Below are 71,406 nucleotides of genomic sequence, written 5' to 3'. Positions count from 1 at the left end.
TGTCCTCTGGTGTTGACCTGACTGTGTCCTCTGGTGTTGACCTGACTGTGTCCTCTGGTGTTGACCTGGTGTGTCCTCTGGTGTTGACCTGACTGTGTCCTCTGATGTTGACCTGGTGTGTCCTCTAGTGTTGACCTGACTGTGTCCTCTGGTGTTGACTGACTGTGTCCTCTGGTGTTGACCTGGTGTGTCCTCTGGTGTTGACCTGACTGTGTCCTCTGGTGTTGACCTGGTGTGTCCTCTGGTGTTGACCTGGTGTGTCCTCTGGTGTTGACCTGACTGTGTCCTCTGGTGTTGACCTGGTGTGTCCTCTGGTGTTGACCTGACTGTGTCCTCTGGTGTTGACCTGGTGTGTCCTCTGGTGTTGACCTGACTGTGTCCTCTGGTGTTGACCTGGTGTGTCCTCTGGTGTTGACCTGACTGTGTCCTCTGGTGTTGACCTGGTGTGTCCTCTGGTGTGGACCTGACTGTGTCCTCTGGTGTTGACCTGGTGTGTCCTCTGGTGTTGACCTGGTGTGTCCTCTGGTGTTGACCAGACTGTGTCCTCTGGTGTTGACCTGACTGTGTCCTCTGGTGTTGACCTGACTGTGTCCTCTGGTGTGGACCTGACTGGGTCCTCTGGTGTTGACCTGGTGTGTCCTCTGGTGTTTACCTGACTGTGTCCTCTGGTGTTGACCTGACTGTGTCCTCTGGTGTTGACCTGACTGTGTCCTCTGGTGTGGACCTGACTGTGTCCTCTGGTGTTGACCTGGTGTGTCCTCTGGTGTTGACCTGGTGTGTCCTCTGGTGTTGACCTGGTGTGTCCTCTGGTGTGGACCTGACTGTGTCCTCTGATGTTGACCTGACTGTGTCCTCTGATGTTGACCTGGTGTGTCCTCTGGTGTTGACCTGGTGTGTCCTCTAGTGTTGACCTGACTGTGTCCTCTGGTGTGGACCTGACTGTGTCCTCTGGTGTTGACCTGGTGTGTCCTCTAGTGTTGACCTGACTGTGTCCTCTGGTGTGGACCTGACTGTGTCCTCTGGTGTTGACCTGGCTGTGTCCTCTGGTGTGGACCTGACTGTGTCCTCTGATGTTGACCTGACTGTGTCCTCTGATGTTGACCTGGTGTGTCCTCTGGTGTTGACCTGGTGTGTCCTCTGGTGTTGACCTGACTGTGTCCTCTGATGTTGACCTGGTGTGTCCTCTGGTGTTGACCTGGCTATGTCCTCTGGTGTTGACCTGACTGTGTCCTCTGGTGTTGACCTGGTGTGTCCTCTGGTGTTGACCTGGTGTGTCCTCTGGTGTGGACCTGACTGTGTCCTCTGGTGTTGACCTGGTGTGTCCTCTGGTGTTGACCTGACTGTGTCCTCTGGTGTTGACCTGGTGTGTCCTCTGGTGTTGACCTGACTGTGTCCTCTGGTGTTGACCTGGTGTGTCCTCTGGTGTTGACCTGACTGTGTCCTCTGGTGTTGACCTGGTGTGTCCTCTGGTGTTGACCTTACTGTGTCCTCTGGTGTTGACCTGGTGTGTCCTCTGGTGTTGACCTGACTGTGTCCTCTGGTGTTGACCTGGTGTGTCCTCTGGTGTTGACCTGACTGTGTCCTCTGGTGTTGACCTGGTGTGTCCTCTGGTGTTGACCTGGTGTGTCCTCTGGTGTTGACCTGACTGTGTCCTCTGATGTTGACCTGGTGTGTCCTCTGGTGTTGACCTGACTGTGTCCTCTGGTGTTGACTGACTGTGTCCTCTGGTGTTGACCTGGTGTGTCCTCTGGTGTTGACCTGACTGTGTCCTCTGGTGTTGACCTGGTGTGTCCTCTGGTGTTGACCTGGTGTGTCCTCTGGTGTTGACCTGACTGTGTCCTCTGGTGTTGACCTGGTGTGTCCTCTGGTGTGGACCTGACTGTGTCCTCTGGTGTTGACCTGGTGTGTCCTCTGGTGTTGACCTGACTGTGTCCTCTGGTGTTGACCTGGTGTGTCCTCTGGTGTGGACCTGACTGTGTCCTCTGGTGTTGACCTGGTGTGTCCTCTGGTGTGGACCTGACTGTGTCCTCTGGTGTTGACCTGGTGTGTCCTCTGGTGTTGACCTGACTGTGTCCTGTGGTGTTGACCTGGTGTGTCCTCTGGTGTTGACCTGACTGTGTCCTCTGGTGTTGACCTGGTGTGTCCTCTGGTGTTGACCTGACTGTGTCCTCTGGTGTTGACCTGGTGTGTCCTCTGGTGTTGACCTGGTGTGTCCTCTGGTGTTGACCTGACTGTGTCCTCTGATGTTGACCTGGTGTGTCCTCTGGTGTTGACCTGACTGTGTCCTCTGGTGTTGACTGACTGTGTCCTCTGGTGTTGACCTGGTGTGTCCTCTGGTGTTGACCTGACTGTGTCCTCTGGTGTTGACCTGGTGTGTCCTCTGGTGTTGACCTGGTGTGTCCTCTGGTGTTGACCTGACTGTGTCCTCTGGTGTTGACCTGGTGTGTCCTCTGGTGTTGACATGACTGTGTCCTCTGATGTTGACCTAGTGTGTCCTCTGGTGTTGACCTGGTGTGTCCTCTAGTGTTGACCTGGCTGTGTCCTCTGGTGTGGACCTGACTGTGTCCTCTGATGTTGACCTGACTGTGTCCTCTGGTGTGGACCTGACTGTGTCCTCTGGTGTTGACCTGGTGTGTCCTCTAGTGTTGACCTGACTGTGTCCTCTGGTGTGGACCTGACTGTGTCCTCTGGTGTTGACCTGGCTGTGTCCTCTGGTGTGGACCTGACTGTGTCCTCTGATGTTGACCTGACTGTGTCCTCTGATGTTGACCTGGTGTGTCCTCTGGTGTTGACCTGGTGTGTCCTCTGGTGTTGACCTGACTGTGTCCTCTGATGTTGACCTGGTGTGTCCTCTGGTGTTGACCTGGCTATGTCATCTGGTGTTGACCTGACTGTGTCCTCTGGTGTTGACCTGGTGTGTCCTCTGGTGTTGACCTGGTGTGTCCTCTGGTGTGGACCTGACTGTGTCCTCTGGTGTTGACCTGGTGTGTCCTCTGGTGTTGACCTGACTGTGTCCTCTGGTGTTGACCTGGTGTGTCCTCTGGTGTTGACCTGACTGTGTCCTCTGGTGTTGACCTGGTGTGTCCTCTGGGGTTGACCTGACTGTGTCCTCTGGTGTTGACCTGGTGTGTCCTCTGGTGTTGACCTGGTGTGTCCTCTGGTGTTGACCTGACTGTGTCCTCTGATGTTGACCTGGTGTGTCCTCTGGTGTTGACCTGACTGTCTCCTCTGGTGTTGACTGACTGTGTCCTCTGGTGTTGACCTGGTGTGTCCTCTGGTGTTGACCTGGTGTGTCCTCTGGTGTTGACCTGACTGTGTCCTCTGGTGTTGACCTGGTGTGTCCTCTGGTGTGGACCTGACTGTGTCCTCTGGTGTTGACCTGGTGTGTCCTCTGGTGTTGACCTGACTGTGTCCTCTGGTGTTGACCTGGTGTGTCCTCTGGTGTGGACCTGACTGTGTCCTCTGTTGTTGACCTGGTGTGTCCTCTGGTGTGGACCTGACTGTGTCCTCTGGTGTTGACCTGGTGTGTCCTCTGGTGTTGACCTGACTGTGTCCTCTGGTGTTGACCTGGTGTGTCCTCTGGTGTTGACCTGACTGTGTCCTCTGGTGTTGACCTGGTGTGTCCTCTGGTGTGGACCTGACTGTGTCCTCTGGTGTTGACCTGGTGTGTCCTCTGGTGTTGACCTGGTGTGTCCTCTAGTGTTGACCTGACTGTGTCCTCTGGTGTGGACCTGACTGTGTCCTCTGGTGTTGACCTGGCTGTGTCCTCTGGTGTGGACCTGACTGTGTCCTCTGATGTTGACCTGACTGTGTCCTCTGATGTTGACCTGGTGTGTCCTCTAGTGTTGACCTGACTGTGTCCTCTAGTGTTGACCTGACTGTGTCCTCTGGTGTGGACCTGACTGTGTCCTCTGGTGTTGACCTGGTGTGTCCTCTAGTGTTGACCTGACTGTGTCCTCTGGTGTGGACCTGACTGTGTCCTCTGGTGTTGACCTGGCTGTGTCCTCTGGTGTGGACCTGACTGTGTCCTCTGATGTTGACCTGGTGTGTCCTCTGGCTTTGACCTGGTGTGTCCTCTGGTGTTGACCTGACTGTGTCCTCTGATGTTGACCTGGTGTGTCCTCTGGTGTTGACCTGGCTATGTCCTCTGGTGTTGACCTGACTGTGTCCTCTGGTGTTGACCTGGTGTGTCCTCTGGTGTTGACCTGGTGTGTCCTCTGGTGTTGACCTGGTGTGTCCTCTGGTGTTGACCTGACTGTGTCCTCTGGTGTTGACCTGGTGTGTCCTCTGGTGTGGACCTGACTGTGTCCTCTGGTGTTGACCTGGTGTGTCCTCTGGTGTTGACCTGACTGTGTCCTCTGGTGTTGACCTGGTGTGTCCTCTGGTGTGGACCTGACTGTGTCCTCTGGTGTTGACCTGGTGTGTCCTCTGGTGTTGACCTGACTGTGTCCTCTGGTGTTGACCTGGTGTGTCCTCTGGTGTTGACCTGACTGTGTCCTCTGGTGTTGACCTGGTGTGTCCTCTGGTGTTGACCTGGTGTGTCCTCTGGTGTTGACCTGACTGTGTCCTCTGATGTTGACCTGGTGTGTCCTCTGGTGTTGACCTGACTGTGTCCTCTGGTGTTGACTGACTGTGTCCTCTGGTGTTGACCTGGTGTGTCCTCTGGTGTTGACCTGACTGTGTCCTCTGGTGTTGACCTGGTGTGTCCTCTGGTGTTGACCTGGTGTGTCCTCTGGTGTTGACCTGGTGTGTCCTCTGGTGTTGACCTGGCTATGTCCTCTGGTGTTGACCTGACTGTGTCCTCTGGTGTTGACCTGGTGTGTCCTCTGGTGTTGACCTGGTGTGTCCTCTGGTGTTGACCTGGTGTGTCCTCTGGTGTTGACCTGACTGTGTCCTCTGGTGTTGACCTGGTGTGTCCTCTGGTGTGGACCTGACTGTGTCCTCTGGTGTTGACCTGGTGTGTCCTCTGGTGTTGACCTGACTGTGTCCTCTGGTGTTGACCTGGTGTGTCCTCTGGTGTGGACCTGACTGTGTCCTCTGGTGTTGACCTGGTGTGTCCTCTGGTGTTGACCTGACTGTGTCCTCTGGTGTTGACCTGGTGTGTCCTCTGGTGTTGACCTGACTGTGTCCTCTGGTGTTGACCTGGTGTGTCCTCTGGTGTTGACCTGGTGTGTCCTCTGGTGTTGACCTGACTGTGTCCTCTGATGTTGACCTGGTGTGTCCTCTGGTGTTGACCTGACTGTGTCCTCTGGTGTTGACTGACTGTGTCCTCTGGTGTTGACCTGGTGTGTCCTCTGGTGTTGACCTGGTGGGTCCTCTGGTGTTGACCTGGTGTGTCCTCTTGTGTTGACCTGACTGTGTCCTCTGGTGTTGACCTGACTGTGTCCTCTGGTGTTGACCTGGTGTGTCCTCTGGTGTGGACCTGACTGTGTCCTCTGGTGTTGACCTGGTGTGTCCTCTGGTGTTGACCTGACTGTGTCCTCTGGTGTTGACCTGGTGTGTCCTCTGGTGTTGACCTGGTGTGTCCTCTGGTGTTGACCTGACTGTGTCCTCTGATGTTGACCTGGTGTGTCCTCTGGTGTTGACCTGGCTATGTCCTCTGGTGTTGACCTGACTGTGTCCTCTGGTGTTGACCTGGTGTGTCCTCTGGTGTGGAGCTGACTGTGTCCTCTGGTGTTGACCTGGTGTGTCCTCTGGTGTTGACCTGACTGTGTCCTCTGGTGTTGACCTGGTGTGTCCTCTGGTGTTGACCTGACTGTGTCCTCTGGTGTTGACCTGGTGTGTCCTCTGGTGTTGACCTGACTGTGTCCTCTGGTGTTGACCTGGTGTGTCCTCTGGTGTTGACCTGGTGTGTCCTCTGGTGTTGACCTGACTGTGTCCTCTGATGTTGACCTGGTGTGTCCTCTGGTGTTGACCTGACTGTGTCCTCTGGTGTTGACTGACTGTGTCCTCTGGTGTTGACCTGGTGTGTCCTCTGGTGTTGACCTGACTGTGTCCTCTGGTGTTGACCTGGTGTGTCCTCTGGTGTTGACCTGGTGTGTCCTCTGGTGTTGACCTGACTGTGTCCTCTGGTGTTGACCTGGTGTGTCCTCTGGTGTGGACCTGACTGTGTCCTCTGGTGTTGACCTGGTGTGTCCTCTGGTGTTGACCTGACTGTGTCCTCTGGTGTTGACCTGGGGTGTCCTCTGGTGTGGACCTGACTGTGTCCTCTGGTGTTGACCTGGTGTGTCCTCTGGTGTGGACCTGACTGTGTCCTCTGGTGTTGACCTAGTGTGTCCTCTGGTGTTGACCTGACTGTGTCCTCTGGTGTTGACCTGGTGTGTCCTCTGGTGTTGACCTGACTGTGTCCTCTGGTGTTGACCTGGTGTGTCCTCTGGTGTTGACCTGGTGTGTCCTCTGGTGTTGACCTGACTGTGTCCTCTGATGTTGACCTGGTGTGTCCTCTGGTGTTGACCTGACTGTGTCCTCTGGTGTTGACTGACTGTGTCCTCTGGTGTTGACCTGGTGTGTCCTCTGGTGTTGACCTGACTGTGTCCTCTGGTGTTGACCTGGTGTGTCCTCTGGTGTTGACCTGGTGTGTCCTCTGGTGTTGACCTGACTGTGTCCTCTGATGTTGACCTGGTGTGTCCTCTGGTGTTGACCTGACTGTGTCCTCTGGTGTTGACTGACTGTGTCCTCTGGTGTTGACCTGGTGTGTCCTCTGGTGTTGACCTGACTGTGTCCTCTGGTGTTGACCTGGTGTGTCCTCTGGTGTTGACCTGGTGTGTCCTCTGGTGTTGACCTGGTGTGTCCTCTGGTGTGGACCTGACTGTGTCCTCTGGTGTTGACCTGGTGTGTCCTCTGGTGTTGACCTGACTGTGTCCTCTGGTGTTGACCTGGTGTGTCCTCTGGTGTGGACCTGACTGTGTCCTCTGGTGTTGACCTGGTGTGTCCTCTGGTGTGGACCTGACTGTGTCCTCTGGTGTTGACCTGGTGTGTCCTCTGGTGTTGACCTGGTGTGTCCTCTGGTGTGGACCTGACTGTGTCCTCTGGTGTTGACCTGGTGTGTCCTCTGGTGTGGACCTGACTGTGTCCTCTGGTGTTGACCTGGTGTGTCCTCTGGTGTTGACCTGACTGTGTCCTCTGGTGTTGACCTGGTGTGTCCTCTGGTGTGGACCTGACTGTGTCCTCTGGTGTTGACCTGGTGTGTCCTCTGGTGTGGACCTGACTGTGTCCTCTGGTGTTGACCTGGTGTGTCCTCTGGTGTTGACCTGGTGTGTCCTCTGGTGTGGACCTGACTGTGTCCTCTGATGTTGACCTGGTGTGTCCTCTGGTGTGGACCTGACTGTGTCCTCTGGTGTTGACCTGGTGTGTCCTCTGGTGTTGACCTGGTGTGTCCTCTGGTGTGGACCTGACTGTGTCCTCTGGTGTTGACCTGGTGTGTCCTCTGGTGTTGACCTGACTGTGTCCTCTGGTGTTGACCTGGTGTGTCCTCTGGTGTGGACCTGACTGTGTCCTCTGGTGTTGACCTGGTGTGTCCTCTGGTGTGGACCTGACTGTGTCCTCTGGTGTTGACCTGGTGTGTCCTCTGGTGTTGACCTGGTGTGTCCTCTGGTGTGGACCTGACTGTGTCCTCTGGTGTGGACCTGACTGTGTCCTCTGGTGTTGACCTGGTGTGTCCTCTGGTGTGGACCTGACTGTTTCCTCTGGTGTTGACCTGGTGTGTCCTCTGGTGTGGACCTGACTGTGTCCTCTGATGTTGACCTGGTGTGTCCTCTGGTGTGGACCTGACTGTGTCCTCTGGTGTTGACCTGGTGTGTCCTCTGGTGTGGACCTGACTGTGTCCTCTGGTGTTGACCTGGTGTGTCCTCTGGTGTTGACCTGGTGTGTCCTCTGGTGTGGACCTGACTGTGTCCTCTGGTGTTTACCTGGTGTGTCCTCTGGTTTGACCTGGTGTGTCCTCTGGTGTTGACCAGACTGTGTCCTCTGGTGTGGACCTGACTGTGTCCTCTGGTGTTGACCTGGTGTGTCCTCTGGTGTGGACCTGACTGTGTCCTCTGGTGTTGACCTGGTGTGTCCTCTGGTGTTGACCTGACTGTGTCCTCTGGTGTTGACCTGGTGTGTCCTCTGGTGTGGACCTGACTGTGTCCTCTGATGTTGACCTGGTGTGTCCTCTGGTGTTGACCAGACTGTGTCCTCTGGTGTTGACCTGACTGTGTCCTCTGGTGTGGACCTGACTGTGTCCTCTGGTGTTGACCTGACTGTGTCCTCTGGTGTTGACCTGGTCCTGTACTGTTGGGTGTGAGTTTTTTAAAATTGTGTGTGAAGATTTGAGAAAATGGTGAGTTGTTCCAGGATTTGTGTCTAAGCAATTGAGAAAAACTGTAAATATTGTATTTAATTGTTGGGGCCTTGTCAAAGACATTTCTGTCACCGCTTGGGGCAGACACCAAAGTCTGTCCGTCCATCTATCAGACACTAAAACGGCCAAAATACGAAAAGTTTGAATGTCTTTCTTCTTGATTTACGCCATCTAGGTTTTCTCTGCCTGGTGCATGCAGGCAATAATGGGACTTTTATTTTTTTCTGTGCACAAAAACGTAGATTTCTGGACTCATACAAAAAGCACTGAATCCGATTACAGAACATTGTCGTCAACAATTTTCATTCTGGCAGCCAAATACTGTCACGGATACGGACAGGACCCAAGTGCAGGACTCTGGAGGCAGGCTGAGTTCTAACAAGTCTTTTATTAACGACGACTGTACAGACTGATGGGTTGCAGGTCGCGCCTCGACCTGAGGAACACAGCAGACATGAACTCCGACATACTGGACCGGACGGACGAGACATCAATGACAAACAAACCAACACTGAACAAGCACAACGACAGGACATACAGGACTGTCTGTGTGTTTGTTCAGTAGTGTCAGGGTGTAGGCTGAGGTCTCCTTTAAGAGTGGGCGGGCCATAGGTCTGGGCTGTCCAGCACCACACCTGTGGCCACTTTCTGTCATCACCCTGCCCTATATACAGGACTGTCTCAGAAAATTAGAATATTGTGATAAAGTCCTTTATTTTCTGTAATGCAATTAAAAAAACAAAAATGTCATCCATTCTGGATTCATTACACATCAACTGAAATATTGCAAGCCTTTTATTATTTTTATATTGCTGATTATGGCATACAGCTTAAGAAAACTCAAAAATCCTATGTCAAAAAATTTGAATATTTCCTCAGACCAAGTACAAAAAAAAGATTTATAACAGCAAAACAAAATCAAACTTTTGAAAATGTCAATTAATGCACTCAGTACTTGGTTGGGAATCCTTTTGCACGGATGACTGCATCAATGGCATGGAAGCAATCAGCCTGTGGCCTTGCTGAGGTGTGATGATGCCCAGGATGCTTCAATAGCGGCCTTTAGCTCATTTGCATTATGGGGTCTGGTGTCTTTCAGCTTCTTCTTCACAATACCCCACACATTCTCTCTGGGGTTCAGGTCAGGGGAGTTGGCAGGCCAATGGAGGACAGTAATGCCATGGTCAGTACACCAGGCACTGTGGGCAGGTGCCAGATCATGCTGAAAATGAAATCATCATCTCCATAGAGCTTTTCAACAGATGGAAGCATGTAGTGCTCTAAAATCTCTTGGTACACGGCTGCATTGACTCTGGACTTGATGAAACACAGTGGAACAACACCAGCAGCTGACATGGCTCCCCAACATTGCTGACTGTGGGAACTTCACACTGGATTTCAAGCTCCTCTCCAGCCTTCCTCCAGACTCTAGCGCCTTGACTTCCACATGAAATACAAAACTTGCTTTCGTCTGAAAACAGGACTCTGGACCACTCTGCAACTGTCCAGTGCTTCTTTTCCAGAGCCCAAGTCAGACGCTTCTTCCGTTGTCTTGAGTTCAGGAGTGGCTTGACCTGCTACGGTGGAACTTCTGAGGCTCAGGTGTGGAGAAACCAGCGGGAGACAGATGAGTACGCTTGGAAGAGTTTATTCTTTTCACAAGCGTGGATTGAAGGTGCTGCAGTCCCTGGAGGCAGGAGGTCAAGGTGGCTAGCTGAGGCAGGAGCTACTGGGGTACGAGTCAGATCTGGTCACAGTGGGTCAGGAACCAAGGAAGCTGAGGCTGGCGAGTCTTCAAAGGGAAGCAAAGGAAATGGCGTTAGTAGAAGACTGAACTGGGACAACGCACACGCAGGTCTACTAACTCAGGGAGTTTTACGATCCAGCGCCGAGTGGAGTCGATCACCCGTTTAAGAGGTGTAGCTGATCAGGAGACAACGAGCTCCACCCGGTCGTCGCAGCTGAACTGAATCAGGAGATTAATCCCTCAGCAGCTCCACTTCCTTCAACACAACCTGCAACCAAAAGGGGAGGAGAGACAGGAGAGGGAAAACACCCAACCACGCCCCTAGGAGGCCTCTGAGGAGTGGGGTGTGACAGTACCCCCCCCTCTACGTGCGCCAGGATCAGGTCCGGGTCTTCAATGCGTCGACGGGGAACCCAGGAGCGTTCCTCGGGACCATAGCCCTCCCAGTCCACCAGGTACTGGAGGCCCCATCCCCGGCGATGAACGTCCAGTAGCCGGCGCACTGAATAGACCAGGCCACCATCCAACATCCTGGGTGGTGGAGGGGGACGGACAGGGGGGCCAGACTACTCTCCTCCACTGGTTTCACCTGAGATACGTGAAAGGTGGGGTGAACTGGGGTTGATGATCCTCTCTATTTCAAAAGGGCCGCGGTCAGACACAATGTCAGCGGGGATCCCATGTACCCGGAATACCTCGGCCAACAGCATGTCTGCAGTCTCTCTTGCTGTGGGGAGCTTTGGCAGGGCAACGAAATGTGCGGCCTTGGAGAAACGGTCCACTATCGTCAAGATAGTGGTCTTACCGTTTGAGGGGGGAAGGCCTGTGAAGAAGTCAACTGTAATATGCGACCAGGGACGGTTTGGGATGGGCAGAGGTTGTAAGAGGCCCGAGCTTGGTTGGTGGGAGGTCTTATTCCGGGCGCAAACCGTGCAGGCTGCCACGAACCCTCTGGTGTCGCGGTCCAAGGTGGGCCACCAGAACTTCCGCCGCAGGACCCCCAAGGTGCGGGATACGCCCGGGTGGCAGGATAGGCGAGAAGAGTGGGCCCATTGCAGGACCTGGGAACGTACGGACTCAGGCACAAACATGGAATGAGGGGGACCATCACCAGGTCTTCAATCTCCCATGTGAGGGAGCCAATGGTGCAGGTCTTAGGGAGGATCGGAGCAGGTTCTGAAGACTGTTCCTCCACGGAAAACTGACGGGACAGGGCGTCGGCCTTGATGTTTCGGGAGCCAGGACGATAAGTCAACGTGAACCTGAAACGATCAAAAAACAAAGTCCATCGAGCTTGGCGGGAATTGAGACGCTTGGCTGATGTATTCGATGTTCTTGTGATCCGTCCACACGATGAAAGGCTGTTCAGCTCCCTCCAACCAGTGCCTCCACTCCTCTAGGGCCAGTTTTACCGCAAGCAGCTCCCGGTTTCCAATATCATACTTACGTTCTGCAGAGGAGAGCCTACGTGAAAAGAACGCACAAGGGTGGAGTCCAGAACCGCCATGAGTTTGGTGGGGTCCATCTTTATTTCATTTTGGGAAATGATGTACCCGAAAAATGACACCGTGTGCTTGTGAAACTCGCATTTCTCGGCCTTGACGTAGAGCTGGTTCTTCAGGAGCCTCTCCAGGACTTGGCGGACGTGTTGGGCATGTTCTTTGGGGTCTCGGGAATAGATCAGGATGTCATCTAGATAAATGAACACGAACCGGTCAATCATGTCTCTCAGGATATCGTTCATTAGATCCTGAAAAACTGCAGAGGCATTTGTGAGTCCGAATGGCATCACCAGGTACTCGAAGTGTCCAAGGGGGGTGTTGAAGGCCATTTTCCACTCGTCCCCCTCCCGGATGCGTACCAAGTCGTAAGCATTTCGGAGATCCAACTTTGTGAAGATGGTGGCGCCGTGAAGGGGGGTGAACGCAGAGTCGAGGAGGGGCAACGGATACCGGTTCTTGATGGTGATGTCATTTAGGCCTCTGAAGTCGATACAGGGACGAAGGGAGCCGTCTTTCTTGGTGACAAAGAAGAATCCAGCTTCTACTGGGGACGAAGAGGGACGAATGAGACCAGCAGCCAGAGATTCCTGGATGTCGGTCTCCATTGTAGCACGCTCAGGACGAGACAGATTGTACAGTCGGCTGCGGGGCAGTGTGGTTCCGGCGAGGAGATCGATCGGGCAGTCATAAGGCCGGTGTGGGGGAAGGGACAGTGCTTTACTCTTGCTAAAAACTGGTGCCAGGTCGTGGTAGGCAGCAGGAACTGTGGTGAGGTCTACCACCTCGGGAGGTGCAGGCCTTGGAGTATCTGAGGGGGTCAGGGCTGCACGGAGACAGCTAGTTGTACATAGGGGACCCCAAGAGCTCACCTCCTCCTTCTCCCAGTCAATGCGGGGGTTGTGGCTCCTCAACCAAGGGTAACCCAGAACTAGGGGAGGTCGAGAGTGGTTGATCAGGTGAAACGTGAGGGTCTCCCGGTGATTCCCAGCGAGGACCAAGGTGACAGGGACCGTCTTATGGCTGACCTGGGCTAAGTGCAGACCATTGAGAGAGCGGGCCTCGAGCTTGGAGTCTCGCCGAACAGATGGGATCTTGAGCTGACGAGCTAGCTGGAGATCCATAAAATTCTCCTCTGCTCCAGAGTCCACCAGAGCAGATACGGACAAAGTGTGTCAGGTAACAGAGAGTACCAGGCAGTTGGAGACGTTGAGGGGAACTAGTAACAGTTCGACTCACCAGTAACCCCTCACTTACTGGGGAGCCCGCCCTTTTCCCGGGCGCTGAGGACAGTTGGCGATGTAGTGGCCTGACTTTCCACAGTAGAGGCAGGCATTGGTCGACCGGCGATGGCTCCTCTCCTGTGGCGTGAGGTGAGCCCGGCCTAACTGCATGGATTCAGCATCCGTGGTGGTTGACGAGGCCTCCATACTGCCCCGCTCGGCCTGAGGTTGGGACGTAGTCCGGGTCCAGCGGAGAGAACGCTCACGCTGACGCTCCCGGATGCGGTTATCCACGCTGATGCAGAGGGAGACCAGACCCTCCAGGTCTCGTGGGCGTTCACGGACAGCCAGCTCATCCTTCAGGTGTTCCGGCAGACCTCGGAAGAAGACCCCTTGGAGGGCTCGATCATTCCACCCACTTCCAGCGGCCAATGAGTGGCGAATGAGTGTCAGTCGATCCCCAGCATCCATGCCGTGGACCGGATGGTCAAAAACCTTCCTCATCTCCATGATGAAGGACTGGTAGGACTGGCAAACTGGGTCCTGGCTCTCCCACAGGGCGGTTCCCCAGTCCCTAGCGGACCCAGACAGGAGTCCCAGCAGGTACGCCACCCGGGCACGGTCAGATGAGTAGGTTAAGGGTTGCAGCTCGAAAACCAGGCCCACCTGGGTTAGGAAGGCCTGACAGGAACCCAGATCTCCCGCATACCTCTCAGGAGTTGGTGCAGGGGGCTCACGGAAATAGTAGGCAGGTTGACGAGCTGGGTTGTCGGGGCGGGGAGCTGGAGCCGGTGCCGTGGTGCTCGGTGAAGCAGAGAGAGCAGAGAGCTGGGAGGTTAATTGCACTAATATCGCACGGTTGTTTTCTACCAGACTCTGAAGCAGGGCGTCGTGATGACCCAACCGAGAGTCCTGGTCTTCCAAGGCCTGTTGGACGGCAGCGGTCAAGTCTGCTCCTCGTCGGTTCTCCGCTGAGCTCATGTTGGCTGGATCGTACTGTTACGGTGGAACTTCAGAGGCTCAGGTGCGGAGAAACCAGCGGGAGACAGATGAGTACGCTTGGAAGAGTTTTTTTCTTTTACAAGCATGAACTGAAGGTGCTGCAGTCCCTGGAGGCAGGAGGTGAAGGCGGCTAGCTGAGGCAGGAGCTACTGGGGTACGAGTCGGATCTGGTCACAGTGGGTCAGGAACCAAGGAAGCTGAGGCTGGCGAGTCTTCAAAGGGAAGCAAAAGGAAACGGCGTTGGTATGATGCTAAACTGGGACAACACACACGCAGGTCTACTAACTCAGGGAGTTTTACGATCCAGCCCCGAGTGGAGTCGATCACCCGTTTAAGAGGTGTAGCTGATCAGGAGACAACGAGCTCCACCCGGTCGTCGCAGCTGAACTGAATCAGGAGATTAATCCCTCAGCAGCTCCACTTCCTTAAACACAACCTGCAACCAAAAGGGGAGGAGAGACAGGAGAGGGAAAACACCCAACCACGCCCCTAGGAGGCCTCTGAGGAGTGGGGTGTGACATGAACATGGGAATTCGGCTATTGTAGCTCATTTCCCGGACACGTCTGTGAACGGTGGCTTTTGATACCTGGACTCCAGCTTCAGTCCACCGTCTTTGAAGCTCCCACAAATTCTGGAAGTGGCTCTGCTTCACAATGCTGTTAAGGCTGCGGTCCTCTCTCTTGGTTCCCTGCCACATTTCCTCCTTCCAACACACTTTTTGTGAATGTGCTTTGAAACTGCACTCTGTGAACATCCTGCTGTTTTAGAAATGTCTTTTTGTGTCTTACCCTCCTGATGGAGGGTGTCAATGATGGTCCTCTGGACAGCAGTCAGGTCAGCAGTCTTCCCCATACTTGTGATTTAGTTTACTGAACCAAGCTGAGTGTTTTTAAAGGCTCAGGGAAACCCTTGCAGGTGTTTCCAGTTAATTAGATGATTCAAGTGATTAGTTAAATGGCCTGCTACTATACTTTTTCATGATATTCTAATATTTTGAGATAGGATATTTGAGTTTTCTTAAGCTGTATGCCATAATCAGCAATATTAAAATAATAAAAGGCTTGCAATATTTCAGTTGATGTGTAATGAATCCAGAATGGATGACATTTTTGTTTTTCTAATTGCATTACAGAAAATAAAGGACTTTATCACAATATTCTAATTTTCTGAGACAGTCCTGTATATAGGGCAGGGTGATCACACAAAGTGGCCACAGGTGTGGTGCTGGACAGCCCAGACCTATGGCCCGCCCACTCTTAAAGGAGACCTCAGCCTACACCCTGACAGTACCCCCCCCTCCACGACCGGCTCCAGACGGCCCAGGCATCTCAGGATGCTGCCTGTGGAAGTCTCTGATCATGTCTGGGTCCAAAATGTCCCTAGTAGGTACCCAGGCACGTTCCTCAGGGCCATACCCCTCCCAGTCAACCAGGTATTGAAACCCCCGTCCACGCCGGCGAGCTGCCAGGAGCCGCCTGACAGTGAAAACCTCCTCACCCTCTACAATACGGGGAGGAGGAGGCGCTCTTGAGGAGGGAACCAGGGGGCTAACCTGGGCAGGTTTAACCTTTGACACATGAAAGGTGGGGTGGACACGAAGTGAGCGGGGCAAACGAAGGCGGACTGCAGAGGGACCAACAAGCTTGACTATTGGATAAGGTCCAATAAACCTCGAAGCCAGCTTCTTCGTGTCTGAGCAGATAGGCAGGTCCCGGGTGGAGAGCCACACACGCTGACCAACAATCTCCTCAACATGGGAGGGACCAAACAATAACTGAACAGAAAGAGTCTTTTTATCAATGGAAAATATCTTTCGTCCATCCAAGGCAAAAGCCTTTAAAGGCAATGATAACAGTTCCGTGGGAATATTGTGTCTCTCAGCCCACTTAAGGTCCATAAAGTTCTCATCTGCACCAGAGTCAATGAAAACATCAACATCCAACGTGGTGTCGGCATACCTCAGTTGAGCCGGCGTGAGTCTTCTTAAGGGCGCAGTGGAGGAGTTCTTAAGACTCACCGGGGCCCTCCTTAACCCAGGTGAGCCTGTCCCTTTAAGAGGACACGCTGCAGCTCTGTGCCCGTGCTGACCACAGTGCAAACACAGGCCGCTGGCCAGGCGCCGATGCCGCTCCTGCGTGGACATGCTGGTGCGGCCAACCTACGGAGTTCTGCACCGCTTCCGGAGGAGCCAATGCAGCTTGGTATGGGGTTCTATTTGTGCCAAAATTCTGAGCGAGCGATGGGAAAATTTGAGCACAAAAAAATTTATTGTGCAAGCGCACTAATAGCATTTTGAGGAAATATTTAAATTGCGCAAAGACAAACTTGAGATTGCGCTCAAAAATAATTTCTGCGCTCAGATTCTTCCTCTGCGCTCAACCTCTCTCTCTCTCTCTTTCTCTCTCTCGCTCTCGCTCGCTCAAATCTCTCCATGTCCGCACTCAAGTCCTGCTGTGCGCTCGCTCAAAATGTGCAAAGCCCAAATGTGACAGACACGGTTGTCCACCAATCACAGAAATTTGGGGCGGGCGTTGTTTTTCCCTCTTCTTCTTCTTCTTCTTCTTCGTTGGTTATGAGGCACTTCCAGAATCCGAAGTAACCAATCAGAGTTCAATTCCCGCCCCAAATTTCTGTGATTGGTGGACAACCGTGTCTGTCACATTTGGGCTTTGCACATTTTGAGCGAGCGCACAGCAGGACTTGAGCGGAGGTAGAGAGATTTGAGCGAGTGAGAGAGAGAAAGAGAGAGAGAGGTTGAGCGCAGAGGAAGAATCTGAGCGCAGAAATTATTTTTGAGCGTGCAATCTCAAGTTTGTCTTTGCGCAATTTAAATATTTCCTCAAAATGCTATTAGTGCGCTTGCACAATTAATTTTTTTGCGCTCAAATTTTCCCATCGCTCGCTCAGAATTTTGGCACAAATCTAACCCCATACCAAGCTGCATTGGCTCCTCCGGAAGCGGTGCAGAACTCGGGACTTGCTCCTGCTGGGAGGCGGGGCGGAGAGGGGCGTGATCCTCTCGTGCTCCTGGATTCTCCTCCCTGCTGGTCAGTCTGCCTCAGGCGATCACGGACCGTCAGACGATTCTCCATCTTGACCGCCAGGGCAATGAGGGAGTCCAAGTCGTCGGGGAGATCCACCAGGAAGAGCTGGTCGCGAACCGGGCTGGCCAGCCCGTAGAGAAAGGTGTCCCACAGTGACGCATCGTTCCAGGAGCAGTCTGTGGAGAGAGTGCGGAACTCAATCGCGTAGTCGATCACTGACCTCCCTCCTTGACGCAGCGCTGCCAGCGCTCGAGCCGCCTCCTGTCCGCCGGGACGCCGATCGAAGATCTTCGACAGCGCCTCCGCGAGCTCGTCCACAGAGTCACACAGCCGGGATTGGCGGTTCCACTCAGCGGTGGCCCAAGCCTCCACTCTGCCAGACAGGTGGGAGATGATGTACGCGACCCTGGACTTCTCTGTTGGGAACGCCCCCGGCTGCATCTCGAAGTGGAGACCACACTGGACCAGGAAGGGTCGCGAATCCCCGGAGTCCCCGAGAAGCGTGCTGGGCTTGAGAGCGGTGATGAGCAGCAGCTGTCGGCACTGCGGCGGCAGCGGCAGCCCGAACCTCTGGGGCCGAGAGGCGAGTGATGAGCTGCTGGAGGTGACCGGTGAGTTGGTTCAGGTGAATCTCCACTGACGTGTGTCGATGTGAAAGGTCGTGGAGACCCGCCGTTAAACCAGACAACTGCTCAGCCTCAGCCTACATCCTGACAAATAGAATATTGAGGAGATGACTGAAGATTCTTCCAAACTAACTGACTATCAACCTGTATTAAATCCTGCATACTGGAGCTAATATGACTTTGTAACGCTTAACAAAATTATGTAATAAGGTTCGGACTGGTATTGCAATGCAATACATTTGACTGAACAAAAGACCAGATTCGTTATGGGAGCTTGGGATGAATGAAGAGCAGAGGACACACAAATAAGCTTTAAGGTAAGTTATATTCAAAACAAAATAGGTCAACAAATTGAATCATATAAATATCAACTAACATTTAAAGTGTACACAACAAAATAACAATAACAAACACATTTACATTTAATTTCATCCTTCTTGTTTCATCCTGTTCTCAGAGTTTCCTCTTGATCTATCTGAATTCAAATTCGTTTCAAAGTGACTCTTAATTTACTATTCATATTATTTTCTGCATGTTAAATGTCGTATTTCTCACTGTTGAGGCCTTCCAGGGCTCGGCATGAGAATGAAGTCCCAGATACACCCAGGATTAACTGCATACTAGATTAGATTAGATTAGAAGCTTTTATTGTCATTGTACAATAAATTGCACAACGCAATTGCGGTGTAGCTAAAAACACACAGTAGACATACAATAAACACAGCAGCCATTCTCACATTCAGCATTCATTCATCTCAGCAGACGCACCATATATACAGAATAACCTAAACATTCACACACACATTCAGCTCTCACACAGTCCCGCTCACACACACCCAAGGACATAGTGCTGTAATGTAAACAGTTAAAAGAAACGACCGATAATAAGTTAAGTAAAATACCAATGTAGCTGCCTGAGGTACCTTGGCTAATAAGTATGTGCGGTTGAGCACAAGGTACCTGTTATTGCACAGTAATATGGAGTTTGATGTATTGCACACAGTATGAGGTAGATAGTCTGAGGTAGTAGTGTTGAACTGTTCAGTGCTGTGATAGCTTGAGGGAAGAAACTGTCCCTCAGTCTGTTGGTCCTGGTCCTGATGGACCGGTACCGCCGTCCCTCAGTCTGTTGGTCCTGGTCCTGATGGACCGGTACCGCCGTCCTGAGGGCAGCAGTTCAAACAGGTGGTGTGCAGGGTGGGTGTGGTCAGCTATGATCGCCTCGGCTCTTCTGAGGCGCCGTGCCATGAAGATGTCTTTTAGTGTGGGGAGGGGGCAGTCTGTACGACCCTCTGGACCTCCTGCGGTCTGCCTCGGTGCAGTGGGAGAACCACACGGGGATGCAGGAGGTCAGGATGCTCTCCATGGTCGATCGGTAGAAGGTCACCAGCAGCGCCCTCAGGAAGTGCAGCCGCTGCTGGGCCGAGGTGTTCCCAGACCACCAGAGGTCAGCCCAGATCACGGTGCCCAGGAAAGTCAAGTTGTGGACCCTTTCCACGAGCTCGCCGTTGATGTGAAGGGGGACTGAGTGTGACGTGCGACTCCTCCTGAAGTCCAGGACGACCTCCTTGGTCTTGGCGGTGTTCAGGATCAGGTTGTTCGTGGAGCACCAGGCGGACAGTTGCAGTTACAGTTACTATACAGCTATTCTACAACTTACTCAGTTCCTTAATTGATAATCACGTCCTATTAATGTATTCTTTACTTCATGTGTAACCATCAAGCTTCCAGGAAGCAGATGCTGGACGAGGCTCTGCTGAACTTCCTCCTGAAGGACTGCCGGCCCCTCAGCATCCTGGAGACTGAAGGGTTCAGGAACTGGTTCAGGTCCTTCAGCCCTCATATGTTTTGACAAGCAGAAAGGTTTGTGGAGGAATTATCTAAAGTAGTTGTTGATATATCCAATTTATTTAACCTTGAATGTAAATATATTCATTTGTGTTTGGTTTCACTTGGTGTAATTCTCAGACCATCAAACAAATGGTGGCCCAAAAGTATGAGGAGGAACGGGAAGGAGTGAAGATGGAAGTCCAGCAAGCTGTGGCAGCGAGGAGAACAGCTGACTTGTGGACATTGTGAACATGGAGGCTTGCTTGGCTCTTACTGGTCACTACATTAATGAGAACATGCAGTTGTGTACATCTGTGTTGGGTGTGTAGTACTTTCCACAAAATCACACTGCTGACAATTTGGCCCAAGTCCAAAGGGGCGTGATGGAGGACTGGGCCAGAACCACTAAAGTAAAGTGTCTTGTGAGCGACGCAGCACCAAACATGATTGCAGCCACGAGACGGCTCCAAATTCGGCACTCAGTTTGCATTGCACATAGTCTAAATGTATTGTTAGAAGATCATGTGATCAGATCCCCACACTTACATCCAGCAGACACAGAGCTCGGCACATTGTCACATACTTTAGATCAAGCACAACAGCCAAGGAGAAGCTTGCTCATGTGCAGCAACAGACGGAACGACCAACCCTGAAGCTCACCAATGAGGCGCCGACACGCTGGAACAGCACATATGAAATGCTGTCAAGGCTCCATGATGAGAGGAACCAGTGTGGAACCTCTGGCCTCAGGACAGATGTGACTCCACTGACAGCTGGTGAGCAGAACATCAGAGGAGAAACACTTCTTGTGCTTGCTCCTTTCCATCAAGCCACAGTGGAGTTGTCTGAAGAGAGGCGAGTGTCGGGGTCAAAGGTCATCCCCATGATGAGAATGCTCTATCTTGCACTAGAGCGTAATGCTTCAACCTTGCACACACAGGCAGCCATACACCTCCATGACCAGCTGAAGCGTGGAGTCACAGACACTGCTTCCAGTCTGGAGTCATTCAGTGTGTTACCATAGCAACACTTCTGGACCCCACATTTAAATCACTCGGGTTCTGCAGTTCCTCCAAGTGCAATGAGGCCGTCAGTCGACTGCAGGCAGAATGTGTCTGTAATCGGACACAATGAGCCCCAGCCAGGACCGTCTTCTCAACAGCAGTCTGCACCCACTTCAGCCATGTTCTTCAGCATTCACAATGTTGTTGTTGTTTGTAAATCATGTACTAAAATGACAATTTGTTGTTCTTTAGATAACCTTTGGCAACATCTTGACATGGAAGTGGGCAGGCAGACCAAAAGTGCCACAGCTGCTGCCGTCCAGGAGGAGAGAGAGACCTGGCAGAGGGCAATATTGCCAGGTCCCAGGATGCTTTGTGATGCTGGGACGACCAAAAGTCAAACTACCCAAACCTCTTCCACCTGTCACTACAGTTTCTCTGCACTCCAGCCTCATCTGTGCCATGTGAGCAGGTGTTTTCCACAGCTGGAGACGTTGTGTCAAAGAAGCGCAACAGACTACATTTCGAAACATTGGAAAAACTTATTTTTTTGAATACAAATTTGTAAAAACAAAAGTCCCAGTCCCCGAGCATCGTCATTCACAACGCGTTCACTTAGATTTTCATGTTATGATACATGTTCACATCATTTATTGACTGTGTCTAAAAATATCAAAGATATTTTAAATTAAGATGAAGACATGAAATAATATAAAATACAAAGACTTAAGTTCTATTATTGTATATACTCGGTCATCAAATCAGTGTCAGTTGAATCTTTCTTGGTCGCCTGTAGGGATTTTAAAGGTCCAGCAGGGGGCAGTGTTCAGTGGCAGTATCCACACAGTGTCAGTACAGTGTGGAAACGCTTCATCAAGCCATCACTAACATTTGGCACACCGATTCAATGAAGAACGGGCTGCGGTAACTCACCGTGGAACTTCAGGAATTGTCGTTCCGTGGTCACAAAGTACAGTAAGTGTGCGGTCACAGCTGAAGACCGGAAGTGACGGCCATCGGCACTTTGATAACAGCGCCGCTCGTGGCGGAGGGCTGTGGTGACGTTTCAGCAGCATAGGAGACATAAGTTACAACTTCATACCCTGAGAACTTTGTTCATGTCAAAGGAATCATAAACAGGGTGACAAGGTGTTTACATTCAAGATCACTTTGGGAAACCCTCTGATCGATTGTGTGTCTGATCAATGCAGTCATTCAACTACACTGTTTGAACATATCTTTTCTTTTCCAAAGTCACGGTTGTCTAATTTTGTAGATATTCATAAATGTGATTGTCTAAATATTTAGATTTTTAAACATTATTTTAACTTTATTATTTACATATTAAATATTGCATTTTTGCATAAGAATATTTGGTGTTTGGTTCATTCAATATTATAATATCAATATCACTATTTGTCCTCTTGACCTGTGAAGAGTGGGTGTCTGTCTTCAGGGGACACTGGCTCTTGGACTTTATTGTGTCCCTACATCAGAGATTTTACAGTATGTTCTCTTTGTTGAATCTGTTTGCTCATGCAAAATGAAACACAATTAATAAAGATTGAAAAACCCTGTGGTCGACCAGTTGGGACCCTGCAGTGAACTGGTTTATATATATACACACACACACACACACACACACACACACACATATATATATATATATATATATATATATATATATATATATATATAAAAATAGATAGATAGATAGATATAGTTTGGCCCACAAACCTTATGTTTCACTGTTGAAGTCGATGAGAGGATTCATTTAACACCAGATTCTTTATTGATCCACATGGAGAATTCAGCAACACAGCTCAAAGAACAATAAGTATTAATGTTGAAAGATTAAAATAAGATAAGATAAGATAAGATAAGCCATTATTGATCTCACAAAGGAGAAATGTACTAACGATTTACTAAAGATTATTATTATTATTCAAACAAATTTAGACTACAATAAGAATTTGCAAAAAAAATCTAAATAAATAAGTTTTATACAAAATTTAACTCACAAAACGTTCAAAATATTCACAATATTTTCATGGATTCGATTGGGAATGTGTTTGACGCGTCCTGTGTTTCCCATGATGCATCTGTCTTCAGGTGCTGAACCAACCTTCTGAGCCTCGTGCAGGTGCAGCTGGAGGTGTGTGATCACACACACACACACACACTCACACACAGGAGCTTTGCTTTGCAGCCAGAGGAAACAAACTTTAAATGACAAACGTCCCCAGGTGAGTTTTAAGCTTTTTTCACATTTGAATTCTTGGAAACACTTTATAATCTGGATTATAATGTGGATCAATAAATGTGGTGAGGAAATGGCCCTGCTTTAGTCTCCTGCGTCACTAATCGTCCTAATTAAAGTCTGCATGAGCTTTAGACAAACCCAGTTCATGACCTTTATTATGTTAGTGCTTTTTATTCTTATTTTACTTATTTATCAGTTTGCCTTGTTTGTTCTTCATCAGATTGTACCTTTTCAATACTATTTCCGTATTAATTACGACATAAATAAGCATCTTCCATCAAAATAACCTTTATCAGCTGTGAAACCCAGCTGTTGTTGTGTGCTGGTTGAAGCTGCCTTCAGGAGTAAATTCCCAGGTGTTCTCTTAGAAAGTGGGACGTTTGCCAGTCTTTGGTGTCTGACAGCATCAACATTAGACATTTTATTTCTAGATCTTCACGGAATAAACACACAGTATTTAATTTAGTAGTTAAAGTGAAATATGTCGCTGGAATTAATAATAGTTAAACGGAGTTGATTAGAGAAAAAAGTGAATTAATTTCCAGATTTCTTCACTTCTAAGTTGCATAGATTTTTGCACATCAGTCATCAATGTTCCTGTCAAAAATAAAGCTTAAACATTTCAACCTTTATTTGTGATTTCATAACCTTAAGAGCAATCAATGTTCTGAGTGATCCTCTACTACTTTTTCTATTGAGGAGAAAAAGCAATAAAACAAGAAGAGATCTATCTGGATATTTTTTTTCTCTGTTTGAGCACTTTGATATTTTTTTATATCAACTTTCTTCTACATCTGTAATCCAGGAATGTCTCTATCTTGCTCTCAAAGTGTAAGGATGTCCTCTGAACCTGCCTTCCACATTAAATTTCAATGCTCTCATAACCCCTTTAATTTTCAACATTAATTTTTTTGTTGTGGATCATCTTACAGGACAATTGTCATCTTCTCTGATGTCAGAGAAAACCTTGAACCAAATCTTTCTGGATACATTTTTTCAGGATTTCAGCCAAAGATTTCTTTCCCCAATCGTGTCTGAATCCGAGCCGTTTCTGAGAAATCTTCTTCTGTTCTTCTCCACTTGGATTGATTTACCCAGAAAAGATGTATCACATGTACTGTATTGAAACCTAATATTGCTAGAGTCCTGGTTTGTTGCATCATTAGAATCCTAAATCTCCAGATCGGTTTCTGCAGGTTGTCTCATGTTGTTCATGAAGGTAGGTTTCAGAAGTTTCAACCACACTGGTTCCTCCTGGTTGTAATCAGTGCCTCTTAAAGCTAATCAGATGGATGTGAAGGTGATAGTTTAGTTCTGTACCTGATGTTCTTTCTTTAACTGAACTGTGAGAACCAGTTGTTCACTTTCACTATAGAATAGAAATGTTGTTAATCGCTGGTGGAAATCCTTGAACTCTACCATCTACTCCAGCGATTTTGGAAACAATTAAATTAAAATGTAACCAGTGGCGGGCCGTCGAGGCGTTCAAGGCCTCTCTGCAGGCCGAAGAAAAAGATCTGATCAGATTTTGATCTTGGTGATTCAGAGCCTTTGAGAAGGCCTCACGTGACGTCAGTGTATTCAAGCCCTCTGATTGGCTGGTCAGAGAGTCACTCTCCAGCACTAGCGAGCTGCAGCCGTAGTTAACTGCACGAACAAAAATATAGTTGTTTATTTGATAGCGGTTTTGTCAACCTACAATGACTAAAGGAGAAGATAAAGACATTTGGTTGCAGATTTATTGTCAAAACAATTTAAGATGGGACTTTTCCAAGAGGTCATTGAACGCACCGCAGCGCTCCAAGCACAGGTCCGGTGCAATTTACTGGCGCTCACTACAAACTCCATGGCAGGATTCAGGATTATATTGTTTGCCATTATACTATTTGACGTTTGTCACCTTCCTGGACCCCCAGACGTTTCTGGAAAAGCAGAGATTTTTTAAGCAGCTGCAGCAGGAGAAGAGACATGAACTTGGATTTTTTTCGTTCTAAAGGTATTTATTGTGGCTACACGAGTATCTATCTGTAATGCAATGGATTTTTGTACGGCATTTCTGCAGTAACATTGATTTTGTAGCCATAAAAAAGTTGAGGGTTGGATTGACTCAGACCAGCAGTGAAGACCTGGCTCTGAAATGCACGACCTGCCACTGAATTTGAATATTAGAAAAATAGAAACTTATAGGTATACAGGAGGATTTTCAGGAATTTTAGGAAAGAACCTCCCTCTCCACCGTTTGAAAAAAGTGCGCATGCGCAACGCTCTACCTGCTCCCGAGACGGAACGCCTACTAAAACGCGTGCGAGAGACGTGCACGAGCCCAGTTCTCCTCGTGCACGCTCTGTTTACAAGTCACAAGTCGGCATCGCTCACATAAGCTCACTTTACAAGAAGATTTGCACCAGAGGGGGTGAAACTGTGTAAAAATGTGGGAGAATAATGCGTCGGGTCGGCCACCGGCATGATGAGAACCGTGTGGAGTGAGCTGCAGGGACGAGCACGTACGACGGCCTTACGTCATATATCACCAGAATGATTGACAATTGGGAGGACCAGTTATTTTGATGATCCACCCGGAAGAAGAAAATCCTCTACTATACCTTTAACAATACAACCATTATTCTTCAGATGTTGACAATAACTGTCTGCTCAGTGACTCTGATTACTTGTTGTGAATTTCCTGTTAAATAAAGTTAGATACTATATTCATTAAACTTGGCATTTGAGATGCTTCATATTATGCCTCAAAAAGTGATTAGTTCAAGACCTGTCTTGTTTTTTGCCCCTGGTGAACTGAACATGCAAAAACTCCTCGATTAAGACCTTAGTGGGGAAAAACTGTAAAAACAAATCAAATATAGGCCATTTTCTTTCATATTTTCTTTAAAAAATGACTATAATGGGAATAATTAAGACGTACGGAGCCCCCAAAGGGACATGGAGGAAAAAATGAAAAAAACTATCTTGGGATCTCGCAAAAATATTTTTTATTATATATTATAATAATAATAACAAAACTTAATAAAACTCTCGTACGGGTGGGTGTCCTCCATCGGCTTTAGCTCAGGGGTGTCAAACTCCGGTCCTGGAGGGCTGCAGCCCTGCATGTTTTCCACGTCTCCCTCCACTGAACGTCCTGGTGCTTCATCACCACCTTCAGCACAAAGCCAGAGAACCAGCTGCTCATTGCCATCAGCTGTGTGGAAGCAGGGAGACATGGAGAACATGCAGGGCTGCGGCCCTCCAGGACCGGAGTTTGACACCACTGCAGTAGCTTCTCAACAACAGTGGGGTGTACGGTGTCTCTGAAAGGACAAACTTAAGCCCCGTCTCCACCGCACAAAAAGTACCTGCCTAAACCGGTCTAAACCGTTCCGGTTCACGTGTCACCACAGGAATGCAGTCTAAACCGCTCCAGACCGCTCCAAAGGGGACCGCTTTTCCGCTCCCCTTCCGTTGGGGTACCAGGACCATGGAACGGGTCTGAGGTTGAGCTGCTGTCTGCTGATTGGTCAGTGATTTACGACACGCCCTCAATATGTTAATGTGCCGGCTGAATCCTCTGCTGTCAGTGTGGTCACTTTGCTCTGGTTGTTTTTATTTTCATTTTCTTTTCTTTGCTGCTCAACTTTAGTGTTTGTTGTGAAAGAGCGACTTGAGGCAGGGGGAGACCGGGGGGAGGGACTTTGCATCGCGTTGGAGCTTTCTGTTTGCAGCATTGCGCTGGCCGTGGCGCTGATGTGCGTCCGGGACACCGGAGTCTGGAGCTTTCGTCTCCGGCGCTGACCGCGCTCCGGCAGCTCCGCTTTCCAGAGGCGGTCAGCGTTCTGTTCAGCCGCGGTCAGTGGCGCTTAATCGCGGGGACGGACCGCGGAAGCCATGAAAAGGAGCTCGGAGCTCGGCGCCTCCGTGTTCCGGCGCTGAGCTGCCAGACCGCGATCAGCGCCGGAGTGGAGAACCTCCTGCGTTTGAGCAGAAAGCTCAGACTCCCGTGTCTGTGCCTCAGCCAACCGGGGGGAACGCTCCGGCCACTTGCCCCGCACCCGAGCGCTCAGTGCGGGGCACGTCGCTGCCGCTGGCAGGTGGCCGGAGGTTTCGCTCTCTCACAACAAACACGGAAGTTGCGCTGCAGCTCTCCGCTGCAAAAAATGACTGCTGCAAAAAATAACTTTTTTTTTTTTCCCGCTGCAAAAAATAACAGTGCAAAGTGGAGAATTTAAACAACAACAGAGGATTCATAAGATCTACATCTGACCACGTTCTTTTCTGTTATGTCACATTTCTGCGGAGCTCATAAGCCCCGCCCACTTTTCACGCTCCTCTCTGCAGTGGGGACGCGACCCAAAATTTCGGTCGGGGGCTCTATTCCGTAACGCTCCGCTCCGTCCCGGCACTTGTGTGCGGTGGAACCGGGGCTTTAGTCCATCACATACACAATGCACATATATAACAATGTAGTTTTGCGAGATCCTGAGAGAGTTTTTTTTTTCCCTCTTCTTCTTTCTTTCTCCATGTCCCTCCGGGGGCTCCGTAAAGACGATCTGTTATCACATTAGAACAAATGTATAGAGAAAGCTTGAATCTTGAGTGGTGTGCAGTGTGGATCATTGAGGGCCACCAAAGTTTCATGCTCATCACCGGAGCGCCACATTGTGAAAGAAGCTGAACTCTAAAGGCCGATTCATACTCCATGTGAACAAGAAGAAGGTGTGGCAGTGCGGGGTCCTGCTGAACACATTGATATCAGCTCCTTGTGGCCAAACTGTGTCTCCGTGGCCAGTCCCAGGCCCGGAGTGGCTAATTGGGTGGACCGGGACAATTTCCTGTGTCCTGTCTCACTCTCATGTTTGGGCTGCTCAGGCCGGTGTGCGTTTTTGGCCGGTGTTTTTTTTTTTTTTTTTTCTCTCCACACCTTTTGAGTTGATCACATGCTGTTTCCGCTGTTCCTGGGCCGCGTCCACCTCCCTCCACTGGCGGCTTCCTTTTTTGCAGACACACCCTGATGACGTAACACGCCCGTGCACACTGTCAGTGGGTTTGAAGAAAGCATAGAGAGAGCAAGGTGGAGCACAGAAGGCTGGAACTAAAAAGGTGGAAGATCTGGAAATGGATGCAGCATGTGCCAAGATTGACAACTTCTTCATTAAAACCAGCCTCACGGTTAGAAACCACAAATGACTATGGAATGGGCAAGATGTTTAACTTTGCCTCCAAACCACTGTTTGATTATCAAGTCAATGCATTCTGTAGCGTTATAGCATATAACATGAAATGATATAACTTGAACAATAGTATGATGCAACGCCACATAACTGGGAAACCTCGTCTTTTGTCTCCTCAGAAACCAGAACCACCAGCATCAAGCAGGACTGATCACAGGATAGAACATATTATATTCAATATAATGAAGAATAGGATGGTGACCTGCTCCATATGAGAAATGTCCTGAGAGTCTAGACCAGGGGTCGCAAACTCCGGCCCTGCATGTTCTCCATGTCTCCCTGCTTCCACACAGCTGATTGCAATGAGCAGCTGGTTCTCTGGCTTTGTGCTGAAGGTGGTGATGAAGCATCAGGACATTCAGTGGAGGGAGACGTGGAAAACATGCAGGGCTGCAGCCCTCCAGGACCGGAGTTTGACACCCCTGTTCTAGATGATTCAGCTCTCCAATAATGAAGCTCACCTGAGCTGATCAGAAGGTTTTATGAAAATGGACTGAGAATTAAGATCATGTTTAAAAAGATTTCGTGTCAGAAGCAGAGCCAGTGGTGATGAGGGGATTGATCCCATCAGTATCGGCAGATAGATAGATAGATAGATAGATAGATAGATAGTTTCTCAACAGTACACTTGATTAAAAACAGACTCAGGAGCACTTTGACAGAAGAAACTTGAGGCATTCATGCTCATGAGCACTGAGGAAGGAATGTTCATGCCTGTGGTCAATGATGTGGTCACAAAGTGGCAGAGACCAGTGCACTACTCAGGGTTTATTATCCCCGCCGTGGCTGATAGGCCCCGAAGGGGGATCTTGAAACAGTCTCCGTACGTCCGTCCGTTGGAACGTTTCTACCTATATCTCGGCAACCCCTGGGCCCACAGTGACCAAACTTCACATGTGGATACATCTCAGAGGGGGAAGGGATGCTATGGTGACCTTGACCTAATTTGCATATTAAGTAGGTCACAGGGTCACGAAGTGCTTAAAAACACATTTTGGGCTCTGGAGGCCTAGGTTTTTGAGCTAGGGCTCTGAAATGTTATACACACATGATACACACTCCAGGGATAACCTCCAGTACACCAAGTGACCTGACCTTGACCTTGAAGATTGGTAGGGTCTGAAGTTTGCTCATCATGGTTGCCCAATACATGTATTTCCATATAAACATTTCTCCTCATTTCTCAGCAGTTCCTGGGCCCACAGTCACCAAACTTCACACATGGACACTCCACCTGGGGAGAAGGGGCACCATGGTGACCATGACCTAATTTGCATATCAGGTCACAGGGTCACTAAGTGCATAAAAACACCTTTTGGGCTCTGGAGACGTATTTTGACATAGCTTATGAAGAAGACCTTTCAGATTCTACATAATGATCTACTAGGACCCATGGAACACCCTCTAGTGTACCAAGTGTGCTGCCTTAGAGCTGGCTTTGTGAGAAAATATAAAGCCCTCCGGCGGGGGACTAGCCCAGCAACGGCCTTCTTGTTCATGTTTTCAGGTTGGCCATGTTTCTTTGAGATGATAGTGTTATGAAAAGTAAAAATGTGTAATTCTTTACCGCTGGTCTCGACTCAGTCTTCACCTTTGATTACTCCCATCACTGGCAGGAAGGGGTGAATTAAGGGCGTTTTCGGGAATAGTGAAGGGCTTGGTGTCTTTTGTTGTGGTTCTGCTTATGAGTAATGGTTTCTAGAACAACTGTATTTGACTATTGTGGTGGAGCCAAAACAAAAAAGAGAACTTTGGTAAGTGTCACTTGATTTTCATCTGTTAAAACACGAAAAAGAAAAATCAGCCCATGTCTTTGGGGGAGCGTTCATCTTGTGGATCTGAGTAGTGGTCAGTAACTATGGTAACCAGTTGTTTGGGACAGGACTGTCCCGGTTCAGACGGATCACTCTGAGGCCGAGTGCATGTGTGAAGAGGTGTGAAGCTGGTTCCAGTAAGAGTTGGCCTTGTTGAAACCTGGTCTTGGCTCTGGCTCCGTCGCAGCCGTTGACTTTTCTCCTGTATTTCTGTAGTTTTGCTTGGAGCTCTGAGCTTTATCTCACTCTGCGTTCTTTCTGAGCTACTGGTTCGACCACATACTTGTCATGGCTGCTGTAGAGCAACTTCCCCTGTCCTGCTTTCTGAGCAGAGAATGTCGTTCCAGGTTGTATGACTTCAGCACACAGGAATTCTTTGTGTACGAGGCCGACTTTTTAAGAAAGCTGGATGACAAATGCATTATTACATTTTTCAAAAGAAGACCTCTCAGCTCAGCACAGTTCAGCGATCATATATGTCAGAATATATTAATATTCTTTCCTTGCTCATTTTAATGATATGACTTGATAACTGCTAAGAGCTTCACTTTTTTGCTGTAATTTGTAGTTCAAACAGCAGATCACGTTGTCATGATGTGAGACTGCAATTATTCTGTCTGATCAGTTTGATTTGTATTCTTGATTTTTCTTTGTTTTTTATTGTAGACTTGAGCTACAATTTTGATCAGATTTCCAGTGGTTGTAGGTAGTTTAAAGATGGTGGAGTGGCTATTTTAGTGCATTCAAGAGACTTATTGCAGTGGGAAAGAATCTCTGGTGAGCCAGTATTTCAGCAATCGGTACTGCTTTCCTGAGTAGAGCTGTTCTTTGAGGTTCAGCTTGAGTAAAGTCATCAACCTGCCATAATCCAACTCTCTGATATCATGTTTTATATTCTGTCTAATATAAGTGTGGCACCAAGACTTCAACCAAGCAACTTTTTTGAGAGTTGGAGCAAGGCTCCGAATTAATACAAAGGGCTTCTTATCATGTACTTGTATAATTTTAGGCAATGTTCCTTCCAGAAAAGTATTTCAGGAGCTACATACAGTTCAATTTCATCTTGAGTGGGCTGGAGCAATAAAATATTGCCATAATACCATTTAAGATGAATGTTTTTCTTTGTTGTGACGCAGAGTGTACATGATGAAAATGTTTGTTTTCACAAAAAGAAGCAATTACTAAATAAAATGACTTCAATATGAACATGAAGCCACTTTTAATGAAACTTTCTGGTGCCAAATACAGATATGTACTAAAAAACTTCTCCTGTAGCTGTTGCATTCTGGGTGTTTGTACAAACTCACTCTGACAGCGGGGCTTTGAGGCTGGTTGGATGAGGCTTTTGTTTTCCGTTAATATTTCCTCATGAACATGGCTTTTACCAGCCATGTTCGTGATTAAAATCATGTAAAGAGATTGTCTCAACCTTTGGACGGTAGAAATGCCCCCAGCTGCACTGATCTGCACGACCTTAAGGACCAGGGGCCTCATTTATAAAACATTGCATAGGATTCCTACTAAAAATGTTTGTGCACCCAAAAGCTGAAAATGGTGTGCGTCCCAACAAACTTGGCTCAATAAAACTGTGTATGCACATCTGCACGCACTTTCCTTTTACAGATCACAATCCACCTGGAAGGCTGACGGTTCATCTCCCGTCACTTTCTACCATAAATGGTCAAATGCAAAGTCCCTCATCAGTATGTTTGCATCTCAATCAGGCTGTTGATCGCCGGCATTTGATGCTAAATCCTGACAGAAAAGACAAAGAAAAGGAATTTTACAGAGAGAGAAATAGTCATCGAGGAGGTAGAGGTCTGGAGAATTCTATTATTTGGTGTCACAGTAGTGGAATCACTAATAAAAGAAAAACTATCGGCAGCGCGTCGTCACCACTGGAAATAGTGTGAAAGTCTCAGAGATCAGTGACTGTAGAGGTGGAGGAGAAGAATCTGATCTGAAAGTGGAGGTCAGAGGAGAGTGACATTACGGAGGAGAGTGACATCACGGAGGAGAGTGACATCATGGGCCGGGCTCACTGCTGGGTGCAAAAACAAACCTCACGGTTGTGACGGCCAGCGTTGGTGGAGACACAGCAGCCTGATAAAGTTCAGTTTTATGTGTCTATTAAATATTTGAGCAGGGACGGTGAAAAGGCTCAGTGGACTTTGTGTTTTATCCCCCGTCACTGGAGAGGTGGATGTGGAGGAGGAGGTCGTTCCCGAGCGCATGAATGTACCAGTGTTATGCCAAAAAGTGAGCGGCTTTTATCGGGCTTTACAGCCAGAAGGTAAAAATATACTATACTGTATCATGCATCACATATGTATAAATATCTATGTCTATAATTTCTTTATTTCACATGTAACTCGTGGTAAATCATCTCAATTGCAAGTTTTTTTTTTTGCATGAGACTTTCCCAGAGACTCACTTTGTTACGTGTTCATACGGATTAGTATATTTATACCTTATAGCTGTAAATCATATTAAAAGCAGCTGGAACAGAACAGCCGATGTCACCACACATTTATGTGTTTACTCTGAAATTCTACTGATTGTTACACACTTTGTCACCATTGATAATCAATCCATTCTATCCTCTGGATCACTGCTGATTCAACAGTAACGTTCCACTAAAGAAACATCTATACCACTGCAGCTTGGCTGCTTATGATTATGTGGATTAATAGTAAGTTTGATATTTGAAGATATTAAATGTATGAGATGAATCTGGCTTCAATCCTCCACCTCTCCATCAGCACCGTCAGGTTCCCGTCTCCGAAATGTGCTGCTCAAGGTTCAAAGTTTGCGTACCGGCACAAACATTCTCCTGCAAAGTTTCTTTTTTAAAATCACAAACTTTATGTGGGAAGTGGCGTACGCATCTTTCAGGACCCGTTTTGTGTGTTTGCAAGCTTTCTAAATCAGGCCTCTCCGGATACTGTACATCCAGAAAACTCTGAGGTCCACTGGAGTTCATGTCAGCTGATTTCCCTTCGGAGTATATAGGACCTATAATAAAATGCATCACTGGAGAGTTATTCCATATTTACAGTGTTTATTTTCACATTTGTGATCTGCCTCTTGTTCATACATGATGCATATGTGAGGATAGAAGGCCATGCTGAGTGTTAAGTCCTGGCGTTGTGTGTGCACGCCTCTCACACTCCTGGAGCTGTTCTGCTGGGATTCACTCCCAAATCATGAGGCTTTTCATTTCTTTCCCTCATTTATTTTATGCAGGTGAAAAACCTTCAACAAACAAACACCAGTGTAACTATACAAACTATAATAAACACTTCAATCAACAATATTTCAGAAATATGGCATAATAATTATAATAAATTCACCAAGTATCCAATATATTAAATACATTTACTTTAAAATACAAACTATTTCAGTCAAGTTATTACCTATTCCTCAATTAATCATTTAACCTAAATAATCATGACATTTAATTCATTAAGCAGTATAAAATATAATTATGAGATTTGAAGTAATATAAATATACAAGACATTCTTTAAAGTGCATTTCAGCGGCTCAAGTGCAATTCATCACAATAATTCATTTTCTTTAACAATAGATTACACATATTGTATATACACATTGATGTAGCAGCTCTTTACAACCCAAACAACAACAACACCGCGGTGAGATAAATAACATTTAGGCTGGATCAGCCACTGTCCACACCTAAAGTGAAACGAGCGCGTTGGAAAAAGTTCCTATTTGTGAGCGCACACGAACGCAACATGCAGCGTCGGCACCAAATGTCCGTGTGGAAAGGCCGGATATCGGCTTCTTACCGGCAGTCGTCTCCAGTCTTATTTGGTCAGTGATCCTCCGTGCAGCTCACCAGTTCGATCGATCCCTTGATCGCGGCAGTCAACTTTGTTTTTCCGCTCTTCACCTCCCAACAGCTGATCACTTTCCCCCGGAAGCTGCTTCCACCCTAAATGAACACCTGGTACGCACGGTGGGCTGACCACGGGGCCAGATGTAGGCTGGCTTAACGCCGCTCGACGCAACCGCTAAAAAGAATCTAACAATGTTACTGGATTTGTGACAAAGATTGGCTCCATCCTGTTAAGTGCTGCTAATCTAAATGGAAAATGACAGCAGCTTAATGTTCAAGCTAAGTGCATCGTCCAGGTAAACTGAGTGAAGGGCCTCCTGGTGAAGAAAGATTTGTAAAAACTGATGTGAGTTGATCCGTCTTAAACTTTGGATTAGATTGATTATCCAGAACAATATGGAAGCTCCTGCTCCAGAAACACTGTTTCATTACAGGAAGCCGTTGTAAATGCGCCACAGCTGCAGATGATCAGAGTTCAGTCGTTGGCTTGGTTTTGCTGATCTGTGCAGCTCTGCGCTCCGGTTGGGGGCGTTTCAGCCTGTTTCTCAGCATTCTGGAGAGTCTGTCCTGGGAGAACTGGAACCAGTAGCTACTTGTCTTGACGTGCTGAACGGTTCCTGCACATATTCTCACACTTTTAGGACAGTAGAAAGTGACAGCTGGTACTGCAGTGGGCCTGGGCAATAACCCGAAAATCTACAGATACCAACATTTCCGAAAATGACCGCGGTCATTTTGCCCATGGCGGTATATTCAGTGTTTAAAAATAAAGAAAAAGGTTGGTTTAGAGTGTGTATGTCGCCTGTCCCTGACTCCACCCATCCAGTCTGTAACAGCAGTGGAGAGAGGAGGCGATGGAGGTTCAGAAGTTGTAGTTGCTGGTGGCTGAAGTGAACGGCTTTAGAAGCCATCGACGCAAATCCTCCGTATTTAGAATCAGAGGCAGAGTGACGCCAGCTGCAGGATTTCTGCGCCTCCATCCAGAGCGTGACGACGCGCCGTCCGTCTGGCTGGACGTGAAAAGTCATTTTACACACAATGTCGGTTCTTTCAGGAGAATGAGGTTAGAAGCTCTTTTTTCACATCACTGTGGAGAAATCCCGTGTTTTCAGGAGCAATACAGACGAAGATATAATACAATCTTCTGTCCTCAGTCCTACTTTCAAGTAATCTGGGCTCATCAGCTCTTCAGTAAATCTTTTTTTTTTCTCCCCCTTGTCCTGTTCAGCAGCTTGGGCAGACAATATGATGTGATTGAGAGACTTCTGATGTCGGAACTCTCAAAGAGAGAGAAGATTGAGAGAGAGAGAGAGAGATAGATGGACAGAGAGAGAGAGTTGGGGGTAGGGGGTGGGTGGGGGACAACATACAATACAATGCAAGTGCCACATATACCACTCACAGTTCTTCAATAAATCTTAACTAAAAGTGTTTAATTTGTATTTTCTTGATTTATTTTCAGGCACTGTAGTTTTACAATCATTTTAAAGTGGCAATAAATGGGTCCAGGGGAGTCATACTATCAATATAACTGCTACATCTAGTGGAGTAGTTATCGTCCATTTATTGTTACGAAGGTGAACTGATCACTATATCCTGATATTGATTTGAGGCCATATTGCCCAGCCCTACGCTGCAGAGTGCTGTGAGCTGTTCTTCACGAGACTAATTAGCCTTAAAGGCCCCACATTATACTAAATGGACTTTTCTGGTCTTTAAACATGATAAAAGTGCTATTTGGGGTTCATATAATCCCCAAAGTGTTTTTATCATTGATTCCCTCCAGCTTGAGTTCACAGTGATCTTTCTCTGTTCTACCTGGTGGGGGAGCTCAACACCTTGAGTCTATTTGATGATGTCACAGAGCTGGAGAAGCCCCGCCTCCAGGAAGATTGACATGAGGAGAAACCAAAACAAGACACGCCCACATCTCAGTCTCTGCTGCTTCACATTGAACTGCTGTTTTTGTTGTTCCACATCTGTTTTCACCTTCATGTCCACTGGAGAAAATGTGTTTTCACCATCATGTCCACTGGAGAAAATGTGTTTTCACCTTCATGTCCACTGGAGAAAATGTGTTTTCACCTTCATGTCCACTGGAGAAAATGTGTTTTCACCATCATGTCCACTGGAGAAAATGTGTTTTCACCTTCATGTCCACTGGAGAAAATGTGTTTTCACCTTCATGTCCACTGGAGAAAATGTGTTTTCACCATCATGTCCACTTGGAGAAAATGTGTTTTCACCTTCATGTCCACTGGAGAAAATGTGTTTTCACCTTCATGTCCACTGGAGAAAATGTGTTTTCACCTTCATGTCCACTGGAGAAAATGTGTTTTCACCATCATGTCCACTGGAGAAAATGTGTTTTCACCATCATGTCCACTGGAGAAAATGTGTTTTCACCTTCATGTCCACTGGAGAAAATGTGTTTTCACCTTCATGTCCACTGGAGAAAATGTGTTTTCACCTTCATGTCCACTGGAGAAAATGTGTTTTCACCTTCATGTCCACTGGAGAAAATGTGTTTTCACCTTCATGTCCACTGGAGAAAATGTGTTTTCACCATCATGTCCACTGGAGAAAATGTGTTTTCACCATCATGTCCACTGGAGAAAATGTGTTTTCACCTTCATGTCCACTGGAGAAAATGTGTTTTCACCATCATGTCCACTGGAGAAAATGTGTTTTCACCTTCATGTCCACTGGAGAAAATGTGTTTTCACCTTCATGTCCAGTGGAGAAAATGTGTTTTCACCATCATGTCCACTGGAGAAAATGTGTTTTCACCTTCATGTCCACTGGAGAAAATGTGTTTTCACCTTCATGTCCACTGGAGAAAATGTGTTTTCACCTTCATGTCCACTGGAGAAAATGTGTTTTCACCTTCATGTCCACTGGAGAAAATGTGTTTTCACCTTCATGTCCACTGGAGAAAATGTGTTTTCACCTTCATGTCCACTGGAGAAAATGTGTTTTCACCTTCATGTCCACTGGAGAAAATGTGTTTTCACCTTCATGTCCACTGGAGAAAATGTGTTTTCAGGTACCAGTATGGTTCCTCACTATTTGTCTTGTGGAAGAAGAAGCACAGCGGCCAATGTGTCTGGACTTGTTGTTGTTTTCCACAAACAATGTTTGTTTGTGAGCGACTCTTCACCAAAGAAGCTTCCAGAACTACGGTACTTTGAAACTGGACTTCCTCAGAAGCTCCTCTTGAAACCTGCTGCTATTCCCACAATAAAAGACTAAGGAGGGCCGAGATGTGTCAGTACATTACTACAACTACCAGCTGAGCTGCTGGCTACGTCACCCAGGGGGTGGAGGAGGCGGCTGTGGGCTGGGCTGCAGTCTCCGTGAGGGTGGAGGAGGTGGAGGAGCTGAGAACCACCATCATGAGAGGTGATGTCAGCTCAGTCCAAGAAATACTAGAATTTCACTAGTTGTGAGTGTTTCTACTGGATCAGCCACATTATTATCCACATGAGCAGAGATGGACTGTGGAACATGAGATATAGACAAATATGGTCCTTTAAACAACTAAACAATAGACGAGGAAAGGATGTTTTACTTTTAGGAAGAAGGAAGTGAGTGTGATACTAGAGTTCGTGATATAGAGTGGATTGGGTTACATTGTGTACCGAGAGGTGTCAGTGTTTTATGTATTGAGGGATTTTAGTGAAGATTTTATGCTTTTTCATAATTGAAATTGATGATTCAAGGATCATCTAAGGTTCACTGTAAATACATTGGTGCATATATATGGGCTTGACTTGTAAATGTTAAAACATTTACCCACTGTCACAATAATGAGCCCTCCCATCCTGTACAATCTGCCCACTTACTCGCCTAGTAAGCCACCAATTATCACCCACGTCTTGTCAGTTCCCTCCATCCCTCAGGTACCCAGTATGCACAACAACGAAAAGGAGTGTAACCACAAAACTTGTGTGACATTTGAGGTGTCCGTCTGCAATCATCACTGTTTCATAATGGCTCCCAAGGTGGAACTTTTCTTTCATGCTCACAACTCCCCGCTGCAGAGACAGCTGGAGGCTGTGGGGCGCCGTCACTGCACATGTACAACGCTGCCGTGGTAAGTACTTCTTCTGCTCGTGTGTGAGTAACAAACATTGCTGTCCCCGTAGTAGCATGACTCCTAGTCCGGATTCTAGTTCTGTCGTCTATATTGGTAGTTTTATAGGTGAGATTCTCCTCCAATAGCGTCTGATTCCTCATCCGTCCATATGGATGTCAGGTTCTCTGCATCATGTTAACCTAGAGTCTTGTTCTCTGCACACATGTATGCATGGTTTCACTACAAAAACAAGAAATGGCGCCTCCTTGGCACCTGGCATACCAACTACATCGTCGTCCATGTGTCTGGCACTGTTGTGAGCGCAGTCTTTTTTTAAAATGGTCTTGTGACTTGGAACGTTGTTGTGAAAACAGGCTCCTTGGTTTATTCTGCGTTCTCTTCCCATTGGTCCATGGTTGGTAGAACCCACCCATCCAGCAGAATTTCGCTCATTTATGGATCAAACCTCATTTACAGGTTGCTGGTGCTACTTTGACTCTTCATACACTGCGTTCCTGCCTGGGACTCCACACTGTTTAGAAGAAATGAATGCTCTTTGTTACCTGCGATCCGATCCTTTCAAACGCCAAGTCAATAACTGTTATGGTTGGAGGACGGCTGAATGAAGGGCCCTTGCATTAGCATGATATGACTGAAATGTGCTGTATTATTTGGATGTTCCTGCTTTGTAAAGCTTCTTAAAATGGCTCTGTTGTGAAACCAAATTCCTCACAGATGAGGAAAGTGATTCAGCCTTCACTTTGCCCTTCGATCTCCAAGTTCCACACCTTGCAGTCATGGTGATAATTGCCTGCTGTCCTGGGACAGAGCTGATTAGGGACGAGGACTCAGTGTTTGTGACTCCGCCGTGTGATGACAGAGTGGGTAGGCCTGTTTGGTGAGCTGCAACGGGAGACTTTTGACTTTCGCCCCACCCAAATACCTGCTGTTTTGATATGCACTGGCCTGCCGAGTACGCCATTACTCAGCTGTGGAGCAGCAGGAAACAGGACTGGTGCAGAGAGCTGACGCCTCTGCTCCAGCTTTACCATCTTTGAAAGTTTGTCTCTATGCTCACTGCTCACGGAACATTGAAGTCTGCGGATCTGTCTTGGAAACAGTCTCGGAACATCACACCACACAGGTGAACGACTTTTATTATCATAGCTATTTATGATCTGTTTCATAGACTTGCAGCTGTAATCCACATTATGTGGGTGAAAATGGGGCACTGTTTCCTGGTCTCATATCTCAGAGAGAATCCAAGCTGTTTTACATCTCCTGCAATTCCCCTTTTGAAGCCAGTTAAAAATGTGGAATATTTTATTTTCCTTGTAATCACTCACAAACCTTCCAAAGGATTTCATCACGTAGCACTCAACACAACCTTGCGTCTCATTGATCTTTCTTTTTAAATGATCATGTCTTCGAGACGTGAATATTTGATGGAGCTGAAGTGTTTTCTACTTGTTTTACAAGCAGCCTTTTGACTGCTGAGGGTCTTCAGATGATGTGAAGGAGTTCGAGTTGCAACACAAACAGGAAGTCGTCACTATTATCTTGGTTTTTGTGAAAACGTGCTGGCACAATAATGGCTGCCAGCCCGTAGCAATTGGTGTCTCGGGGAATCTGGTCGAGCTTCTTGTGACTCGGTGTAGGAATCTCAACAATGAAGTCTTTCTCCTGTGCTGGGGTGGGAGGTGGGAGAGGGTTGTGGGGCAGGAAGAGCCAGCGAGTGATGGACGATCTGCCTTCATGCTTCTGCTCGCTGCTGGACCGGTTTATGCAGCTCCAACCAGCTGGCGTTGACCACCGAGTTTTCTTTCCTCCATCCAGACGCGCACTTTGATTTTGTTCCGTAGAGAAGATGAAGCAGAGAAAAACTTGTTGTGACATTGTCAGAATGTCTTTCAGGAGCCTTGAAAATGGAAGATAGATGGCAGGTGAGACATTTTAGTCTCCGCCCAACAGGTTCAACTAAACTCTGTGCCGTGCTGAATCAGTGATTAAATCTTTTTCAACAATAAACAGTGTCAATCTGACGCCATTATGACATCGATTTACAAAACCTTGATGTGCCACGTGTACAACAAGACTTTCCCAGTGGTTGGAATTGGTTTATTGTAGGTATCATTTACATAGATGGATGAAAAAATTACATTACAAAGTTTTGACTCGACTACCAATCAAAGCATCCGTCATTTCTGCTTTTATAAAATAGTCACTATATCTGGCATTGTGACTCATTCAGCCAACTGATTCCTCTTTGACATGCACTTACCTCATAGTAGGATTAGCTTTAGCATATCGGCTGGGGCAGCCAGTCACGGAATAATTTGTCATTTCAAATTTATTAAAGCCAATATTCTAATAACATGCTGCCAGTAGTCGAAGTAGGACGTTTAAACTGTCTTAAAATGTGATAACTGCAGCCAATGAGCCAATGGCTATGCTATTTCATTGAGGATATACATTGTTTACATTTTATATGAAAGTTGTTCCATCATTGGCTTTATTTTATTTAAAATTGTGATGTTATTGGCAGATATTCTCTTATTGGTAGCAGATAACATAACCTGGATAACATAAGCAGATAACATATGCTGGAAATATAAAACAAGTTTCACTGTTTATTCAGCTGTTTGAGTGAAAAGTGTTTGACAGGATTTCTGCCTGTTTCACCTTGGTGTTAGTTTCCAGTTCATTTATATTAGCATGAACGAATTGTGTTGAACAAGATATAAAGGGACTTAAGTTGTAAATCTTAATGAATTAAAAGCTGGAAAAAATGGTTTCATTAGCATAAAACAATCTTTCCTCTTAAGAAAATTTGAAATTAAGATATCTTGGTGTCTGTCTGATGAAAATCTGTATGAAGAATTTGGTCTTTATAGTTAAAGCTAAATATATATAAATAGTTAATTTTGTTTTTGGCAAATTAATGGTGTTTTCACTTTTTCATTCATTGAATTCATTTTGTATTTGCACAGCATTGATACGTGATTAATTTCAGTCTTATCCATTTTTTTTGACTAAATATTTCCAAGAAAATATTTACTGAGGAATATTATGAGAAATGTACTTTTATGTTCAAATGAGTGAATTTAGTTTGTATTTTGGCTTCACAGTTGCTTGGTTTCCCTCTGCAGTGTCGTGTGCTTTGCCATGAGACATCACCCCCTGTGAAGACCCCTTCTGTTAAGCCAGCTTTACCCACTCTTCATCGCCCCCATGGACCCTCAGGTGTGCCCGCCCCCTCTGAACAGCAGCCAATCCCTGAGCAGCATCCTGGACAAGTCTCCGGCCAGCACTTTCAAACCAGGCCACTCGCGGAACAGCAGCTCGGGCTCGTCCAAACACCTGAAACAGGTGAAGCCAGCAGCAGAGGACGTCCATACGCATCGCAGGGTCTATCCTTATTCAAATCAACTAACATAGGTTACATCTTCATAGGGAAATCACTAAAATCTGTTTTAATTTAGGGCAAAAATAGCTTTGTTTTGAAGGACATTTAAAAAAAAATCTATTTCAAGAATTCACTGTGGGTCTCTGAGAAGAAATGCATGCTTTGCTGAAAATGTTCACCTGCTTGATAAAGGGTTAATCTGGTTGTATAGGGTTGGTTGCGACATCAATTACTCAGTGTATTTATTTATCCACTCCTCATGAACCACTTTCCGAAGAGATTTGTTCCAAACCTATTTGCAACAGGTTCCTGGTGGGGCTCCCAGGAATGTTTCAAATAGACTGAATCTCTCTTAAATTGTCCACATTCCTTTCTTCTACTGGGAAAATGTTTACGTTGGTGAAAGTTGACCTTTGTGACCTCAGAGAAAACCTTGAGGGGTTTAAACTGAGTTTTACTGTCGGCAGAGGTGAATTCCTCCACAACAAACAAAATGATTCAAATGTATACAAAATGAAAATTTGTATCTCTTGAGATGTTCCTGTTTGTTTCTGTCAGTCTGGGAACTGGGAGGTGATGGACGACCTGCAGACCGCCGAGATGCTGGTTCCTGGATCATCTCTGGACCTCAGCATCCCTGGAATCTGTGAAGGCTACCTGATGAAGAAGAGGAAGTACCCACTCAAAGGATGGCACAAGGTGAGCACAGCTCCAGCCACGCAGCTCCTTGGAAACTTCTCAGACCTCCTCAAACTCCTCCTCAAAGCTTGACGTCAAAACCTCCTCAAGCTCCTCAGACCTCAGAATGTGGTTGACTTTACTGTCCACAGTATAGGGAGTTTTTGCTTTTTTTTGTATAATTTGCCAAGAATTCCTCACAAATCCACATTTTCCTATGTAATTCACTCAATGTTTTAAGTTTTCCTACTGTTGCCGTGGAAACTTGCATTGTTTTCACAATGTTGCCGGTAAAAACCAGGCAATTTCACTTGAGACATGGTTGAATCCCAACGCTTTAACCAGGGTCCCTTTGTGTGAGACGAGAGCAGGAGCCACTGCATCGCTGTACTTCTATGCTTTTAAAGGTGGTTCTATTTCATCCCTGCTGACCACCAGAGGTGGTGCTTAAAGCACTGAATGTCCCCTATGAGTATGCATACCAATGATGTCATCTGTGACCCCTGGGTGACCCAAGAAAGGTAATAAGTTCTGCTGTCACCCGAGGTTAGTTTCCGTTTTTTCTTCTCGCGTGCCAAGCATGCCGCTGTTTCTACAGCTGCAGTAGAAATTCAAAGGACTCACGGTTGCGCTCTCTTCCCCCGTGGGTCACTTTACCTCCGTTTGACTCATAAGACGGTGACGGCAGTGTGCTGCCCACAACCCTTTTCTGTTCTTTTATGGTGCTGTAGTGACCAGTACATCCACTGTGGAGTGAGGGACCGGTTAGTCTGGTGTTGGCGCCGCACTGATCTACGCTAACACACGTGTTTGTTGTTTGCCTATTGACGCTACCACTTGTGTTATTACAACAGCTCTGCTTGGTCAGGTGGCGTGCGCGCCCCCTTCCCCCTGCTTAATGGTGCTTCTGTTGATATATCTTCGAGTTAACTGGATGTTAACTGTAGCCTTTGCTGGTGAAGGTAGCGTTCACGTCCCCTCTCCCAGCTTGCGGCGTTGTGGCTTTCACAGAGCCGTATATATAGAGGTCTCAGCTGACTGTTATGCTGTGTTAGAGGTGTGTTTCCTCTGCTCTCAGCTTGCACGGTTTGACTATTAATCGGGGAAGCTAAATAGCCTCGTGTGAAGCACAAGCCGCTGGTGCTGTGCGACGTGCGTCTGCTGTGCAGGTGTATGTGCCTCCTTCCCGCAGCCTGTCGCGTACACGGGAGCTAATTGGCCTTTTCACCATGGAGGGCTCACACTGTTGTGCTACCTGTGGTGCCCTCCTTGAGGCCGGTGATGGCCATGACCTCTGTCCAGTGTGCCTCGGTCCAGACCACCTTAGAGAGGGCTTATCTGACGACCCGTGCATGAATTGCAGTGACATGCCTCGAGCACTGAGGGTGTCTAGATTGGAGCAGGTGGCTCCTGTTGTAGAGCATGTCCCCTCCCTCCCTCCCCCCCCCGGACAGCTTCCGTCTTTCCAACCTAGGTACTCGAGAAGCCGTCGCATGTCTGCCACTGGGACTGACCTCCCCAGGAAGAAGGCGAAAGCTGAGCGACAGCTTGCCTCGGAAGTGGACCGCTTGCATGCAGAACTGTCGGAGATGAGGTCCCTCCTGCAAGAGTGGCACCCCCCGCCATGACCACAGACGTGACGGGGCCACCAACCTCACCTTTGCCGGTGCTTAGCAGGGAGGATGATGTTCTCTCTCTCTGGCAGCTTCAGCCTCTCACTTCCGGGAGGATGATGGTGATCGGTCCTCTATGGTTTCGGAGCCGAGATCCCCATCCTCGGCTCGGAGCTCATTTAGTAAGACAGTGGATAGCTCGATGCAGGATATTATGCGTATCGCCTTTGAGCGCCTATAGTTAGAACTTCCCCAGCAAGCTCAATCAGCTTCCGAGAGTGCCTTCTTCTGGCGCGGTCGCCCCTCAACCGCCTTTTCGGTCCCCACATCAGTGGACTACTTGAGGGAGCTACATGCTTGCTGGAGGGATAAGAGTGCTTTCTCCCGACTTTCGTCGGATAGCCGAACTCTGTTAGCCATGCACGATGCTGCAGGAGGGAGCCAGCTTAGAGCAGATGCCCAATGTTGAGCCAGCAATAGCGTCCCTCATTGTGTCGCTGGAGGAAATTCTTCGACCATCTGTGAGGTCCCCTCGACCTCAATATTGAGTAACTGAGAATCTCCTTGTGAGGTCCTATAACACTGGTGCACAGGCTGGACGTATTGGAAACTCCTTGGCTCACCTTATGTTTGCCTTCTCGGCTTCCTTGCAGGAGGGCCGTGTCGACGCTTCTGCCATGAGCTTTAGTGACGCAGCGTTACAATCTTTTGCATTCATGTCCCGAGAACTTGGGCGGAGGATGTCTTTCCTGGCTCAGGCACGCCGCCAGGTGTGGCTGGCACAGTCCCCCTTGACAGAAGCATCAAGTAGAACTCTTCGGAGTGTTCCGGTGGAACCGGGGGAGCTCTTTGGCTCTGACGCGGTTGATGCGTTGGAGAGGACCGTCAGGGTGCGTGAAACAAGACAGCAGCTATCTAGCCTGAATCGGAGTGTGCCTTCTTCAGTTAGACCTCGGGGCCCCTCCACTATCCCGCGTGTCCGCCCTCCACAACAGGTTCACCCCAGTAAGGGTAATGGTCCCCAGCGACTTTCACGGAGGGACTTTTTTACATCTGGGACAGGGACCGGGGACTTTCACACCCCAGCTCCATTGCAACCCAGGCAAACCCAAGCTGAGGGTCCCCTCCACCATCTCTCTAAGGCCCCAAGGGGCCGGAGGGCCAGAGAATGAGGCCTTTGGGCCGGCCGTCTGTGTTTTTTCCCCCGGCAGCTCAGTTACTGGGCTGCTCATGTTTCGGACCCGTGGGTGGTCTCCACCTTGACTCATGGGTACAAGCTTCAGTTCCGATGCCAGCCCCCCACCTCCAGTCGGGCCAAAGCCACCATCATCAGCGACCTGGCAAAAGCCTTGGCACTGGACCAGGAGCTGTCCGCCCTCCTGGCCAAGGAGGCAATAGAGGAAGTAGATCTTCTGTCACACCCCAGAGGCTTCTACTCCACCTACTTCCTCGCGACGAAAAATACTGATGGATACAGGCCAATAGTGGACCTGAGGGGACTCAATCTCTATCTAAAAGTTAGCCATTTCACATGCCAACTACTACTATGTCTTACGAACAGTGACTCGGAGGGGTGGGAATGGTTCACATCCGTCAATCTGAAAGACGCTTACTTTCATGTCCCTATTGCACCTCACCACAGGCGATTTTTTTCGCTTTGCCTACAGAGGCAGACACTGGCAGTTTTGTGTGCTCTCCCTCTCCCCAAGGGTCTTCACTCGTTTTGTGAAAGCTGCTCTTGCCCCCCCTGCAGTCGCAGGGCATGAAGGTGCTGCCATACCTGGACGACTGGCTGTTCTGTGCACCGCCACAAGCTCAGGTGGCCCAGTATACATCCAGTCTCCTTGCCCATGTGGCCCAATTGGACATCAGGGTCAGTTTCAAAAAGTCGTGCCTCGAACCCTCTGAGGACTAACTTTATTGGGATGACGTTGGATACCATGAGGGCACGGCCAACCTCTCACCGGGTAGGGGACATTCTCCGTCTCCTCATGCGCTTCCAGGTGAACAGGATGTTGCCGTATGTCACTTTCCTACAACTTTTAGGAAAGCTGAAATCCGTGACAGCTGTGGTCCCGCTGGGTCTGCTGTCATTACGCCCCCTGCAGAGGTGGCTGAACGGCTTCCACCTGGATGCGAAGCAGCACCGTTACCGGAAGCTCAGGATGTTACACCAGTGCCTCCTTGGCTTGGCCCCTTGGAGAGACAGGGATATCTGTTGAGAGGCGCCTCTGTTGAGAGGCGTCTCGTTGGGCACGGTCCCAGGCTGCCGCGAGACTGTCACTACTGATGCCAGCCTCTCCGGGTGGGGGGCTGTCTGGCAGCACAGGATGGTTCAGGGTCGGTGGTCTGTGCGGGAGAGCACCGATCACATCAATGTGCTGGAACTCGCAACTCGCTCTCCGCACTTTTTGCCATTCCTGAGGGGAAAACACATACTTGTGAGGTCAGACAACACCTCAACAGTCTTCCACATAAACCACCAAGGGGGACCAAGTCTGCCCGACGGCTGCAAGTCTTCCATCACCTTCTCAGGTGGGCCGCCTCCCATCTGGCCAGTCTGCGGGCCATGTATCTACCGGGGGATCTGAACCAGCTTGCCTGTCAACAGCCTCCACCGGGAGAGTTGGGCCTCCACCCAGAGGTGGTGCGCATGATTTTGAGTCTTTTCGGCAGAGTAGGGGTCGATCTGTTTGCCTTGAGGGAATCAACCCATTGCACCCTTTGGTTTTTCCTGAGAGAAACCACCAGCCCTCTGGGCCAAGATGCGCTGGTGCACCCTTGGCCAGAGGGCCTCCATTACGCCTTTCCACTGCTACCTCTGATTCGACAGACACTTCAGAGAGTTCTCAAGAAGGGCCACATGTTGTTGCTGATGGCCCCCTTCTGGCCAGCTTGGACATGGTTCCCCTTGCTGCGGAGACTCTGTTTCACCGATCCATGTTGTCTGCCTGACAGGAAGGATCTGTTGTCCCAGCAGGGGGTCAGGTTTGGCATCCTAATCCCCACCGCCTTCACTTATGTTTGGCCACTGAAAGGCCCGACTCCCTACTGAGTGGATGTGCGGAACCTGTCAGGCATGCCATCCTGAATGCCAGAGCACACTCCACTCAGCTCCAGTATGCCAACAGGTGGAAGTTGTTTGTGGAATGGTGCGAGAGCCATGGGGAGGACCCAGTGATTTGCTCTGTGCCCAAGGTTCTGGAGTTCCTGCAGTCTCTCCTCGATAAGGGTCCGACTCCGTCCACAAGTCTATGTGGCTGCAATATCGGAGCGACATGCTAAGATCGACAATGGCACAGTGGGGGGGCCACAGCCTCGTGGCTTTGTTTCTCCAGGGGGCTCTGAGACTTCACCCCCCCAGGGCTCCATGAGCCCCTACATGGGACCTGCACTTGGTGCTGAATAGCTTGTGCCAGCCTCCCTTTGAGTGCGGAGCCACAGTAGGGCGCACGAAAGACTGCGTTTTTACTCTCCATCGTCTCGGCAAAAAGTGTCGGTGAGTTGCATGCATTGTTAGTCAGGCCGTCGTGTCTGAAGTGGCACCCCGGTGGTACGGGGTGTCACATTGTCGCTGAACGCTGCTTTTATTCCTAAGGTGCTGTCCAGTTCAAATTTTAAACAGCCTATACGGATTGCACGGTATGATCCCCCATCAGGAGAAGATGGGACCAGATCAAAACTCTTGTGCCTGGTCAGGGCTCTGAGATTTTATGTTGACAACACTGCAGCCACACGCACGTCTGCACAGCTTTTTGTGTGTTGTGGGGGTCCCACCAAAGTCCCACCTTCGGGTGTGCGTGGTCATTCTACCAGGAGTGTGTCTACATCTTGGGCTGCCCTTAAGGGAGTGCCCCTGGACAAATATGTGCTGCTGCCTCATGGATGACGGCCTGCACATTTTCCAGGTTCTACAATGTGGATGTCGCTGCTACTCATCCACTGGGCGTAGTCCATCAATTTTCGGAGGCTTCTCGGTAAGGTTGGTGGCTGGGATTCCTCGTGACTACGCTGATATGAGTCATTCAGTGCTTTAGGCAGCACCTCTGGCGGTCAGCAGGGATGAAATGGAACAAATGTAACTACAGTTCTATGAATCCTGAATGTCACTCGGAATCCTCGTGTTCCCGCGAGAAGATTCTGTAGGAAACAAACCTCGGATGACAGCTGAACTTATTACCTTTCTTGGGTCACCCAGGGGTCACAGGTGACATCGTTGGTATGCATACTCGAACTGCGCATGCGCGAAGGGAACATTAAGTGCTTTAAGCACCGCCTCTGGCAGTCATTTGGGATTGATAGAACATTCGTAACTTTTGTTTTAAATTAACATAAAAACATTTTTAAGCCTCAAAACACTCTTTTGTAAAATGGTGATAAAATGTATCCTGACTGCATCGCATGTCCTTCCAGAGATACTTCCTGCTGGAGAAAGGGATTTTGAAGTACTCCAAGACGCAGCAAGATGTACGTACCTGCTCTGGGAAGCTGTTATGGGGTTTTTGTGATGAAAGACATGAACCCTGCTCTGCCTCTGTGTTGTAGATTCAGAGAGGGAAGCTTCACGGCTCTCTAGACGTCAGCCTGGCAGTCATGTCCATGAACAAGAAGTCCAAAGGCATCGATCTGGACGCTGGAGACAACCTCTACCACCTCAAGGTGGCCCATTGAGACCAGACCATGTGTCCCCAATGCTGTTGCATGATGCTAAAACCAAACTTTTCTCTTTTCCTTTTGGCCTTTCCCTCCGACACGCCAGGCGAAGAGCCACGACATCTTCTACATCTGGCTCACCAAGCTGTGTGCCCACCGCGTGTACAGGAAGAACGAGGCCATGACCGTCCATCGCGGTGTCCTTCACGCTCTCTCCTTGGGCCAGAGCACCATACCCGCCATGTCGTCTCTTGCCCAGCCAAGCAGAGCCACGGTCAGTCCACATTCATCCAGCTATCGTTTTGTCTTTTTACCCAGGACATGGATGCCGCCATCATTGTTTATCTTCAGTAAAACTCTAAGACTCCGAATGTCTTTTGTGTCCTTCCGAATTTAGTTGTGCTCGATATGAATGAATCTCCTTTAAAAAGCAGGTTCTCTTCCAGTTAACAGTAATTTCATTGCTTGTTTTGTTGGATAGTGACAATTATTGGTAAACACACTTCACTTATGTTGTGCTTTCTTAGTCATCCTCAAAATACAGAAAACTGTTATTGTGATGACATAAGATAACTCTGTTACTCGGATTCACTTGCTGCCACTTAAAGACTCCACCGCCCATCTGAGGTGACATCAGTGTCTCTTGGGCAAGGACAGAGATGGAGGTAGTTTGGTAATAAAGCCTGCAGAGGAAGAACATAATGAATTACATTTACTCATGAGTATTTTTTTTTTTTGGAGTAGTATGTATCACTCTTTAAGTAGTCTTCGAAATAGCTGATTTCACTTTTACTCAAGTACATTCTGACTCGATTGTATTGTCTGTTCAACTTGGTTGGTTTCTTCTTCACAGTAAAGTGAGTATGAACTAACGCATGAACGGATAAAGTTTGGTTAGTGACTCCACAAACTCAGAAAATCAACGTCTGCTCAAACTGAACATGAGCTTTACAGTTTAATATCGTATTTGGTGGAACAGGACATTTTATTTATGATATCAGCAGACAACATGCTCATTCTTCAATTAAGATAATTTACATGTTTTGTGTTTCTATAGACAGGAAAACAATTGGTTTGTCATTTTGCTGACCATTTTCAATATTGTGGATTCTTTGTTTTTTTTGTTTTTTTTCTTCTTTAAATTCTTCTCAGTTGACCTGCAGTATGTTTGAGGTAAAAAAAATAGCTTAGCATTTGTGCCTCTTATTGCGAAAATCTTTTATTGCCTCCCATAGGTTTGTGAGTTAAGCAGTTAGTTATATTTTCTATAAAAGGAAGTAAGAGCAGATTGTCGCTGTGGAGCGCAATTGTTTCTGAAACATTGTGAGAATCCCGACACTTTAAGTTGGTTGATTTAAGTCATGTCTCATTTAGAAAGTTCATTCAATGTTGCTGCCGCATTTCAGTGAAGGGGAAAGATGAATCACAGAATTCACAACTTGTCTACATAAACATTTTTTTAATTTTTTTTTATTTTTTACAATTCTGTTTATTGAATTTTCACATATAATGAACAAACGGCAAACAGACCCCACCCCCCACCCGGCACATACCTCCTCCAAGTCAAAAAAATTGTCCCGAAAGACAAAATGAATAGTCACCACAATAAAAGCTTAGATACATAAAGTAAAAGATAAATTACACAATGCTCAATCCACAGGAATAGGACACGCTGTTCTATCAAAATATGATAAAAAGGGTGTCCAGGTCAAATTTACTACCAGTAGCAGACAGGGTCAACCTGATTTTCTCAAGTTTAACAAAATATAGTACCTCTTTAATCCATCTCGTGTGGGTAGGTGGAACTGTAGATTTCCATTTTAACAATATCAATCTCCTAGCCAATAGAGTTGTAAATGCTATCACATCCTTAGTAAAAGAAGAGAGGTTAATGGAACAGGACAACACACCAAACAAAGCAGTAAGCACATTAGGAGTAACGCTTCTCCCAGTGACCTTAGAGTGTATAAAAAACTTCAGACCAAAATCTCTTCAAAGAGGGACAACACCAAAACATGTTTCAAACATGTTTACGAGATGAACTTTGGTATTATGAGCTCGGTGCAGAATCCTGCACTGTTTGGCACAAATGGACGACCTGTGTACTCTTTAAGATCTCTTCCCAAACATTGTCTGGAATTATCTCTCCCAAATCTGTCTCCCAGACAGTCTTCAGCCCAGTAGAGGAGCCCAACGAAGGGCTGTGAATATTGGACGAAATGGTAGAGATCGCCCCCTTCAGTGACAATAGGGGTTGTAAAAGGATGTCTAAAGATGAAACCTCAGGACTGGCAGGCAAGTCTGGAAATGAATTGTGAACGAAGTTGCGAACTTGAAGATATCTAAAAAAATTGTTTTTGGAAGTAAGAACTTGTCGACTAGTTGTTGAAAGGTTGTGAAAATAGCATCTACATACAAGTCCATCACAGTTTTTATACCCAGCCTTGCCCAGACAGAAAAGGTATTCTCTAATAAAGATGGAGGAAAAGCATGATTTGCTTCGGCATCTCGAGCTCTCAAGGCTTCGGGGTGAGAAGTGGGTGAAGGATTAGAAACCACATTAAATACCCCCTATGGTTAAAGAAGGAATGTCTATTGCGGATGAATCCAGTCTGGTCCAAGGATATAACAGAGGGAAGACTGGGCTCCAAGCGTCTGGCTAATAGTTTGGACAAGAACTTAAAATCAACATTTAGTAAACTAATAGGGCGATATGAGCCACACCTTAATGGGTCTTTGCCTTTTTGTAGGAGTAGTGAGATGCGAGCCTGATTGAAGGTTTGTGGGAGTACACCTGAATTGTCAGCTTCAACAAACATTTCTAACAAATGTGGGGCAAGCTGCTTCCAACATGTTTTGTAAAACTCGGCCGGAAAGCCATTCGGGCCGGCTTTTACCACTTTGGAATGATTTGGCTGCCGCCTCAAGTTCAAGCAGGGTAATAGGATCTTCCAATTCCTTAGCCAAGACTGGGATATCAATTTGGCTAAAAAACGAGTGGAAATCAACTGAGCCCAAGGAATGGTCTGAAGAATCTAGCGACTTGTAGAATTGCATAAACGTCTTGTTGATCTGCAGTGGGTCTGATGTTACACAGGCGCCTGTTTGGATTTGTGGGATTAGTTGAGATGTGGATGTTTGTCGCAACCGATGAGCCAATAATTTACTAGTCTCGTCTCCCTGCTCATAAATTGTGGACCTGGAGTGAAGTAAGAGGTCAGTGGTATATTGTGACATGATAATGTCATATTGTGTCTGTCAAAGTGTTCGCTCCTTATAGACCTCAGGTCATTTTGAAACTGCATATAAAGAATCTAAAGCGGCTCTACATTGTGCTAACTCAGCCAATTTCTCTCTCCTGAGTTTCTTTTCATGTGCCACATGTGAAATGATTTCCCCTCTTAGAAAAGCTTGCATTGTCTCCCACACCAGAGGCCCTTATGTCTGGCGTTTTTTTAGGTGGGAAAAAATCTAAACGCTTTGAAACAAATGTGACCTCCTTCAATAATAAATGTGTATTAAGGCGCCATGGTGGCCGTGTATTAATACATTTCTGAAAACAGATATTTACACACACTGAAGCATGGTCTGATTGAATCGTATTTACAATTGGATATGGATGTAAGTAACCTGCTGTCCACCAGAAAGAAGTCAATGCAGCTAAAAGTGTGGTGAACATGTGAAAAAAAGAGTATTCCTTCTTATTGAGATTGAGAAATCGCCAGGGATCAGCAACATTAAACTCACGCATAAAGGATTCGATTACTTTGGCCGATTTAGATTGAATAGCTGGAGTTGAAGAGCGACCTAGAGAGGGATCCATCCAACAGTTAAAATCTCCTCCCAGAATTAGATGGTATTGAGACAAATCCGGCAATATTGAAAAGAGCCGTCTGAAAAGGCCTCGTCATCCCAGTTGGGAGCATACACATTTGCAAGGGCTACCTGAACATCATAAAGTTGCCCCATGACAAGAAGAAATCTCCCAGTGGGATCAGAGATTGTTTGATGATGAACAAAAGGAATAGCTTTACGTAAAAGTATGGCAACCCCTCTTGCCCTGCTGGAAAAGGAAGAAAGATATACTTGATCTGGGTGGTCAAACCTGTGCGTCTGGCCACTCGGCATGGTGATGTGTAGGGTAGCCGGGTACTCGAGACTCAATTGGACGTCAGTGCTCAAATGAAGCGCCTTCTTCACTGTGATGAACGCCGCCCTACGCTTGGCCACTGCGGGGTGAAATAGACATGCAGCCTCCTCACGTCGGAGGGGAAGCCTCTCCAGCACGACGCCAGATGTCCATCCTCACCTTGATGACCGTCGGAGGTGGCGGCTCATTGTCCTTTGGTTTAGAGCGCAGCGTGCGATGAGCCCTCTCCCGCCCGGGTTTAGCCTCGAACCCCAGTAGATCTTGTAGAAGCCGAGCTATAAAATGTCGGACGGGGCCCCTCAGAACCCTCAGGAGACCCACGAGTCTTATGTTGTTCCACCTGGAGCCTCCATATCATCGCACTTCTTGCTTAAGGACTCAACCGTAGCAGGAAGCACAGCGACGTTAGCTTGAAGGCTAGTTAGCTGGTCATTGTGTTCGTTAGCTGAGCGCTGCAGGTCCGAGATCGTCTCACTTTGTGCACTAACCTTTTCCTCGAGTGGTCTCAAGGCGGTCGTCATTCTCTCTTCAGTCTCTGATATTATACGCTCGAATTGTGTGAAAAGCTCGGCCCCTAGTTCATCCATCATTTCCTTTATACAGCGTAGCATACCCTCGTTAGCAGCTAGCGTCTCCAGTGACTCGGGTTCCGAGGATTGACGTGATGTCTTCCCGCGGCTCGACCTCCATGGCTCATTTTTCTGCCGAGAGCTCGCTATTTATCTTGGTTTGGCCCCAAAAAGTGCAATAGAGCAGAGTTAGCAAGGCAAAAATGAACATTGTACAAGAGTGAAAAGTTAACAAATATAAATAATCAGCACATTCCTGGGAGCCACCGCAAAACACGTCCTACATCGTCCGCGCTCACCGGAAGTCCCCACTTAAACATTTTATGAGCTGAAACGAGTTTGCACCTTCTACCTCAAAATAACTATTGTGTAAAACAATGAGTTATGAATTAATTTATTTTTTATTTATTTTTTACGTAAGGACTGGCCTCCGTCAAGGTGCAAGTTTTACTCAAAGTACATTTTGAATTAACACGTTTTTTTTTTTTGCTTTTACTCAATTAGATTTTTAGATGGGGACATTTACTTGAGCAGAATTTCAGCAAAGTTAATATACTTGTATTCAATTACAATATTTCAGGTGATCTGTTCCTTTAAACAAAAGCACACGACTTTATCTTTCACTGTAGTCAGTAAGTCAGTGGCGTTGGGACAGTGAAGATATTTTTGAGGATCGTAAAGTGAAGTGAGAGGTGGTGCGTCGTCCAATGCGAAACCAACTTTAATTGAATTTTGCGTCTGTGATTTTTATTATTTGTTTATTTATTTTTTAATGGCTAGTGGATTGCGACCCTACCCTTGTTTGTTCCTGCAGCCTCCTCACTACGCCAGCTCGGCATCGGTGAACATTCCGGAGATGGCGAGCCCCACCCCGGCTGTGGCCTCCAACCCGGCGGTGACCAACAAGGTGTCGGCATGGCTGCTGCAGACCCATGACATCGACGCCACCTCCACTGGTGAGACAGACGACCCCCCCCCCCCCCCCCAATACACACGGTTCTCGGACAACTCGTCCACAAAACTGCAACCCTGGTAAACTCGGGGTCAACTCGTCCACGGATGAGATTTGAGAATTTTTGGGAGAAAATAAATCCTGTGCAATGTAATTTTACACATTATTTCTAATTGATATTTTATATACGTTTCAAAATCTAGTATGTGTCCATATATATTTAGTATACTATCATATTTGTCCATGGGCCAGAGGCCACTATGCTATCATTTTGGTGGGCAAAGGCAACCATATATTTTCTGAAAGCTCACAGTCTCAGGTGACTGCAAATGCATGATAACCTTTTCAACTTGTAGCTTTTAGAAATTACAGCTCGGGAAAGATCAGAAATTGTGAAAAAAAAAATATGGCAAACTTTGAAAATGTAAAATTGCAATAGCTCGGCATACAAAACTGATATACGTTTGCTTGTAGGTTATTTGATATGGGGAATTAATTTATGCACTCTTATCATTAAAGGTCAAGGTCATGCTCTAAGGTCAAGGTCAATATCAAACAACGTGCAATTTTAAGGATATGACTTCATTTAACATGCTCTAGATACCACCACATACAGTTTATAGCTCCAAAAGTAATGTAGGCAAGGCTATGGGCTTTCAGGAAATGTGTAATATGCCTTGCCATTTCCGATCTTTGCTGAGCTGTAAATTCTAAAAGTTACCAAGTCGGAAAGGTTCTCATGCATTTTCAGACACCTGACACTGTTGGCTTTCAGAAAATATATGGTCGCCTTTGCCCACCCAGATGGTACCACTTTGTCAAAAATGGACTATATGGCATTGTTTCTCACTAAGAATGCTCTTCTATGCTCATCTTCTATCGGCATTGTGCTGTACATGCACGTTCCAGCTCGCTATGACTATCAGTCATATTTTAATCATGTTTATCATGTCACAAGCCCGCAGCTAGTTAAATTGTCACAAAGCAGCTTCAGACACATTAACGAGCACCCGAATGCATCACTCAATGCCGGTATCTATGAAGCGGTGTTTTAAGTCTACGGCTCATTTGTTTTCAGAAATGCAAACAAATGAAAACCGTGTTTTTGAACACTGCATCTCAGCCGGTGCACGGCTGTTGATCTTATGTTTTTCTGTCAAATACACTTAATAATCCCACCAAATGTGTCAAATATACTTTGAAATCCAATCCTTCAACTCAATAATGCTAAAAAAAAGTCGTGGGTGAGGTGTCCAATCTCACCCAGTACAGCCCTGGCTGACCTTTGACCCCTGTGTATCAGACCTGGCTCGCTGCCAGGCGGAGCTGACTGAACTGGCCCAGCTCATCCAGCGGCTCCACTGGCTGGAGGGCGGTCTGCCCATCACCAACACTGACCTGGAAATGCGCATCAGCATGCAAGTGAGTCCTCAGTCATGACTTTAAAGGCTTTTATTCACTCGATAGTTTCAGTTTTGATTTCTCCTAATGGTTAAAAACTGTTTCCTAGAATCTCTCTTTGGAAAAGCCCAAGAGGAAGACAGGCAGAACGTTGGGTCATGCCAGGACAATGTCCCGTGTTGAAGCTATGGGAGGAATGGTGAGAACCTCCATGTCCTCCAAGCCCTGATTTCTCTCCATTCATTTGAAAACAAGGATTTTTTTAAAAAATATATTATGACTGAAGACAGAGATGAGAAACCAATAGTTATTGCAGTTGAAAAGCACAGTATTCATATCAGAAGATTATCAGCAAGAGATCAGCTGCCTGCTTTTTAGCTCTGCTTTTGTGATATGATACATTACTTGTGAAAGAACACAGTAAATAGAACTTCTGTTGGGCTGCCCAACAGCTTTGGGCTTTCTTTTTGTGCACAATGTTTTGTTGTCATACACTATTCTCCATGCTTAACTATCTTTTCACGTTAACTCTTAGGGCAATTTTATGGAGTATAATTATAATTTTTTAAATTGGAAAATAAAGAATCTCAGGACATTATCATTATTATAAAGACATTTTTTTTTAAAGGGTCAAACCAAACCACAAAAAGACTTATTTAAAATTTCAGAGCATAAAGCTACTAAAGACAATTGTTATGAATTATCACCACTATAATAGTTCAGTTGTATAATTCCGTATTTTAATGCAAACACAACAGTGTATGTTTCATGAAACATTTAAAGTGGAATTTGTCATAAGCTCTCAAAACTCTGCTGAAGCTTGACTCTGTGAAAAGCACAACTGTTTAATGCGTCATGTATTCAGTGGTTTAACAAAATACTGTTGTCAGTTTGGAAGAAATATGGTGAAAAGTGACCAAAAACCGGTTTTGTGAAGGCGAGGTGGCAAAATAAACCACAAACTTAATGTTTGACATAATTCGTCAACATTATCACTCAGAATTGTTGATATTTGATGTTTGGGGAAGTTCAATCTTGAATGACAGAATGGCGAAAGCCTCCCAGCCTGGTTGCTGAGCAGTCTTCAATCTGCTGGCTCTGACGTCTTGATTGTCTCTCCAGTTCACTTCCAGCCATCTGAGCACTAGCAGCTCCGCACTGGGAGCGTCGGTCCAGTCCATCCCAGACTTCGTCTACTCTCAGCTGTCCAACCCTCAGGTCACATCACCGGAGGCCAAGAAGCTCCACCAGGACATCTGCACTGTGTCTCAGAGGGGTACGAACATCTTTCAGACTTGTTGTCTGAGGACATGAGAGCTGGTCGTTTCCCAGCCAGACTCCAGGACTGTGAAATGTAATGTATGGTCCTCTCTATCAACAGCCACAACATACACATAGCAAAAGACTGACTGATACTTAGTTTCCGTACACTCTGGCCAGTTCTGCTGCACCAAATGCTTGGAAAGAGGCTTCGTTCACACCGCAGGTCTCCAAGGTCTGATTTGTTTTGGTGTTTCACACAGTTTTAAACACGACCCCCATCAGACCGCAGTGTGAACGTTATCAGACCCCAGGTCGAGGGCATGGGCAGAACGAGGCGTGCGTCACGCTGAGCACATGGTTTACAGAAGTAAATATGGGCGTCACCCTGGTCGGAGCCAGGGTTGCCAGATTGGACCCTCCATTTCCAGCCCAACCACACCATGAAACCTCCCACCTCAAGCCATCCCAAATCTCAACCTCTGCATAAATCATGTTCAGACACGTCACTATCACATAAATAAACAGAGTGAAAAAGGTAGGAGAATTTGGCTCTCCAATTGGGGGGACCCGCCCAATCTGGCAACACAGGTCAGCGCCTGGAGATCCATTTAAGTGGTTGCACAATAGGAGCCGACAAAATGACAAGGGAAAGAAGGGAAAAAAGAGCACAGCTTTGAATGTTTTGGCTTCCTTCAGTGCAGATTCCCGTCACCGGTGTGGAAGTAAAGTACATTCAGACAGGGGTCACATTGGAAGACTTCAGAGACGTATCCCATTCGGCACCAGCTGTGATCCAGGCCTGTGTTTGCAATTGCAACTTTCACATGGTCACTAAACGGATGGGATGTGATGGGTCACTTGTGAGCAGAAAATCAGGATTGGGTCTCAATTCCCTGCAGCGTGAACGAGGCTTTAGTGAGAATTGTGATGCTGGAAGAGACAAAGAAAAACACGTGTCCCCTAAAGTCATCTTAACTTAATCTTCCTGCAGTTTGGTTGCTCATTTACACATAAATTATGCCCCTGAAAATGGCACTTGTATGTCATTTTCTGCCTAAAACAACTCCCAGAATGCAATACTTCTATAAATCTACAAGTCTTTTTGACCATGACATGCTGATAAAGTCCTGATTTTTCTGCTTGTGCGTGAGTAGACAGAAGACTAACAGTGGAGGATTCCAGAGTTTAACAGCACTTCTTCACAATGCGGCAATGGGTGATAATGAGTCACGGCGAATGATTTTCTGTCATTCACGGAAATGTTTGTGTTTCCAAAATGTTTAGCTTGATGGACAGTTATGTATTCACATAAGTTACAGATGCAATGCAGTCAAACAGGAAGTTGCCACGGTAAATCAAAAGGAAAAGTCTTGTGCTGAAAGCAGATTGTGTTTCACTTGACTGCAGCTGGTCGCTCCAGGGCAGCAGTCCAAAGCACCAGAATAGGGAAAAAATGTCTTAAAAATAGAAAAATCAACAGATTGTTGTGATATTGGTCCAGTCACTGCTGGTGTAACTTAAAGGCACGAGAAACAGCATTGTTATTTGTCGCAATGATAGTGTTTAATCACGAGGATGGCTGCACAGCATTTACTTTGAGGAAGAAAATGGAACATCTTGGTAAAAGTTTGTTTGTATTCATGATTCTTGACATGATCACATACTGTTATATAGTTATACTATACTAACCTGATGTTGCGGAACCTTCTTTCAAAACAAATTCTAAAGAGCATTTAAATCAGATTTATGTGACTTAACTTAAACTTACCCACAGCTGAAACAAGAATCTGTATGCGAACAAGATCCCACCACAAAAATCACATAACTTCTTCCTTGTGATGTTGCTTATCAAAGTCCACCAGGTTTCCACTTAAAATAAGGTTTTTCTACAATTTAAATGTGTGTGTGTGTGTGTGTGTGTGTGTGTGTGTGTGTGTGTGTGTGTGTGTGTGTGTGTGTGTGTGTGTGTGTGTGTGTGTGTGTGTGTGTGTGTGTGTGTGTGTGTGTGTGTGTGTGTGTGTGTGTGTGTGTGTGTGTGTGTGTGTGTGTGTGTGTGTGTGTGTGTGTGTGTGTTGCAGTGCATGCCTCCCTGAAATCGGTGCATGAGGTGTTGACCCTGGAGCGAGAGCGACTGCGTCAGGCCTGGACGGGACCAGACATGAGGCAGAACACCTCGCAGCAGCTCGCCACGCTCTGCAGCACACTGTCCGAGGTAACACACACACATTCAGTATCGCCCTGTGGGGAACAAAGCTGCCCCGCCCTGTTGTGTGAAACTGTTGAGCAGGTTTGAGTTGTTCAAGTTGTCACACGCCTCGACTTTCACCGTCACTCTGCTCTCAAACACAAAATCTCTCAATCTGAGCCGTTTGCTTGGGCGTCTGAAGGTTTCCAGCTTGCATGAGCTTTGTTATGAGCTTCTGTCCCATCTGCTGCGTGTCACTTCATGTCTTTTGTTTTCGCCATGGTTGCTTGGCAACAAACTGACTGGCTTCACGACAAACAAAAAATACAAAACATGCAAGTCACTGATGACTGCTGTCAAATTTCTCACAAATGACTGCCTCCAGAGGAAACTCCCCGTACGTTAACTGTCGAAGAGAAGAAGTGTGGCGAGGCAGCCAGTATACTACAGTATAGTTCCATCAATTTTAGTTACGTTGTCACACGCAGAATTCCAGGTGTTCAAAAGTAGTCCTCTGTGCATTTTTATTATAAAATATAATCAGATGCACTGACATTTGGTTTTCCAGCAGCAATTGTAACAAATAAGTGAATTCTAAGAGTCCATTTGTTTGTCGAAGCCTACATTTCTTTGTTGCTTCCAGGAGGATGGAGGAACCTGCGCAACAATTTAGTATTTTTTAACTGATTAACTTAATCTTCGAAGTGAAATCACAGTTGCATCAGAGCAGTAATGATTTATCTAGTCTGTTAAAGCAGAATTAGTGACCTGTTTAGCTGCGAGTTGTACAGCAGCCTGAGCCCCGCCCCGAAATGCTCTGATTGGTTGAGATGCAGCATGATGCCAATCGCAAAGGAGCGCTGCTCAAATTCTTCCTAGTTCATTTTGGCAGTTGCTTGAACCGGTGAAGTTTGAAGCAGTGAACTGCAGCTGCTGAGCAGTTTAAAGCATTAGTTCAGTTCAGTTTGTGTCTTGAATTTGTTGAAGTGCTGAGATCTGTGGTAATCGTGTGTCATGAGAAGTAAAAGGAGCAAAAGGACTTGATGGTCTGAAAACTAAAAACTTGTTGCAGATATGAGTTTGAAATAAATAAATAAAAAAACACCAACTGCACATGGAGAACACGTTTTCACTGTGACTGCACCAGGAAGTAGAACTTAAACAGTAATTTGAACTTTTGAGGTTTTTTAACAGCCATTTAATTTAGTTTCAGCATTTACAGTGGAAAAAAAAGAAAATATTTGGAGGAGTCATATTATACATGCTGTTTGTTTCCCTGATGAGTTTGACACCTGCCCATCTCTGTCTGAGAGCTTCAAACAGACCCTTCATTTCCAGCTTCTTGCAGAGGACCAGTGTACATTTTGATTATTTTATGTGATGATTTGAGGAAAGTAGGGAAATGTCTTCCAAAAGTTAAATCAGCTGATGAAATCACTGGTTGAAAGAAGCCTTTAACTAAAATCTGGGATTATCGCCTGTTGCTTTTGCTTGAGAACCATGTCTTCCACTTTTTCCAAACTCATGAAGCTGAAGGTGTTGGTTCTGTGTCTGTGTCCTTGCAGTGGTGGCCTCAGTTGGTTGCATTAAGAAGTCTGTTTTGCAGTCTGCATGTCTGTCTTATGTTTGATCTTGTTTGTTTCCCCTGCGTCTCTCCTGCCTGGCTGTGTGTGTGCGTAGCTTGACATACAGTCCCATCTGACCAAAGTCCACTCGCTTTCCCTGTCCTCTGACTCTACTGAAGAATCCTTCTGCACCGTCCGTCCGGACCAGGTGTGTACTGTGTGTGTGTGTGTGTGTGTGTGGGTGTAGGTGTGTGTGTGGGTGGTTTCTGGTGCCAGTTTTCTTGCATGCTTCCGGCTTGCATTTCATTGGATTCACATTTTGGCTGACGGTCTGAGCTTCCTGATTCTCTGGAGAGGAACAATTCACCCCATTGGTAAAAGATGTTGCCTCCCTCACAGCGGACGCCGTCCTTGAGCCGCCACAGTCACCGTGCGCCTTCCGTGGCTGACTCCATGGCGGAGTACTTTGATGCCAGCGAGGTGATCATGTGCGAGACTTCCTCAGAGGCCGAGGCGTCGGACGAGTCAGGCCTGAGTGACATCACCACCACCAGCAACTCTGAGCCTGAGGAGGGTCACTGTGAGTTTATCTGGCCAACACAGCAACACTAGGCCAACATGAGTGAATACTAACAGTGTTTCCTGTGTTCTCATCAGCCACTGCCACCCTGAACTACAGAGCCAGTCTGAGCAATGAGCCTGAGAAGCCCAACCCACTGCCCGCCGACACAGGTAGCAGCAACACCTTGGCTGCAGTCAGAGCCACGTTTTTCCACATCAGGACAGCAGCTCCAAGCTGCAGCTTTAAATCTGCACATTTGTTGAATGTTATCCTCCTGGAAAAAGTGAATCATTTGAGAGAAGCAATAGCAGTGGAGGCCACTGCACACATGAATGAACACCTGACCGGTAAAACTGCAAAATAAACAGTCATAGCATCAAGAGACGTTGCAGTACACAATCATTGGAAAGTGGCAATGCATTCAAACCGGTCCAGCGGAGGCTCTAATCTGGCTTTCTGGATGACCGTCCACAAAGTTTAAAAATGGCATTCAGAGCAAAAGTTTTAGATAAAGTAGTTCCTTGTTCTAATTGGTTTCAGTGAGAGTTGGAGAAGCAAATGAGACTAGCGATGGCAATCGTTAAGATTTTAACTATTCCAATTCCATTTTCGATTCTGCTTACTGATTCAGTTCTTTATTGATTCTCAGTAAAAACCCGCAGTATGAACAGCAGAGGACGTAGAATCGTTGCTGATGGATTGAAATTCACTCTGGAGCAGATCAAAAACACAACATTCAGTCAAAGTCATTGCTGCTGTGTGAGAATCTTTCTGCATATTGATGAAATATTCATTTGGCAACTATTGCAAATTGTCCTGTCATCGTCCTTTCTCATGAACTGGAATTAAACCTTCAAGCCTTTCTGCCACTTGGGCACCCCAGGTTTCCTGCTGGCTGCACTGGTGATGTGGCCACATTCATGCATACAGGAATCGATCAGGGAATTGTTTGCAAAGTTGGCCAGTGATTCCGCAGAATTGAAAGACTGGGAACTGGTTCTCAACGAGAACTGTTTTTGGATTCCCATCCCTAAACGAGAGCCAGAACTCAACAGCAACAGGAATTTCCCCCAACAACAGAATCCCAATAATGAAGTGAATGTTGTGTGGGTTCATTGTGGCTTCATTGTTTGATTTCCTTGTGTTTCAGGACGTCGCACTATCCTGCCGGCTTCCGGAGCAGACAATAGCCACATTGGCATCATGACCATCCTGTACAACAACATCGGCAAAGACCTGTCCAGAGTGTCCATGCCAGTCGCCCTCAACGAGCCGGTGTGTCTGTTGCAGAGACTGAGTGAAGAGCTGGAGTACACAGAGCTGCTGGACGTCGCCAACCAGATTGACAACCCCTTCGAGAGGATGGTGAGTTATGTTGACTCGGATATGCTCAGCGAAAACTGAGGTCTTGGCAATTCATCTATCCATCCATTTTCTGCTGCTTATCTGGGGATGGGTCGACACCTCCTCCAGCTCTTCTGGTGGCACCCCAAGGCGTTCCCAGGCCATAGAGAGACATAGTCCCTCCAGCGTGTCCTGGGTCTGCCCCGAGGCCTGCTACCAGAGGGACATGACCAGAACACCTCCCTAGGGAGGCGTCTGGGGGGCATCTGAAATAGGTGCCTGAGCCACCTCAGCTGGCTCCTCTGGATGTGGAGGAGCAGCGGCTCTACTCAGAGCTCCTCCCTGGTGACTGAGCTCCTCACCCTATCTCTAAGGGTGACTGAGCTCCTCACCCTATCTCTAAGGGTGACTGAGCTCCTCACCCTATCTCTAAGGGTGACTGAGCTCCTCACCCTATCTCTAAGGGCGACTGAGCTCCTCCCCCTATCTCTAAGGGCGACTGAGCTCCTCCCCCTATCTCTAAGGGTACACCCAGCCACCCTACGGAGGAAGCTCATTTCAGCCGCTTGTATCCGGGATCTCGTTCTTTCGGTCATGACCCATAGTTCATGACCATAGGTGAGGGTAGGAACGAAGATTGACCGGTAAAGCGAGAGCTTCACTTTTTGGCTCAGCTCCTTCTTCACCACGACGGACCGATACAACGTCTGCATAACTGCAGACGCTGCACCGATCCGCCTGTCGATCTCATGCTCCATCTTTCCCCACTCGTGAACAAGACCCCAAGATACTTGAACTCCTCCACTTGGGACAAGGGTACTCCACCGACCTGGAGGGGGCAAGCCACCTTTTTCCGGTCGAGAACCATGGCCTCAGATTTAGAGGTGCTGATCTTCATCCCAGCTGCTTCACACTGGGCTGCGAACCGTGTCAGCGCACGCTGAAGGCCCAGGCTTGATGGGGCCAACAGAACCACATCATCTGCAAATAGCAGAGATGAGATCCTGTGGTCCCCAAACTGGACCCCCTCCGGCCCCCGGCTGTGCCTAGAAATTCTGTCCATGTATATGATGAACAGAATCGGTGATAAAGGACACCACTGCCGGAGGCCAACGTGCACTGGGAACAGGTCCGACTTACTGCCGGCAATGTGAACCAGACTCCTGCTCCGGGAATACAAGGACCGAACAGCCCTCAACAAGGGACCCTGGACTCCATACTCCCGGAGCACCCCCCACAGGACATCTCGGGGGACACGATCGAACGCCTTCTTCAAGTCCACAAAACACATGTGGACTGGTTGGAAGAACTCCCATGAACCCTCAAGCACCTTGTGGAGGGTATAGAGCTGGTCCAGTGTTCCACCATCAGGAGAACCTGGTGGAGGGTATAGAGCTGGTCCAGTGTTCCACGACCAGGACGAAAACCGCATTGTTCCTCTTGGATCCGAGGTTTGACTAACGGCCGGACCCTCCTCTCCAGTACCCTGGAATAGACTTTCCATGGAGGCTGAGGAGTGTGATCCCTCTGTAGTTGGAACACACCCTCCGATCCCCCTTCTTGAAGAGAGGGACCACCACCCCGGTCTGCCAGTCCAGAGGTACTGTCCCCGCCCGCCACGCAATGTTGCAGAGACGAGTCAGCCACGACAGTCCCTGCACATCCAGAGGCTTAAGGAACTCTGGGTGAATCTCATCCACTCCCGGTGCCTTGCCACCGAGGAGCTTCACAACAACCTCGGTGACTTCAGCTTGGGAAATGGACGAGTCCACCTCTGAGAACCCAGTCTCTGCTTCCTCAATGGAAGACGTGGTGGTGGGATTGAGGAGGTCCTCAAAGTATTCCTTCCACTGCCCAACAATATCCCCAGTTGAGGTCAACATTCCCCAACTACACTGTAAACAGTGTTGGTGGAGAACTACTTCCCCCGCCTAAGGCGCCGGACGGTTTGCCAGAATTTCCTCGGGGCCGACCAAAAGTCCTCCTCCATGGCCTCTCTGAACTCCTCCCAGACCCGAGTTTTTGCCTCCACCACAGCCTGGGCTGCGGCTCGCTTGGCCTGCCGGTACCTGTCGATTGCCTCGGGAGTCCTATGAGCTAACAGTGCCCGGTAGGACTCCTTCTTCAGCTTGACGGCATCCCTTACTTCCGGTGTCCACCACCGGGTTCGGGGATTGCCGCCACGACAGACGCCAGAGACCCTGCGGCCACAGCTCTGAGCAGCAGCTTCGACAATGGAAGTGGAGAACATGGTCCACTCGGACTCAATGTCTCCAACCTCCTCCAGGATCTGTGAGAAGCTCTCCCGGAGGTGGGAGTTGAAGACTGTGCAGACAGAGGTTGGCAAATGAGCCCCAACCCCAGGCCTGGCTCCAGGGTGAGGCCCCGGCTGCGCCTCACTGGGCGACGTCTCTCCTCATTTTCGATGTTTGACCATGGGGTATGTTGAACTGATTTTAGTCTGACCCATCACCTGTTTGCCTTGGGAGACCCTACTGGGGGGCATAAAGCCCCCTGACTACATAGCTCCGAGGATCATTCAGGTACTCAAACTCCCCCACCACAATAAGGTAGCAGTTCAAGGGGGAGAGGTCTTGTCGATGTCCAACAATTCCTGACCAGATGCATCCGTCTTCAGGTTTATGTGGCGGCGTTCTCTATCTCCGGCTATGCCTGGGCCTCCTGGAGAAATCGCTACAAACCCTTCAACCCCGTTCTTGGAGAGACGTATGAGAGTCACCAGGAGAACCGAGGTTTCCACTACATCAGTGAGCAGGTAACCATCTGAAAGCAGCATTAACTCTGCATTGACGTCCAGCTGCAGACACACTGTAAACCTGCGGTCTGCACATTCAGGTTAGCCATCATCCGCCCATGTCTGCCTGCCATGCAGAATCAGAAAACTTCACGTTTTGGCAAGGTAAGAGTTCAGTGAGCAGCGATGAATCAGGCTCAGACTGGAGTCAAACATCTGCTCTCCTCTGTCCCTCTCCTCAGACCAGAGATGGAAGAACAAGTTCTGGGGGAAGTCGATGGAGATCATCTCCAGTGGACAGGTCAACGTTTCCCTCCCCAAGTGAGTCTCTGCTGCTCTTCATTACAACCTGTCAGATAAACGCTATTCCAGATAAAGGTTGGAGAGAATATATGGAGTGCACTGCCACAAATCAGTCATAACATTATGTCATGGGGCTTCCTAGCTGGTGGGACTCTAGGAACCAAGGGCAGTTTTTCCCCACAGACTTTGTGGTTGAAGGAAGCATCAATTTGTTTAATTTGAGTTTGGCAAGTTTTCCCAGTCTGCAATGGTCATTTTTAAAACGGATTCACGTTAGTTTATCCCTCAAAATCTGGTCTGATATGGTTTGAGAATATCAACAGAGAAATCCAGCTGTTAGGCTGGCCTGCATTCTATGCACACCCCCCCCCCCCCCGCCCCCAGCTTTCATGGATCATAAATATTAGCAATTAGTCGCAAAGAATCACAAAAAATGGGGATCTAGTTTGTTGTGAGGATTTGTGTCAAACAATTTGGGTAAAAAAGACATGAACATTTATAGATCTGTATTTTTTTTGAGGCATCATTGAGAAATGCTACGACACTTTTACAAAGGTTTTATGTACACCACCAAGACTTCAACAGATTATATTCGATGACACTGGGGGAAGGAAGCCAATCTAGTCATTCGAGAAAAACATACGGCTACCACTCTGGTAACACGTTTCTCACTATGGTGGGATTTATTGATTGATTGATTGATTGATTTTCATTTATTCACTACCTGCTGGACAGAGTGTGGGGTGGTTTATTATGGCTGCTTTCATATATTTTGGTCTCAGTCAAATTTAGAAAAGAAGCTGGAAGGAGGTGGAAGAATTAATATCAGAAACCTTTGACATAGTGCTGGAGTTTTCCTTCATGTCACTGTACTTGTAAAGGTTTAGTGCAGTGAGGTGTCTCTTTGTGCAGATATGGTGATCACTATGAGTGGAACAAGGCCGTGACGTGTATCCACAATGTGCTGAGTCAGCAGCGCTGGCTGGAGCACTACGGCGAGGTGGTCATCACAAACAAGAACAGTGATGCTTGTACCTGCAAGATCACGTTCGTCAAGGTGAGAACCGGCTCGGAGATAAAGCTCAGTTAGACCAGCTCCTGCCTGCTTTGTTTAACCGCCGTCCTTGCCCCTCATCAGTCTCGCTACTGGAGCTCCGACAACAGTAAGAACGAGGTGCAGGGCGTGGTCCTGGACCGGGCCGGACAGGTGGTCCATCGCTTCGGAGGCCTGTGGCATGAAGGCATCTTCTGTGACACTCTGCCCACACCCAAATGCATCTGGAAGCCCAGTAAGTCCTGTTGAATGCTGTGGCTCAGGTCCTTTTGAAACATTTGTAGGACTCTTCTTATTTGAATCCTCCACTTACTTTACTGTACTATATGCATTTTGTTTCCCCCCTTTTGCTGGTAGATCTGATGAGTTGACACATTTTCTTATTGACTCCTGTTCAACTGAGGCGGTTGTGAATCTAATTTTTAAAAGTAATTTTCATATGTTCTGTCAATCTTTTCTGGTTCATATTCCAGACTATTGATAATAGATGGTTATGGATTGCATTCACGAGTTGCTGTTCCTTATTCGTCTTGCTTTAGGGCCCGATTCATAATGAATTTGTTTTGTGTATACAATTTTCTTTTCCATGAATCTTGTTTATTTTTATCTTCACTTCTTTAATCAGTTAAAGTGTGCCTGGGTCATTCAAATGTTCATGTAATTGTCATTTTCAGTAGTAGTATTGGATTTCTGGTTCAATACAATGTTAAAATCTCCTCCACATATTAGGATCCCTTCTGTTTCTTGTTACATGTTCTCCAATACTTTTCTGAAAAAGCCCCTCACTTTCCGGAGGTGCATAAATATTGATGAGTTGATTTTCAACTTTCCCCTTGACTATGATGTGCCGTCCCACTTTGTCTTTTGTCTCATTTAAGGTGTTAAATGATCTTGCATTTTTATCCTCCGTTTCCTTCAGATTAGCAGAAACCTCGACTTTCGCCGCCATTTCTTTAGCCGCTCATCTGGAAATGTTCCGTATTTAACTTAGACGTCTCCCTCCTTCCAGACGTGCAGCCTGATGACCACTTCGACTTCTACGGTTTCTCCCGTTACGCCCGAGAGCTGAACGAGCTGACTGCAGAGCTGAAGACGGTCCTCCCTCCCACAGACACGCGCTTCAGACCAGATCAGAGGTCAAACGTCTTTGTCTTCCCTGATTGTGCAAACGTCTACTCTGTGCTCACCACACCTCTGCTCCCCGTCAGGCTCCTGGAGGAGGGCAAAGTCCTGGAGGCAGACAAGAAGAAGGACGAGGTGGAGGAGAAGCAGAGAGAGAGGAGGAAGGAGATGGCAAAGAGAGGGGAGGAGCACATACCCAGGTTCTTCAGGTGAGATGTTCTGCTTTGGAATAAATGTAAGGTTCTTTTGTACAACTGGACAGTTCAGTGAAAAACATTTAGTCAGCCTATGTCCAGATCATTGTTCTGGAAATGGTCCATTATTTTCTTTACTGACATCTACAGAGGTGTTCGTATTTATTGCAAATGATGTTTTGACATCATTATACTTTAACAACTTGCAGGATGAAGGACTAGTCAAATGTGATGAAGAGAAGTGTTACTAAGATCATTGCAGGTCACTGAAGGTGCCGTTTGCATGGTTTTACAGAAAAACTGTGGATAAGGCTGGAAGAGAGGTGTGGAAGTACAATGGGACTTACTGGCAGCTCCGCAAAGACCCCGGCTTCTCCAAGATGGAAAACCTGGACCTGTGGTAGAGCGTTGGTGGACCGCTGGCCGTTGGTTTACCATTAGTGGACCGATGGCGCTTTGGTAGAACTGTGCTAGACCTTTGATGGATGTTTGGAGACTGCACCGACCAGCTGAATGAAAGGACTCCCATGTGCCTCTCTTGCCAAACACAGTGACATTAGAATGTCGTAGCAACCGCAGATCAAAGACCCAGAGGTCTGGAGCAGCAAGGACTCTCGAAGCATACATGACCCTCTTCTTGGTGTTTTCTGGTGCCGCATAGAGGTGAGGTGCCTCTATGGAACTCATGAAGACTGATTTGGATGAAGCCAGGTGTCTTTCCTGTCACTTGCCTACCTCTGCATGTAAAATCTGTGTTTAATCAGAAAGTTGACACTTGAATTCTACTTTTCAAAGCATTTATTTTTGTGTGGCCCTTTAGAAAATGCTGGGTATAAATCTGGTTTGATATCCGAGACCTGTGTTATGTAAAGTGTCTCAAATTTTAATTGTGGGATGAGTGTCATGTGATGCTACTCTTGATACTTCAACATCAGTGGGAGTATTTTCAGCCAGCGTCGCTCCTGATGGCCGTGATGAGTGGAGAAACGGGGGGAACTTTAATGTCTATTGGGCGTTTTACAGGGGAACTGGTGTTGTCCTGCTCTCTTCCTCAGTGGGTCTTTTGGTATCAGCGTGTTTGATTACCTCTGTTTGGGTACATGGGTGTCTGCAGGATTAGCCTCCCCTCATTCTTCCTCGCCTGTGTGATTGGTCAAACATGAACTGGAGGAGGAAGAGCACGTCTCGGACATTTACACTCCGTTAATGCAATGAAATACTTTTTAAATTTTGATGTTTCAACAATAGATTTTTTGTGGAAAAGAGACTTCTGTTGAATCCCTGTGAAATAATCTTTTGTCTTTGTGGTTTAGTTTCAAATAAAAGGTTCCCTAATCAAGATTTTTGTAACATTATTTACCCAAATAATTTTCAAGTTTTACTTATATCAAGTGTCTACTAAAGTGATGAAAATGTCTAAAACAACTGAAAACGGTCTCACTTTGTTCAGCTGTTTTTAGCAGTTTCCACTCATTTTAAGCTGTTTTGTCCACTTTAGTCTTTTTCACAGCTTTTTTACACAATTTTTATAGAATCAAGTCATATTAGCGGTTTCATCTTTCCTTTTCCCAACATTATAGCAGTTTTACTTTGTTTTTACTGTTTCAGGCTTTTTAAGCGGTGAATCAAATGGTTAATCAAATGGAACATTGCTGCCAATGCTGCTTACCAGCAGCATTGGCAGCAATGTTCGAGTTCCACCACACTGAAGAAAACTCTTTTTCCTCTGGCAGTTGTCTCGTTTTAGGATTTATTGTTGTTAAACTTTGCATGGAGGTATTGGAGGCCAAATGAAGAGCTCATGGAGCAGGTCATTCATGCAGCAGTTTTCAGTTCTTGATCCCTCCACCAGCTGGAGACTATCCACCATGTGATTTAACATTAAACCACCAACAAAGTTTCAGGCTTCAATTTGCTGTCCAGCGGTCCGGTTTTGGCTGACGGGCTGCATATTTGACAGCCATCAATTTAGTTTCTCTGTTGACACACGTACTCATTGATTTAGTCTGTATTGACTGATTTGAAAGTGATCAGCTTGTTAATGAGGTCCATGAATGCCAGGTTTGTCTCATTATTCCTGTAAATGAGGCAACATGATTCAGTGATTCCAGTCAAAATTCCCCACTGAAACACTCTGCGTCCCACAGAAAGGCCTGTGGGGGACGTTGATGGACAGAAATGTCTGCACTGGTTTGTCTCTCCATGTTGTTATACCCACTAGTGGATAGAACTGACATTGCCTGCAAACGGAAAAAAAACTTCTTGAGAAATCCTCTTGGATAGTTTGTCTCCACGTTAACATAGTTAGCATTAGCACGCAAATGACGATCCACCTTAAATATTCCCGTGTGCTTTTAAAACACTGAGGACTTATGTGAAGTTTCTAGAGAAACTAATTGTTTTTAACAATTTCGTTTCAGAAAGGTTTTGCGTTCACATGGTAATGTTTTGAAAACGGTCTGTTTACATGCAAATGGTAGAAACTCAAAGTGATGGTTTCATGTTGGTCCACTAGTGGGCGCTGTTGTTGTTTTTTGTAATGAAGCCATGCACACGTCCAGCAGAGAACAAAGTGCTAAAAACATTAACAATAAGAGGACATGAATGATCTATTGGACAGATGACCAAATTGGATAATTTTTTATCACTAAATCAACTCCTTCTGATGTTGCTCACCTCTGGTAAAATGACCAATATCCTCAGATAAACCGATGATGTGATTATACACCTTTAGTATACTGGCCTATGTCAAGAAGGTTTAGCATTTTCTCTTGAAATCATTAAGTGTAAATGAGCTCTTAATGCTTTAATTTGAAGGTAAAGTTAACAGAAGACATCTCATTTTTATCTAACGCACCCACACTTTTATTCTGAAGCTCAAAAGCTGAAATAATAACCCGATGAGGTTATCCTCCAAGTAATTCCACCAAATATCTCCACCTTATTCAATGGAAAGAAAAACAAAATGTGAACATTAATTTACTGTTTTGTGTCATGAAGGGACACACTGATCTTCAAAATAAAGGTTTACCTCAGAGATTGTGGTTTGTTTACAAAAATTCAAACTATAGTCTCAATTAAAGCTAACTCTCTTCAGATGCAATTTTGAGCGTGGTCAGTCTTCATCACTCGGTTGAATCTCACTGACTTGAACACCCAGAGGAAGGATTGTCTGTCTGTCTGTCTGTCTGTCTGTCTGTCTGTCTGTCTGTCTGTCTGTCTGTCTGTCTGTCTGTCTGTCTGTCTGTCTGTCTGTCTGTCTAAACGATGGGCAGACTGATCCGATGTTTGCTCGCTCCTCAGTCTTGTGGTCATTGCAGTGTTTCATTCTTGAAATGCTACAATGACTCAATGGTCACAGTTTCAGTCAGCATGCCTCCAGCTGCAGATACACCATCTGATCCTTGAGCAAGGCAGCAAGTTTGCTGCTCATCTGTGCTGCTCCACTCTCACATTTATTTTGCTTAAGAAGTTTGGCTTTTATCCATAAAACAGTGTAACGGCTACAAGCTGAAATGACTTCATAGCAGGATTCTCTTTTCAGTACTGAAGCTCTGACCTGATGGAAACGTTTGGTAGAAGGTTGATACGCCGACGTGTTTCCATGGACACAAAGTGGGCGGATAGGTTTTCAGGTGAGGCCACAGGAGTGAAACTCTCCATTCGCATAAAATAAAAAAAACATTCCTGGGCAAAATTGAGCTTGCAGAAGTGTACCAACTATTAATTGTTACATCTGACAAACACTAAGGAGTTACAGCTTTGCATGCTACTATCAGTTTCTCAATAAAACTTCTAATTTACAACACTGAGGCTGTGATGCACCAACAAGGATTAATGCAAAACCTGACAAAATTGTAGCATTTTAGCTTTTTCTTTAGTTCATTTTGTTTTGTGTCATCACTTCAATCCCAAGAGTAATTTTAACCTTGTAGGTTTTTTTCGCTAGATAAAAACTATGATCAAACATTGGTCTTGCCATTAACATGAGGTCAGCCAAAGATTCTATTCACCAATATCCATCAATACCAGCAGAATTTAGTACAAATTAGAACTATTTTGCCAAGCAACTAGCGAGCT

The 71,406-nt window shown here is 47.0% G+C and overlaps 1 protein-coding gene across 7 annotated transcripts; it reads left to right on the top strand.

The window, feature by feature from the left end:
• The first annotated feature begins 22,468 nt into the window (after positions 1-22,468).
• Positions 22,469-68,660, top strand: LOC308141165 (oxysterol-binding protein-related protein 7-like). Of its 7 annotated transcripts, XM_080511207.1 has the most exons (24): positions 22,533-22,563; positions 25,979-26,094; positions 40,707-40,926; positions 41,522-41,662; positions 47,668-47,721; positions 47,800-47,913; positions 48,014-48,181; positions 53,441-53,582; positions 54,882-55,000; positions 55,089-55,178; positions 56,102-56,255; positions 58,321-58,454; positions 60,108-60,200; positions 60,392-60,572; positions 60,650-60,724; positions 61,705-61,919; positions 64,537-64,674; positions 64,755-64,818; positions 64,896-64,974; positions 65,869-66,013; positions 66,095-66,245; positions 67,020-67,146; positions 67,219-67,341; positions 67,622-68,660. In XM_080511207.1, the coding sequence occupies exons 3-24, from the start codon at positions 40,789-40,791 to the stop codon at positions 67,728-67,730; spliced, it is 2,754 nt and encodes a 917-aa protein (XP_080367333.1). In that variant the 5' UTR covers positions 22,533-22,563; positions 25,979-26,094; positions 40,707-40,788; the 3' UTR covers positions 67,731-68,660. The 7 variants fall into 7 exon arrangements, with proteins under 7 accessions (XP_080367334.1, XP_080367333.1, XP_080367331.1 ...); XM_080511208.1 differs by lacking the exon at positions 25,979-26,094 and having other exon boundaries at positions 22,469-22,563; XM_080511205.1 differs by lacking the exons at positions 22,533-22,563; positions 25,979-26,094 and adding an exon at positions 38,560-38,701.
• Positions 68,661-71,406: the final 2,746 nt, after the last annotated feature.

Source organism: Blennius ocellaris (assembly GCF_963422515.1).
Source record: "Blennius ocellaris genome assembly, chromosome: 16".
NCBI lineage: Eukaryota > Metazoa > Chordata > Actinopteri > Blenniiformes > Blenniidae > Blennius > Blennius ocellaris.
The sequence above is the reverse complement of the archived record's forward strand: the minus strand, read 5'-3'. Positions and strand labels throughout refer to the sequence as shown.

What these genes read in the sequence shown, in the direction of transcription:
- LOC308141165 (XM_080511208.1), top strand. Translation starts at nt 40,789, where the DNA reads ATGGACCCTCAGGTGTGCCCGCCCCCTCTGAACAGCAGCCAATCCCTG. An exon ending in TCCACTACATCAGTGAGCAG is followed by an intron (nt 64,675 to 64,754) that starts GTAACCATCTGA and finishes CTGCACATTCAG; the next exon opens with GTTAGCCATCATCCGCCCAT. An exon ending in GTCAACGTTTCCCTCCCCAA is followed by an intron (nt 64,975 to 65,868) that starts GTGAGTCTCTGC and finishes CTCTTTGTGCAG; the next exon opens with ATATGGTGATCACTATGAGT.